The sequence below is a fragment of the Macadamia integrifolia genome, chromosome 4, assembly GCF_013358625.1.
Source record: "Macadamia integrifolia cultivar HAES 741 chromosome 4, SCU_Mint_v3, whole genome shotgun sequence".
In the NCBI taxonomy this organism is placed as follows: domain Eukaryota; kingdom Viridiplantae; phylum Streptophyta; class Magnoliopsida; order Proteales; family Proteaceae; genus Macadamia; species Macadamia integrifolia.
The window spans coordinates 17,716,531-17,772,950 of NC_056560.1; the positions used below are offsets into that span (position 1 = coordinate 17,716,531).

At 40.0% G+C, this 56,420-nt stretch overlaps 1 protein-coding gene across 1 annotated transcript; it reads right to left on the reverse strand.

The window, feature by feature from the left end:
* Positions 1–4,293: 4,293 nt before the first annotated feature.
* Positions 4,294–37,423, reverse strand: LOC122075575 (NAC domain-containing protein 72-like). Its single transcript, XM_042640648.1, has 4 exons — positions 36,764–37,423; positions 6,803–7,105; positions 5,118–5,782; positions 4,294–4,975 (listed from the first exon to the last, which is right to left on the reverse strand). Exons 1-3 carry the CDS (start codon positions 37,265–37,267, stop codon positions 5,630–5,632), a joined length of 960 nt encoding a protein of 319 aa, XP_042496582.1. The 5' UTR covers positions 37,268–37,423; the 3' UTR covers positions 4,294–4,975; positions 5,118–5,629.
* Positions 37,424–56,420: the final 18,997 nt, after the last annotated feature.

Sequence of the window (56,420 nt, forward strand, 5' to 3'; positions counted from 1 at the left end):
AATTTGAATTTAGTTCCATATTCATAATAATGAAGCACATCATTCACATTTCACCTAAATTGCAATTCAAAAAGTTTAGTCTCCTAAAAATTTGAGAAAAGATCTCCACATGAACCAAGGACCCAGCTTAAATAATAGAAAACCAGTACTTTTTGTACCTCCCTTTAAGAGTATTCTTAGCACCAGTTCCTTGAAACTTTCTTAAATAATAATACTATCATATTTTCAGTCTTTGCTACTACTAAGCTGCCAAAATCATGCATTGTACAGCTTATAGTTTAAACCAATTTGCATTCTAATTCATCAAATTGGTGATAATCTTTTATTACCAATCAAGTAATAACTTAATAGGGATACGTTTTCTTTCCGGGAGTGTGCCCAGGGTTGAAAAATACCTCGGTGCCACTCCTTGTTGATTCCCGAGCATGCACTCTCATTGGTTAGGGCACTGGTGCAAGGGCCAAGCTTTCGGATAGAAAACATTTTCCGCACCTTAATACTCTATCATATGGTCCAATACTCTACCGGCTAGTTTGGTAGAGTATTTAGCAAGCCTCGACATTGCATGTTTGGCTTGTGCAATGCCATGGCCCGTCGATTATTGTTAAATCCATTTGGGTGAATTTCAAGATGACTAGGATGGATTCAGGCTTGCCATGGTCAAGCATTGGGTAAGACACTATAGGAGCAAGTTGATTATGCTAAAAATTTCTGTGGCTGTTAGTATGCGAGCAGACAATTCCTAGAGCTTAACAAAAGAAATATCTGATGGTTGGTTCTAGAGCTACAACTATGCCATGGGTTGGACAAATGAATGATCTAACAGTTGATATCGGGAGCAAGTCCATGCTTGGTGTGCGGAACATCGACAAGGTTGGATATAGTGTTTTGATTGGTGTGACATTGGTTTTTAGGGGCTTGGTTGTTGCAAAAGGAGCTTTGTGATGGCATCAGTGTGCTGTACCCTTTTTTTTTTTTTGGCTTACAATAGATATCCAAGCTTTTTGACCTGACTAGTTCCACGGGTCCATATTGACCCCATAACCGCATGGACCAATTCATACCGGGATTGAATGAATAGTGTGTTATACTTAATTAATGCAACTTGAATAAAGTACACTACTCAAATGTGAGACACTATGACTTCTATGGTCAAATGGAGATAGCTGAGGAAAAAGCTAGATTTGGGATGCGAGTGCAAGTGACCTGATGGGATGTCATGTGAAGCTGGTATTTTGAATTTGGCGTGGCCAGCCGGGTGTGGGTGCACAATAGAAGCATGGCTCACATTTTGGGCACCATGCGTGGTGCATTGGAGGACGAAAACTTAAGGAACAACTGGATTTGCGTACAACCAAGGGGCGGTGGTATGGGACATCATGTCAGGCTTGGGTTACATAGTGTTGGGCAGGTTGTGTATCAGCTCATAGGTGCATTTCAGGGCAGAAACTTAGGTACAACTTTGTGATCTAGTTTCAAGTTTGTCAGTCTGAAGGTAAGTACACATAGGAAGGTGTGGCTCACATTGGCACGTGAAGGTGGTTGGGACTTGAGGACTCTCAGTATCAAAGCAATGACTTAGGATGCTGAGTCAAACTTGGGGGAGTTTTTGAGATTGGAGCATTGAAGTGGTATCTTGCCAAGAGGGCAACTTCTATCTGATGGAGGAGCACTAGTGACTGACAGTGGAGGTGTTTTTTGTTTTTTTTTATTCAAACAGCTAACAGATAGATTAATTAATATTAGGACTATTACATAACATTTTCGACTAGTAATGTTTTTCCGATAGAGCCTTTTTAGCTAGAGTTTTTGGGTCCCCCATTTCCTTAGTATTAGTTATCAGACAAAAGTTTGGGTAAATAGCGTAGTTATCTAATTCTATACATACTAATATCAAAGTTCTAGGCCATAAATTAAGCATAGGCTCATAATTGTTTTGAAGTAGCCATCCGATCTCCTTCGCATCGCTCCACACCTGATCTATCTCCATCCGCCACTCTCGTGCCTTGGTTAACCCTTGTATCAAACCTATAGCCTCTGCCTCACCATCCTTTCCTGCATTTGTCATACACACTAACAGTGGAGGTGTTACTGTGTTAGTTGGTGAACTAAGCAGGGATGACTGAAGGAAGGAGCAATCTCGTGTTGAAGTCCAGATAGAGAGATATTGGTAGAGAGCGGTGAATCTTCACGTATGTGAATGTACGTGAATGTCCCTGGTCCGTGGATATGGCATCTATTTTCTATTTTCTCTCTCCTCATTTGATAGATGCCATATCCACGAACTAGGGACATTCACGTACGTGAAGATTCACCGGACTCTATTGGTAAGGAGGTAGTGCATCTTTTTTGAGGTCACAAGAGTCCTTTGATATCAGGTGTAAATTTTGGGAACCCTGTTATGCCATTATAGGGATTAGTTGCTTCATGGGTACCAATTGAAAGTGATGGAATGGAGCGTAGAAGTGTTGACAAGGGTGTCAACAATATTGAATGGGGGAGAATGTCACGGCCATTCAGTTGACAAGGCTATGGCACATGAGGAGGCATGCGTGGGTGTGCATGGTGGCCGATAATGGCCTTTGGTGTGCACAAGGTAGGGCATACAAGTGGATTAAGGAGAAGTCATTTCCTATTGACAACCCAAATACGACATTATGAAAAAATTAAGGGGATCCATATTCACTTCTTGAAAAGTACTAAAGGCTTAAGCGTTACCTTGAGGAAGGGTGGTGTGCCTAACCCTCCTTGGTGCGATCACATCAGGCAAGGCATTGTGGCATGCCACAAGCAAGGCTTGGTGGACAAAATGGTTGTTACAAGAAAGGCATTGTGTTCAATGTTAACCTGACCACATATGCATCAATGCACAGGTATTCCATTGGCGGATCCCATTGGCGGGTAGTAAGAGTCGAACTGGGCAGTTGGTGTTTCCTTCATAGGTTTGGTTACTGATTGGGACTAGGTTCAACAGAAGGTGTATGGCGCACTGCCCGGGAGGCTGAGGCTTGGGATTATAGTAGCTACTAGCACACACTATGCGTTAATTGCACACAAACTTGAGCGAGTGAACTATCCCATGCCTCATGTGCTAGTGTGCCTGTCCTGGCCATTGCTTTTGGATTGGCGTGTTGGGGCCAGTTACCACCACACTATGTGCAACATGGACAACTAATTTGGGAGTGCATAGGTCTGGGAAACCTTTGATATGCATTGTGACATTTAGGTGGGTCTGTAACCACACATCGGACACAGGCACGATGGCTGGCTTGGTGTTAGCTTTGAAATGGATTGGCACTAGTGATGGATTGAAGCGGTGAGGGACTGTTGGGTGATCTACAACCTCAATACTCTACCAGCCGATGGAGTATTTAACAAATTTTCAATCCTGTAAATTTCACTTGCCAATGCTGAAACGCCTTCATGCAAATTTTTTTTTTTTTTTTTTTGGGGTGAGAAATAAGAACTGCATTAACAAAGGAAACAAGCAACTGGCTACATCACCAGCGATGCAGTCATTCAACTTACTAACTCTAGTTTTGGAAGATGAGTTGTGAGTGATGGTAATAGAAGTTCTGGCAAACCTCACTGAATTTTGGATTTACAAATGGATGGCCAAGAGATAAATATGAGGTTCATCCCAGAATTAGGTTTCCCTTTCCAGAAATTAGCGTTGATGGAATCCAATTGATTGCAAAATTTATTAGGAAAAAGAAAGCACGCCATGAGACTTGAGGATAGAATTAAGAACTGATTTGATGAGACATTTCTACTTGATTGGGAGAGAAGATTGCATTTCCCATCTGACAGATGATGACAGATTCGAGTTACTAAATGACTGAGTTGGGTGTTTTTCAATCTTGTGGGGAAAAAGTGAGTGCCAAGGGATACTGATGAGCTGTTCATCTAATGGACTACCAAGAGACGTCAGATTGATTTTTGTGTTTTGTGTTGGGCTAGGGAGTGTTGGCATTGATTTGAAAGATCTTCAAAGAGGGCTAGGATGAATTTGAGAGTGGTGACATCATCAACAATGGCTCGACTGAACAATAGTGTCATTGGTGAAGGGAAGATGAGAAATTGCAGGGACATTGAGAACTATCTTAATTTCTGAGATTCAGGTCAAACCTGGAAAAGACGAGAGGCATTCCATAGCCGAGATGAAGTAGGGACTCAACAGGCATCCTTCCTGGATGGATACCTCTCGAGGGTTTAAAGGAATCAAAGCTGCTCCCTTCAAACTTGATGGCAAAGAAACACACAAATAATTTGCAAATCATATAATTGGTTTTCTTCAAGTACTACAGAGCAAATGAGTATTAACTATATATGTAAAAGTAGTTGACAATAATAAAAATCTGAGTTTAAAGTAGCAAAGTGGCACACGTAAATAATTGTTGTTCTATCCAAACAGGGGGAAAAGAAGAAGAGATTACAGTCTGAAAAGCTTGCAGTTAAAAATCAAAATAGTAGAGAGCAAGAAAAAGAAAAAGAATTGCAGTCTAAACGGCTTGAAGACAGGATAAGCAAACTACTAAAGGGTAGCCCATGATAAGAGCAGAAAAATAACCTTCGCCCCATCAAGGAAATGGTTGAAGAGATTTAGTCAAATGAGTTGAATTAGCTAGCTAGAGCTAGCACGCACGCACGCCCGCCCGCCAGAAAAATAAGAAGAGATTAGAGTCTAAAGAGCTCGCAGAAAAAAAAAAAAAAAAAAAAGAAAAAAAGAAAAAAAGAAAAGAGGAATCATAGTCTAAAAGCCTTGAAGACAAGATAACCAAACTACTAAGGAGCAGAAAAATGGAGGTACGGGTAGTCCATGATAAGAGCAGAAAAACCACCTCCGCTCCATCAAGGAAATGGTTGCAGATATTTAGTCAAATGAGTTGATCTGGTACTTCATTTACATCGACGCTCACTTAGATATTCTGTCATATCAAATGGATCGCTTTCCGATTCACTAAACAAGTAGTGCCTGTTAAATGGAAAAACAAGTACACCAATGTTAATGCACACAGAAGGCATTACAAAACTAAAGGGAAAAAGGGAAGGGGGAGGAATACACAAATTTCGAAGTTTTCTTCTATATATTGCAGAAAAATTAACCAAGAATCTACCTTGGACTAGTGGTGTTCACCAGCCAAAACACCCGAGCCCACATTAACTTGCAACTTGAATCTTCATAATTTTCACTTTCTCTAGCTTCTAAATGGTAACTTGATCAGAGTACAAAAGTAGAACTACACATGGCCACATTAATTTGCAGTTTGTTTCTTTGTAAGTTTCATTTTAATGGGATCCTGAACAATGATGACTTGATCAGACTATAAAAGTAGAATTGCACTGCCACATTAATTTGCAGTTTGTTTCTTCTGAATTTTCATTTGATCCTGCTTCATTAAATGATATTCCCTTCTAGTAACCCATTTAAGAATAGGAATTCTGACTGGTAACTCCGTCTGAGTACAAATATATTGACCCCACATGAACTTGCAGTTTCTTCATATTTTTCTTGCTTCATTGAAGGATATTCCCTTCTCGTAACCCAGTTGAGAATAGGGATTCTGACGGCAACTTGGTCGAAGGACAAAGTAGAATTGCATGCACCTCTTGAAAAGAAGTTTTATTTCTATCCCACTGAATCCATGTCTGGAAGACGGGAGATCAGATCATTTAACTCGATGAAATCTCCCTCCAGGCTCACAGAATTGGATACTAGCTGATCGGTAACATTACCAAAAAATATGGTGCCCCCACTGACAATTCCATTGGAAGATTCCACCTGCATAACATCATCATGATAAGACACAAGCTCAGAAATATTCTGGCCAAGCTGAAAGAGTAGACAATTCTTAAAAGGGGAAAGGCGGGGGGGACTGGATCCTTTCCAAGTTACACAGGAAACTTAAACGAGTCCATGATATATTATTCCTGCTTCCAATAAATTTATCATAAAAAAAGAGATCAAATTTGAATCATTGTCGTGTAAGAAATTAATGCCGCTAGCTATGGTATCACTATTTGCTTGGATGAAGCTCAGCTTGAAATTTCTAGGTAGAGAATAACGCATCTTGACTAAATAAAATCAAAGCCCCATGGCTTGGGCCTTGGAGTGTCACAACTGGGATGCATGGGAAAATAGCTGTATCAGTATCACTATGGCTATGTTTGGTGGTAAGGGAAATTAAAGGGAAGGGAAGGGAAGGGAAAGGAAATTTTCACTCTTAAAAATGAAATATATGTAATCATTACCCATGTGACTTTAACATTAACTTTAAATCATTGCATATTTGGTTATAAAATTTCACTTTACTTTGCATCCAAAACCCTTTGCTATAATATGTAAAATAAAAAATTACGTGTAAAATATATCATTACTAAATATGGTTAAAAAAATTAAGTAGTTTATACAATCATACTGGGTAATGATTATAAATGTTTCTTTTTAAAGTATGAAAATTTCACTTCCCTTCACTTTAAATTCCTATTGCAACCAAACGGAGCCTATGGCAATACATGAGTCTAAACCCTCCATAGCTGAAGGTTTTTCTTGGATTAGATTTTGAAGATGGGAAAACAAACCACAGGGAGGGGAAAATGAGTTCAGAGAGCATTCAAACCAATCAGAAAGTTAGTCAGGGAAACACATGGAGAAATACTAGTCGAGCCATCGAGAAAGTGCAAAGAACAGACATAAATAACATAATATAAAGCTTCAATAAGTTATAGCATGTTCTAGTAGAACACCCCCCCCCTCTTTTAAAAAGTTCTAGGAAACACAAGACAGTTAAAATGGCCTTACCAGCTGATCTGGCCATGGAACGGTCATGGGGAACCGAAAGGCATCATCAGAAGTTTGTTGCGCAAGAACTGAATCATATTGCTCACTGATTGAATTCGTTAGTAACCTCTGGATCTCATTTTTGGTGCCAAAAGATGTATCTGCATGTACTGATACTTCACCAATGCCAGATGTTGAGGCTCCATAATGTTGTTTATTGTCACGCATTGCAGCAATACTTTTGTCAGTGCAAGAACTTGGGACATGATCTGCGAGCTTAGTTCCAGGACAAGATTTAAATACTCGACATAGGCAAAAAGAGTCCTGCACGTGGAAACCGAGGTTGAGGCCATATGAAATTTTCTTTTGCCAGTAAAAAAATTATTAATTTGATTACACAATTGGATTTCCAAATATAAAACAATCACACACTGAACTCCGAAGATTTTTTTTTCCAATTTAGTGAGGAAATCATATTATGAAGGATACTATTAAACAAAGGAGATGGTTTCCTGGTCTGGCAGTCCACATAGACAAACCTTGGTCGGATGCCTACTTCTGCCATGTGGCAAATTGGATTCAGCTGAATTTTGTGAACAGATAGACCCAAAGGTTCCCTGCTCACATGATCAAGTTTCAGCCTCAAACGGACTTCACCAAGTGGCAAAATAAGCATTGAAAAATCAGAAGATATCTGATAGTGATTGGTATCAGTAGGTGTGCATGGACATACACACCACAGGAATGCATGCCAGTACATGGGGGTAAATGAATGATTTTGGGTGTAAAATTTGACATGACCAACTCTAGGTATTCAATGGCTGGATTTTTCATTGACGTTTCCACATAATAGAATTAGGTGTCCAGACCAGAGACACCCTTTACTTGGTCTGCTAACCAGGGACACTTTTGCCATAGAACAATTATTAGAAGTACTATCAAAATAAAGATTACAATGTTATTTTAATTTGGCATAAAGATCACCATCTGGATTGTTTCTTGCTCTCATGATGTTTCTTGGGCCTGGAGAAAGATTTTAAAGTATCGGCATCTTGTTTCTGATCACATCCAGTCATCTCTTGATGATGGTATGGACAACTATCTTTGGCTTGATAATTGGCACATTGAAGGGGCACTCATTTCTAAATATGGACAGAATTAGCTATGATGCTGGCTTGATAGACTTGCTAAGGTGTCTTCCATCCTTCATGATGGATCTTGGCATCCTGGCCCTAACAATTCACTTAATTTCATTGAGGTTTGGAGCAAACTCCTTAGCATTCACCTAAGACCTAGGGGTAGTGGGGATAATGTTCTGTGCGTTACAAATTCTTCACAAGAATTCTCCACTTCTTCTCCCTGGGATCTGGTGAGATCTAAAGCTCCTAGAGTTCCCTGGCTCAAGTTGGTTTGGTTTAGCTTAAACATTTCTAGACACTGCTTTATTGCTTGGAGAGCTATGACAAGAATGCTTCCTATTCAGAAGTTTCTTGTTCAGACAAATTTGTCAATTCCCAATTGTCGTCTCTATTGGACTCCTTGGAAAGTGTGGATCATCTATATTTTTTCAGTCCTTTGTGAAATTCTACTTGGAAATGTATTCTTAGTAAGTGCTGGCCAAAATGTAGGGTTCTTCTTCCTTTTGAAAGAAAATGGAGAAGGTCCATAAGGTATTTAATGGCAAATCTTCCTGTGACTCTCTACGTAAGCTGGCTTTCAGTGCAGTTATTCATCATATCTGGTGGGAGCTTAACAAAAGAAGATGGACGTCCTAATCGCGTTCAATTGAGCAGATTTAGAATGATATCAACTTTGAGATCAAGAATAAAACACTGCTAGAAATAGGCATATGGCCTATTCTTGGGATATAACTCCCTTTCCCCCAAAATTTTGATGTATCCTAATTTGCTTTTGTTTCTTCCCTCCCCCGTTGTTTTCTTATTCCCATTTTTCTGCTTTTTTGTCTCCCACCCCCCACCCCCCACCCCACACCCCCCACCCCAAAATTTTGTTGCTTCCCCCTTTTTATTAGTTGTTTTCTTTAATTAGGGGTTTCCCCTTGGTTTGCCTTTTTGGCTTTGTTCTATTGTTTGTTTCTCTTTTTAATATATTTCCATTCACACCCCACCCCCAAAAAAAGGAAAAAAAAAAAAGGAACAAGAAGAACAGGGGAAAAAATGTGCTACTTGATCATGTTGAGCACCAACTTTCATCTAAATGTTATATCTATTGAAATCAGGTTGTCATTGAGAGGAGGGTGAATCAATGACATAGGCCTTTAACAACTTTTCTCATCGATAGGGGGAAATCTCACACGCCGTGCTGACAGACATTCACCACATCCACACAACCACCCAAAAAAAAAAAAAAAAAAAAAAAAAACCACAGAAAGCATACGCAAGACAAAATGCGTGGTTCACCTACGGTGTAAATGACCACTTGTGCAACAACCCAAGTCCGGACGTATTACAATGCATAATACAAACTTTAATGGTACCCACTGCAGGGAGCACCAACCCTTAGTTTGTGGCACCCACCACAAAGGAGCTACAACACTTGATTTATGTAGCTAGAACTACCCAACTTTATGTGGCACCCAACACAAAGGAACTACAACCGGCTACCAAGCACTCATTTGGTAGCTACAAAGCAAATGGCATATACAAATGCCCAATTTAAGCCCATAATATCAACTGTGGCATTTTATCAAACATCTTTCCTACAATTCAAATCACAAATACACACGTGAATGTGAACAAGGAGATTACCAAAATCGATGATGTATCTCCTTCTCCTTCCTTCACTCACAAGCTTCACCTCAACAGATTTGGAGCTTCAATCATCATTCTTGAATGGGTAGAACTCTCCATGTGTCTCATCCACAAACCCTAGTGCTGGAGGGCCGGTAAGGAAGGGAAGAGATCCCTGAGATGCCTCAGAGTTGCAGGGGAGAGGGAAAAATCGCACAAAGAAAAGAGGGGGGCAGGCCCGCAAGCTTCAAACACTCAACTCATAACTTCATGCTTTTTAATCTGCCTAAAAACTTGTCCATCAGTTGCATGCTTATATGAGACAAAACCATCTCAACATAGAAACCAAAGAGAAACCTATTCGACTAAGGAATAGACTCAAATTAGGAAACAAGTAAACTGATTCTAATCCAACTCTTAAGTCCAACTTAAAATAGAAGATTGCATAATATTCCTAAATGAATAAAGCTTCCTAAAATATTATCAGATTCCAAAACCTCAAATATGGATCCGGTTCATCTCTGTCTAGATACCCAGATGGGTTTGGATTGGTCCAAGGGTGTGCATCTGCATCATGTAGGTTTGTTGGAAAGCTCTTCTTTTCCCTCTTTCACAAACCCTTGATGATGCCCTAATTCTCTTGAAGAATCCTTAACAATCTTGATACCATGAAGCTTCATTGTAAGGTCAAGGGAAATCTTTGTGGGTTTGGATCGGTCCAAGGGTGTGCATCTGCATCATGTAGGTTTGTTGGAAAGCTCTTCTTTTCCCCTCTTTCACAAACCCTTGATGATGCTCCTAATTCTCTTGAAGAATCCTCAACAATCTTGATACCATGAAGCTTCATTGTAAGGTCAAGGGAAACCTTTGTGGGTTCTTCTCTTTGGAGACTTTTCTCTCGAGGTTTTCTCACTTCAAAAGCTCTCTCTATCCTGTTCTTCTGATGTCTTACCTTCTCTTTTTTTTTTTTTTGGTACTAACTAACCTCCATGTAGCACATGACACATTAGAAGAGTTAAACTTGTAAGACCCACCCATAAGGACCATCAGTGTTTTTCTGCCATGCAGTACTTGGTAAGGTAGTTATAACTCTCTCCAGAACTCAGATTGACCTGATTCTTGTTCCAAATTAAAGCTAACTTTGAGGGCTACAACTCTCATGTTTTGTGCTTCAACCCAAAATGAGTGCACGAGGTCCGAAATAGATCTTGAATATGATGCGCAAAAACAGCTTCGGGAAATGCACGGACCATGTCTGATGTTCTTGCCATAACTTTCAAATCTGATATCAGATCAATCTGATTCAAATTGCATATGAAAGCTAACTTGATTTCTCACAAATCACAGATTCACCGTGCAAAGATTAATATAATCTATTCACTGCTCGACAAAAACCTGCAGCCTTCAACTTTTTATCTTTTCCCCTGCAACTTGTGTTTTTCTTCACAATGGCATCTCTTCCATTTGCACATTGTGAAGGTACCATGAGTATTGGCCAACTGAATGTGCTGACAACAATGACAACATCTATGCGTATGTGCTTCACAATATCCACATCTACATTCTATTGTGCGACAAATTAATGCATTCAATGTCATATATTACAAATCATTTTCTTTAATCCTGTCTGAAGATGGATCCAACAAATATTCTTCTCTCAAGAAGATAAGGTGGAAGAAGGAGCAGGCCTCAGTAGGAAATGGATCTAAAAAATGAAGGGAACAAGGGAGACAAGGACATACCTCAAAACCATGACACTAAAGAACACATTTTAACTAAAAGTGGTAGAAGGAAATGCAATTTTCTTTCCCAAATCCACATTATATATATATATATATATATATTTTCTAATGATGCACGTACTCGGAAGTCACATTAGCTGAGATCCATTATTCTGATAAATTTTTTAAAGCTATTTATTTCTTTACCAAACATTCAAAGCCACTTTCCACATATTAATTTATTACTTACAAGTTTAAAAAGCCTAAGTAACCATAGCACTAGAAGATGGCCTTTTCATTCCAAGATATTGTACGATGATACACCAACAACAAACTCAGCCTTATCCCAACTTCATGGGGTTAGCTACATGAGTCTGTCCAAAAACAGAAAAGTAAAAAAAAGTAAAAGTGAGTAAAAGGAAAAGAAAGCACAACCAGCAACTCAGGAAACTCTCAGCTAAATGGGGTTAGCTAAATGGATCCTTGCCCTCCAAAAGACTCAATCTGAGGCCATACTTGGGATAAGGCCTAGATTATGCATGTCATTCCTCACATCTTCCTCTATGGTCATTTTAAGCCTGCCTCTAGCTCTTTTAGCTTCTTCAATCTAGATAAGATCGCTCCTCCTTACTGGGGCATCTTTAGGCCTCCACTAAACATAATGACTTTTTCAAAACTTACAATTGATTGGGGCACCCAAATCAGCTCGAATATGTTCATTGTTTACCTTATCTTTCCTAGTTTTGCTACACATCCAACTTAACATCCTCATCTCTACTACATATAGCTTTTTAATGACACTTCTTAACTGCCCAGCATTCCACCCCATACATCATAGCAGGTTGTCCAGAGTCCTATAGAATTTTCCTTTGAGCTTTAAAGGAATACGTGGATCGCACAACACTTCAATCGCACCTCTCCACTTCTTCCATCCCACTTTAATTCTTTGTGAAACATTATCATCTATGTCACCTTCATTATTTATGGTTGATCCTAGATATCTAAAATAGTCACTTTGCGGTATCTCTCTCTCTCCCCTTAATTTTCACCACATCATTATCCATCATAGTGCGACTAAAGTTACACATCATATATTCTGTCTCCAATCTACTTACTTAAAACCTTTTATTTCCAAGGTTGATCTCGATAAATCCAACTTGGGCATTGTTTGACAACGTTCCATTTCTGCCTAAACGGAGAAACAATCTAAAAAGCATTTGATAAAGTTGTTCCGTTTCACCCATTTCTAGAAACATAAATCAAAATTTATGCCTATTTACAATTCTAGAAACGATTTTGAAGAAACAAGTTGGACTTGTTTCGTTGTTTCTAGAAACGAATTTGAGGGAAAAAAAGGTTGTTGCGCCTGATAAATCTCTCAACTATTTAAACCTAAAAAGAGGCAACCGAACCCTCTCTCCATTTTGGCCATCTGATGATACTATTGGGTTTTTTAGTGGCATTATGTCCGCAAAAAATGTTTGGAGAAACAGGTTTATCAAACACCAAAAAATCCGGTTTTGTTTCTAGAAACGTGAAAAACCGTTTCTGCTGTTTCTAGACACAGAAATAGCAGAAACGTCATCAAACGGTGCCTTAGTGTTAATCTTTATTTTTGTCTCATCCACCAAAATGATATCATCGGCGAAAAGCATACACCACGGGACCTTGCCTTGAATGTTTCTGGTTAAATCATCCATGATAAGTGCAAATAAATAAGGGCTTAAGGCTGATCCCTGGTGTAACCCAATCATAATTGGAAAATCACTGCCTTGACCTCCCACAGTTCTCACACTAGTCACCACACCCTCATATACGTCTTTCATTATATTCACATACTCGACACCCCTCTTTTCTCTAGTACATGCCGGATTAAATCTCAAGGGACTATGTCATAGGATTTTTCAAAGTTAATAAAGACACAATATGGGGATCCTTCTTGCCGGCTCCATATCTTTCAATGAGCCTCCTTAGTAGGTAAATAGCCTCTGTCGTGGATCTATCAAGCAAAATATCATATTGGTTCTCTGAGATCTTAGTTAATCTTCTCAGGTGAGCTTCAATAACCTTCTCCCACAATTTCATAGTATGACTCATTAGTTTTATGCATCTATAATTATTGCAGCTCTGAATATCACCTTTAAATTTTTGTAGACAGGGACTATAATGCTTCTCCTCCATTCATCTGACATTTTCCTCATGTTCATAATCTTATTAAACAGATTTGTCAACCAAGAAACCCCATGAAGTCCTAAGCTCTTCTACACTTATATTAGGTTCTCATCTAAGCTTGGTGTCTTGCTTACTTTCATCTTCCTCAAGATATCGAATGATGATACCAGTCATTATTTATCGGTTAAATAAATTGGAGATAAAATATTATGAAATTTGATAATACTCCATTAAATCAGACTACTTCAAGGATCTAAAATGATAAAGAGGCAATAAGTATATCAACACAAGTGGTAGGGTACCTCCCTTCCCCCACTTAAAGTATTTATCTCCTCATAAAACCCTTTTTACATTCGTGTTTACTAATTTCTGAATATCGTAAGTACCAAAAATGTCAAGATTGACATCTAACAAAAGCAATGTTGTAATGAAGTAATTACCACTCAAGAAAACTAAAAGAAGCTGGACAAAGAGAAACAGAGATACAGCTAAGAGATAAGTATCTCGTACAATTCAATTGTTTACTATTGTCGAATACTTATCTCTACCTTATCTTCTAAGTTCTAATTCTCTTCCTGTGTTGGAAGTTGGGTAGACTCCAGATGTGATTCATTCTCATCTGTAGGAAATCTAGTTTCCTATCCCCCAAACTATATGATGTAGTAGCACTATCGTGGTTGAACCGATACAACTACGAGTGGATATGGAAACCCAAACCAAGGCGGAATTGACAAACCCGAGTTTTTGGACCAACAAGAGTTGTGATGGGGACATCTATGTATACCAGTGGCGTAGGCGCAAGGCCCAGCCACATGTGCACTCCATCTGGCTGGAGGAAAGCTAGAAGAAAGAAGAAGGAAGACTGCTAGTCGAACTCTACTGTGAGAAAGAGGAAAGAGACTATCACTGGCCTCTTTCTCTCTCTCTCTCTTATCGCCCAGATTTTGTGGGCCCCACTGATGGTTTTGTTATTTTAGTAGTTTATTTCATAGTATCTTGTTTATTTAAGTATTTGAATTAAGTAGGAAACTGTTTTATTTCCTATTTGTTTTTTTTTTTCAGAAACTTCTCTAAAATTATATTTCTAGGATTAGCCTTTTTTTTTAATAACTATTTCTCTATTTATGTGTAAGGCCATTGGCCATCTTTTTTTAGTGAATGAATAAAATTTGTTTGAATGCCAAAAAGCTGTCACCCCTCCCTCTCCCACGATCTCCTCTCATTCTCGGTCTCTCTCCCTTTCTCGCCTCTCACTTTCAACGCCTCTTTTCTCGACTTTTCTCTTTCTTTCTCTCTCGCAATTCTCTCTTCCTTCTCGTCTCTCCCTCTTTCACTGTATCTGTTCTCTGGTTACTGTCATGTTTGCTGCAGCTACTGAATACTACCGATTGAAGACCATCTCAGTTGCATAAAGCCCATCGGAATGCTGCTGAACACTTCTTCAACAAACTAGAGTTTTCCTTTCATCAAATAAGGTGGATTGCACCTCTATTTGGGAGGACTTCGACCTCTCCTTTTCTCCTCAGAACGGGACAGCGTTGAGGTAAGTAGATCCTCACTCCCATCCCACTTCCTTGACTGTTTACTACCTCCCTGTTGACCCTACTGAAGACTAAAATTAACCTCTGTTTCAGCCATTATTATTTCCCGCTGTCCTTTAGAATTATCCTGCTGTGTTTAAAACCTGTTACTGTTGCTCTTATATTTTCATCCTGCTGAATTTACATACCACTGCTGTTTTCGTACTCAATTTTCTGTGATTAAGAATGCTGCTGATTTCTTTAGTAGTTGAAAGATGTAAGGAAGAGCATGATACTTAATCTCTGAATTCTTGAATTGATTTGTGCCTATCTACATTATGTTGCCATGTTCCCTTCCCCATATTCCCCACTTGAAGCCTAGGTAGTTTATATGCTTTTCTTTCTAGATTAGTATTGATTGCTACTACTCTGTTTAACAGTCCTCTAATTCATGCATGCTAATTAATGTATTGTGCTGTTCTCTGTTAATCCCAACCCCATTCTAAGCCCTTGTGAGTCTACCTCTGTCCACGTGGGTAATACTTGTAGGAATCCTAGTTGTCTAGGTATCCTCCTACATCAAGTTGGTAGGGGTTAATTAGTCATATGGAGATATTTGGTAGGAGTAAGCTACGTAGGGGCTTCATCCCTCTCCCCCACCCCCCAAAAAAAATAAAATGTAGGAGTCGTATTTCAGTTTCCTTGTCTGATATTATTTCCATTTTCTATGTTTCCTTAGTGGAGTCTATGTGGTAGTTCTATTTTTTAGGATTCCTTTTTTATGTCAACATCTTTTGTTAGAAGGTAGAAGAAGTGGTGATGTTCTTTTAATAGTCACCATAACAAGTGCTTTCACATTTTACCCCTCCCTTCTTCCTCTATTCTGTCCTTATTTTATCTCGCACTCCAAGTTTACCCTGATCAATAAATACAATCCCTTTTGTATTGTTTTCTCATTTAACTACCAATCACCCCTTTTAATTTTTGGTTAATTACAAAATCAGCACTCTCCTTACAAGATAATTACATAACTACCACTATCTTTTGTTGTTGACCCATTAGAGCTTGGGTGAGCCCATAAGCGATCTGAACTGGTTTTTTTTTTTTTTTTTTTGAAACTCTGGATTACATCACTTGGTATCAAAGTCGAATCTTCTCCATACCCTGACCATGGTGGCCAATAGTGAGATCATTTAGTGATATAACTCTCATAAGAAAGATGAAGGAGCCATTGCCCATCTTACAGAGCGGTTTACTCTTCCTTGGAGAATTCCAACCACTCACTGAGGTTTAGTGTTCACAACCTCAACTCCACGGTTACTTCTCTTGAGACCATAATGGCATCCCTGCAGGTTTCCATTGACAGAAAAAGGTGGATTGCTCGTACCTGGATTTCTTAATGAGATAGTCATTAAATTTCTGGCTTGATTGGAGCTCAAATTGGGATTTCCTTGTCGAGCTTGCAGTTCTTCCGCTGCTGGTTCAATGCCAAAGGTTGAAGATGATCTTTCTTCCCCCTTCACAATATGCTTGTCTCTTGAATTAATTTACTTTAATACCCCTCCCTTTATTTCATTCTATCGTGTTGCCCATATTATGCCCCTATTCCAAATTTACCCTTGCCTATCAAATCATCAATCATAGACCCTTTATGCACAAACCCTCTTGTTTCTCCAAAAAGCGTTTTAGCTATTCTCAATAATTACAAGAATGCCACTGGTCCTTATATTTAAGCTATTTGTTAACTAGGTGGGCTTATAGAGACCCAAAATAGGGTTTTGTGACCTAGTTTCGCATGATTTGGTATCAAAGCATACCTGGCCATGGATTCCTTTGAGCTCAGGACCAGAGTTTGCTTGCCTAATGGAAAACTTGCTACTTTATTCATTGATGAAGGGCAATGCGAGCATTTTGACTTGCAGCTTATGGTGGGGATGTTATCAAAGAACAACGAGATCATCATAGACTTTGAGGATGATATCTTCATTGAATTCTCCATTTCTCAGTATTATTGTGATCATGCTTATTTTGAAGTGTTTGATTATTCTAAATGCATTGTTAAATTGGATCAAGATTGGTTAGAAGAACGAAGAGGTGTCATTAATTGCAACAGAAATTTGTGCACCCCATAGCATTCTCACATGCGCCAGACATACATTCTTCAAGGATTTGGTGATGAAGTGATGTTGATCTGGTTCCAAATCTGGAATCGGTTCGCTTATGGGCCCATTCAAATAATAGAAAAAAGAAAAAAAAAGAACTAATAGCAGAAATAGTAAATAGACTCAAGTTTTCAAAGAAGATGGCAATTCTGTAAGTAGATAGAAATTTATAAAGAGTGGCAGACTCGTAATTAATGAGTGTCAAGTGACTGGAATGCATATTTTAGTGAAAGGGGAAAACTTGGAAGTGAGTGAAAGAAAGGGACAGATTAGAATAAAAGAAGGGAAGGGGGGCCATACTGGAAATTAAAGACTAAATAAGACATGAAGGGAAAATCGTGAGAGAGGGGTAGAGGTCCAGCTCCTGTACCTAGTGGAAGTCATGCAGGTAGCGGGAAGAACTTCCTCAAGAAGGTTGGGACTGACCAGGGATTTCAGATGAAGAGTCCCATCGCAAGGCTCTCTTGATTCACACAACCCACAACTGGAACCACAACCCAGGAATCACCAATGATGATCTGAATCAATTTCTGGCGGTAGATGTGCTGCTGCTCGATTGCAAGTTTCGATCACACAACTGACGGCGGAATCTCGAGTTGATATTCGGAGGTTAGACTCACCTTGGGACCAGCTTTCTTTGACTAGAACAAAAAAGCAAACAGAGATCTCTCGGTGGAGTTCCAGCAAGCCCTTCTCAGATCGGTACTACTACAGGCATGATGAATCGTAGCAAGGCCAGGTAAGAACTTGGGTATGATCTCTTATCAGAAGTGTTATTTGGAGCGAGAAACTTGATCAACTAAGGAAGAACAACAAGAGATAGGAAAGACAGAATATCAAAGAGGGAAAAGAAGGGAAGCATGCACAGCAACCATGGTTTCAAACCAAACAAACATTCATTCAAAACCAATTCAAACTGTCCTCCATCGAGCTACATCAATATAAAGGGCAACCAAAGTGTAAAAATGGAACCTAATAAAAAATGGAAACTAACCTAAATTAAAATTTAAAATATAAATGGAAACCCCCATACTAACTTGACCGACACCCTACTGTGACAATAAAGGAAACAAATAAATAATCATATTACTAAATTAACCCCAAGTATTCCCATGCCCAACTGCATCAACTCTCACGGTTTCAAAACGACTCTGTCGAGTTAGGCCGTGCTCCCAAGATACCCTTGTAAATCGTTTGTCAATGAGGTGGCACCATGGTTCAAGATCTCGGCGAGATCTCGTTTTTCTAAAAAGACGAGTTGGATGTAGAGGCGAGCTGAAAAACGGGTCATATCTCGACCGAGATTTCGAGATCTCAACGAGATCTTGCCCCATAACTCGGTTTCGGTCCAGTTTCGGTTCAGTATTGGTCCAACCAAGGCATATAAAGCATGGTTTCGACCCAAAAGGTGAGATATTTCACTGGTTTCTCCTGAATCTCACTGGTTTCGACTCTTGGAGCTATTTTTTGTGAGAAAAACACCATAAAGCTATGGATTTTGTGTTTTTTCTTAGAGATCTTTATTGAAGCAAAGATCTTCAACCTGGGTGGTGGCTTTTCTTCTCAAGAACACTTTAAGGTAAAAATATCTTCCCAAACCCATATTTTTCATGAAACATCATCAAATCTTGTTTCTTACCATTGATTTTTTTATATGTGATACTACTAAGTGTGATCTATAGATTCATGGAAGAAAAAACTATTTTTCTGTTTTTTAATTAATTCTTTTATTTTTCTGTTTAAATAAATGTTTTTCTTGCAAAAAAAAAAAAAAATGAAAAAAAAATTATTTATATATGATGTTTGTTACTCAATTTTTTATATGTTGGTCACCGAAAGCTGATCTACAGCCTCATGGTGTCTATTTCTTTTCAGTCAATAAATTAATTAATATATTTTCTGAAATATAATATATATAGAAAAAAATATGAAAGAGAATCTTTTTTGTATGGAAAATTACTTTAATGTAGTGTAAATATTGTTAGTATATTTTGAAATGAAAATGGTGCTCTTAGTTGCACTCTACTATACTTCGTTATTAAATATGATATTATTATTACGAAAAAAATATGATTTAAAATTAAGAAAAAATTATAAAAAGTAGGGGATTAATATGTAATAGCTATACGACATCGAATAGTTGTTAATGCATGCATTCATTAAAATATAGTGTTGATGTTGAATAGTCATTGAATAGTTGTTAATGCATGCATTCATTAAAATATAGTGTTGATGTTGAATAGTCACTAATTCATGCACAGACTTTTATGTAATAGTGTTGAAGTTGGAGCACAATGTCTACTAGTGGAGGTGGAGATGTTACATGGTTACATAGAGATCCAATGTCAGATGACAAAAAAAAAAAAAAAAAATCGAAGTGTAGGAACTGTAAGAAAATGATAAATTCTGGAGGTACCACTAGGTTGAAGCAGCATTTGACAAGGGGTACAAGAATGTTGCCAAATGCCCCCAATTTTCATATGAAGTGCAAAAAGATATGCAGCGGAGCCTATAAGGTGCAAGGTCAAAGATGGCAAAGAGACAAAGGTTGGATCAAGAACTTGACGAGGCAGTCTTAGAGAGGCACCCAACTACAGTTGATCTTGACTCTAATGACTCTGATTTTGATGGTGATTATAGGCCAGACATGGGGATGACAAAGGTAGAGTGGAGAGAATTGCAACTAGTTAAGACAACGAACATGATCTCTCATTAAATAGAAAAGGTTAGGAATCTAGAGATGAAGAGAGTAGGTGGCTCTGGTTCTAGAGCAGCTACATCAGATGTGCCTCACACAGAGGAAAAAAGGAATAAGAAGCAGAGGAATGTTGATGCAAGAGCATTTTGTTTGAGATTTTAAAATGTAACCGCAAGCGTACGGATCAGTGTAGCTACGGGTTGAACACAGGGAGAGTAGCCACTTTATTTTTTTGCTTCTTTTAATAATGCGAAATGAACCGATTAATGATTGTGATCTAATTCTAATTACCGTCCTAAACATATGTATCTAAAATAATATCCTAACCATTCGTCATCTAAGAATTTAAACATGCAAGCCACGCAATTAAAATTAAATAAATAAATAGCTGAAAATAAACAACCCACACAATTAAAAAAAACTATAAAGGAAAAAAAATGCTGAAATAAAATAAAGTAAAAGAAACGGGATAAAGCTAGAGAGAGACTCACAAGTAGGTTTCTCTACTTAGCCCGAGAGATGCATCATAATATGAGCTTCCCTACTTGACCAGAGAGTCACTTTTACAAGGGTTACTCTATTTGGCTTAAGGGAAAGGGAGACAATTAAAATAAAAGCAATAAATTGATGGTTCTATGGCTAGGAGGGGCAAAGCCAACACATACACTAGCCATGAACCTTGGGGGAAAGGGATAGCAATAATGTAACGACTGAAATTAAAATCCTAAATTAAGAAAAAAAGGGTAGTCAGAAAAGGGAATGAGAGGGAGGAGAGAAGACTACTGAAGGAGCCTACTTACTTGAACTTCAACTCTTGAATTGAAAACTTGATCGATTTGAGATACTACCAGTACTAAAAACCAGATCTGGAATAAACCAAATCGGAAAGTTCTAGGACTAGAGAAAACAAATCTGAAGAAAAAAATTGAACTTGAAAGACATGCTTCATAGCTTGTTCTTGTCACCTAGAACTAAGCCTAGAACTAAAACTTGAAAATTACAACTGCAATTGTTTAAACAATAAAAATAAAAGACTGAATAAAAAACAAAAGTGCTTGCATCAATTGAATAAAAAGAACTTACAAAAGTGTTTAAAGCATAAACCTAGAACTAGAACTAGAGAAAGAGATAGAGCAACTAAAAAAAAACCCTAAAAGAAGAATGAAGTGCCTCCTCCCCTTGTGTTAATTCTATCATATAGAGAATGAGGAGGGAAGCTAACGATTTTAGATTCTAAAAAAAAAAGATTTTTTTTATCTTGTTGATGAAGTGGAGGAGAGAGAAGAGAGAAAACGTGCGGAGAGAGATCTCCCACGATTTTTCTTGTCTTTTTTTTCCTATTTTTTCTCCCCTTTTTTTTTCTCTTCTTGCGCAAGAAACCCTCTTTGGCCGATTTTTCTTGCTTGGATTTAGACAATATTCTATTTTAATGGGAAATTCCACCCATGCCCTTGTCTTTTCTTTTCTTTTTTTCTTCTTTCCTATTTTTTCTCTTTATTTTCTCTCTCTTCTTCAAACTTGCGTACAACCATCTTGGCCGACCTCCTTTAAGTGATGAGTTAGGAGAGAAAATCTTCTAAAAAAAACTCAACAAAATGACAGCTAAGAGGTTCGAACTTGAGACCTCCTAATAGGCAAGGGATTTTGCACACCACAACTCACCAACTACGCTAGGTAGTAGTTGTTACCAAAAACAAATCTTCAATCACTTAAGGATGTGGTCCATCGATCCTTGTTGGCAATTGGAATATTCCTTATACCCTTGGGACAACTGCAGATGGGCTGGTTTTGCATCTCGATTCAGTTCTAATCCATTATTCTTTTTCTTACCCGAAAAGAATAATCACTTGTACGGTTGACCAAACGAATGTGTACTTGCAATTGAACACGTCCATCTAGCTCAGAATTTCGTCCTCTTTGCAACCATGAAAAGAAATTAGGACCTCTTTACGTGTAAAATTGGAGATATAGCGCCCGATAGTCCTTAAAGACGTGAAAATATAAAACCTGTAAAAAGAAAGTAAAACCCAAGGTAGCTCCATTCTAAATATGTAAAATGCATGTTTTACTACACTAGATTTCACACATAAATGTGCTCATCACATTTTCAAATGGGCCAACAACCCGGTCCAATAAACCCACAAGCCTAAGCCAAAGGATAGAAGCTGGAAATAAAAGTTGCAGTCCAGGATTTTAGGGTAACTTCACGGCGACACCTATACCAACTTAGTAGGAACTAGAAGTCATGCCATACATGGATGGAAAGGTCTAGAAGTCTATTTTTTAACCCAAAAAAAATGGTGCCTCATTTTCTATTTTCTAGAGGTAGTTATGACCGTTTGATAAAGTGTGTCTGGGCTGACTACAGACTCTTAGAATTTCAAAATTCATCTTTTTAGTCCAACTTCCATTCAAATTCAGTTCTAGAACTTCTTGGGCACTTCAACCATTATATTTTTAGACTCTTCAAGATGTGAAAAATGCCTTTCAAGGTTCCCAAGGTCCTTTTCTATTGGATATTTGTTCTCCTTCCCAATGTTTGTCTTTCCAATTAGTCTTAATTTCAATTTTGGAAATTGCCTATGCTTGGAAGGTTGTTCCATGCTCATCTATATAAGCTTATACCAATGAATGGAATGTAGTTTATTCATAATTTGAGCCTTTGGCCTTTGAGAAGAAGTAGTTCTTCTTGAGTTCTCTTATCCCTTAGCTGGATTTCCTTTGGAGGCGAGTTCTTTTTTTCTTTTGAAGTGATCACTTGTGTTACCTCCTAATCCTCTATAATTTTCTGGCGTCAAATGTGGATGTGCCTTTCAGGAGAACTCAAAGTGTGAGAGGTGCCACACCATCATCAACACCCCGAAGACGACATGATGATCCTGATGAGGTCCTAAGGCAAGATCCCTTGAAATTTAGACAACAGGATACAAGATAAAGAACTATGAAGCAAGCGTGGGGTATATGGAAACAACAAATTGGGAATGCAATGTCAAAATGGTTTTTCTATAATAGCATCCCAACTAATGCTACACAAGGGACATATTACCAGGCAATGATTGACACTGCAGGAAGGGCTGGTCCAGGAACAAAGGGGCCCACTCCTTATGAGCTGATGAATGTTTATTTGCCTCAGCAAAAGGAGTTGGATGAGTACATTAATGGCTTGAAGACTCAGTCAGAATAATGTTGAGTTATTGTGATATGTGATGGTTGGACTAGACCAACTCGACAGTCCATCATCAACTTCATGGTATATTGTGATGAGAAGATTGTCTTCTTAAAGTTTGTTGATGCATCCAAAGAGAAAAATGATGCAATGTACTTATGCAAGTTAATGAAGGATGTTGTACAGAGGTGGGGCCTGAGAATGTTGTTCAAATTGTGGCAGACAATGGGAGCAACTTCAAGAAAGCGGGGGGAGAGACTAATGAATAGGAAGAGCAAAAGCATCCACCTTTTTTGGACACCATGTGCTGCCCACTGCATTAACTTAATGCTTAAAGACATGGGGAAGAAGTCTTTGGTAGCAGGTGTGGTTGAACGGGCAAGACAAGTGACCACACTTGTTTACAACCATGGATATTCTCTTTCTTTGTTGAGGGAAAAATGCGGTGGAGATTTGGTAAGGCCAGGCATTACTCAATTTGCAATCAACTACATTGCATTGAAAAGCTTTCAGGATAAGATGGTTTGGTTTGAGATCCATGTTTGCCAGTGAGGAGTGGTTTGGATGGAGGGAATCGGGTTCGCCAGGTGGTAGGGCAACACAGGCCACCATCTCTAGTGAACAATTTTGGCAGGATGTGAAGAAGGTCCTTCCTATATTTGGCCCAATTGCAACTGTCTTGAGGTTGGTAGACTCAGAGAAGCAGCCTACCTTACCATGTGTATGCTGCAATGGAGAAGATGAAGGAGAAGGTGAGAGCATCTATTCCTAGGGGTGCAAAATCCTACATCAAAATTATTGAGAGATGGGAGAAACATTTGATGCATTTGATGCATCCACTGCATAAAGCTGGTGAGTTTATAGACTTACCTATAATCCAAGTTAAAGACTTACTTTTTACTTTCCAGTCAATGACAAGTTATTTATGGAATTCGTAGCGTATTATCTCAATCCTAAGTTTCACTACAAGTACAATCTCAGAATTGATGATGTATTGATAGAAGCAATGGAACTGGTGGTGGCAAAGTTGGTCCCTAAACCTGATCTACAAGCAGCATACAACACTGAGGTGGGTTAATGTTTAAGATATGTGTAGTTTCCTAAGTGTTGATGAATTCCCTAATGTGTACTAACTTGTATTCATTGTTTGAAATATATATAGATAAAGGAATTCAGGGATGCTACTGGGAGTTTTGGTAGGGCAGCAGCAGTGGTTGAAAGACAAAGTACCGCCCCTGGGGAATGGTGGGTCCTACATGGAAAAGATGCACCTAACTTGAGGAAGATAGCAATCAAGGTGCTCTCCCAAACTTGTTCTGCATCTGGATGTGAATGCAATTGGAGTACATTCTCACTGATCCACACCAAGAGGCGCAACTGACTAGGTCACGAAAAGCTACAGCAGTTGGTGTTTGTGCATTACAATATGAGATTGAAGATGCAGCACATACGTCAAGGCAAGGAGGGTAGCCGTGAACCAATTGAACTTGCTCACGTTTTCCAAGAAGGCTTCAATGATGAGGAGGATCCCCTATACCAATGGGTGAAGGATCGAGGTGAGCCACTTATGGATCAGCTTACGGGTATGCCTGACCCCATGGTAGCTAGTCAGATGGGTACTGACGTGGATGAGTATATGTCTCAAGAGGGACGTGGGCTTTCATAGATACCCAGGCCTTTCGAGTCCTAAGCTACTGGGGTTGATGTGGAGCTTAAAACTGTTTGGTCACAATCCAGTAATGATGAAGATGATGGTGGTGGTGGTGTTGCAGGTGATGGTGATGGTGATGGGGGGATGCGCGAGAGGTACCATTACACTGAATCGAAGCAAGAGCCGGTGCGGTTCACAGGAGAGATTCAATTCACTCATGCCACACAGGACATGGACCATGGTGCACGTTCCCCCACACCATACAAGAGAGGCTCACGTCGTCGATTCATAGCTGGTGGAGAGGAAGATAGTATGGACTCCGTGGACATCTCTATTAGGATCTTGACTGACACTCTAAGAGGCTTAAGCATAAAGAGTGGTATTCTTGGGGAGTCGTTGCATTCACCGTCAACTATATATGGCACAGTGACAACTGGTTGTCAATTTGGCCAGTTTGGACACCAACAGGCCAACTCTTTCCCCTCTACCATTGAGTATGAGGGTTAGTCACACTCCCAGATTGGGTTAGGTTTTGTGGATAGCATCTTCAGGGCTCCAGAGCCCCAACCATACATGCCGGTTCGTGTCTATCAAACACCAATCAGCAACTATGGATCTCGCTCCAGCTCATTTAGTTTCAGAGATATCTACCTAAGGATTAGGTATCTCCAGTTTGTCGATGATGATGTTTATAAGGCTACTGTGGCAGACTTTGAGTATTACTTCTGTCATATCATGACATGGTCAGCCTTTGTGCTTCAATCAGAGCAAAACATACTTTGACATTAGCATCAACAATATGGCCCGGCACTCATTTCAGTACTAAGAGTCTTGGTCTCTAGGATGGAATCTAAATGTCTAGTTGTTTACTATATCAGTATACTTTACGCAGCTATGTTGTCAATTGTTATATTAATTGTCGCTTATCTTATGGCATTACAAATTTTCAATGTATATGACTCATCAATCATCAATAGTAATTAGAAATTATGGCTTTTATATTTTAATGATTATGTTGTATCAAAATGTTGATTGTGGAAGGTGGATTGATGAATATATCATACTAGATGAAGGGTTCGAAGACTCACCGACTACTTACATAGGGTACAATGTCATAGTACCAATTTGAGTTTGATTTTTAAAAAGCTGATGTTTCCATTGTGTTTAGAATGACTAAAATAGGATAAATACATAATTTCAGGGGTTACAAAGGCCATATACCCACCGAGATCTACCAATGTGATGAACGCCAAAAAAATACAAGATCTAGATGAGATCTCGGCTTTTTTTTTTTTTTTACGAGATGTGTGGCAAAACCGAGATCTTGATCCTTAGGTGGCACGTATCTCAAAGCAAATGGTGGGAACGTAACTCTAAGAGGAGGGAGATTAGGTTGACGTGTCACTGGAGCAAGAGACAATCACCAACGTGGCATGTCTGACAACGCATGTAGCGTCATTAAGAACGTAGGCCTCCTTTCACCTTGATTGTGTTCCATGCACCACTATAACAAATACCAACATGTCGTTGCCACGGTCACCCTAGAAGGATGTCACAGTGCACCAATGGAGTGACTAAGCAAGGCACATGGCACTGTAATGGCCCGAATTGTAGATGTACTTAAACAACTACAATGGCCTCTTCCTGAGCTGTAGCTCCAAAACCTCACACGTGTATCTTCTTGAAAAGTTGCTTCTGTGGAAGGTTGTGTGCTCGAAAAAATTAAGCAGAGATGAAGTTTGCTTGTCCCGATATCAACAATTGTATGAACATCAATAGGATAAGAACCGTGCAAGAGATACCCTTTTGTCTGAAGAGAGGAAGCCTTATCAACTAGTCTGTTGGAGGATGATGTAAAACTAGCAGAATGAGCTTCGACTTCATCATCATAATCAACAGCACATCTTCATCAAAAGGATAGGGATATAAATCAAGATCAACATTCTTGTCTGTCAATTGCTTCTCTGCTACATCCACAAAACGAGTCTTATTGGGGCATTTCTTGGTGTAGTGACCCTTCTTGCCACAATTATGACATTTGATGTTCTGTTAAGTTTGTCTCGAATTCTTAACCCGTTTTGAAGAATGACCAACTCCGACATATTTTGGTGGCTACCCGAATGGAAAGTTTTCTGAGATTTGTGATGGAAGCAGACTAGTTAGGCCGATAAGCCCAAGCCCGGGGCACAACACTGATCCCGCATAGGGGTGCGAGGGCCTAGCTCCTGTAGTATGGTTTGACCCAATGGATCGACCCGCGACTTAAGGGAGTATACAATGTACTATTGTCTTGTTAAGCAAGTCATTGTAATTTGGGGGTGGTTTTCGAGCTAGGGATTCAGAGCAAGTTTTCTCGCCATTGCTTGGGCGTAATCTCTCGTCTACATAGTGAAACATCTTCTTCGCCCGAGGACGCAGCACACCACATTAGTGTGTGAACCTTGTTAAATCTCTGTGTTGTGCGGATCTATCTTGGTTTATTTTCGTATTTGTTGGTGTTTGCTATAACATGTTCTACACCCAATTACTATATTTGTTGAATTTTGGCCTCTTTTCTTCTACTCTATGAAATTCAGGGTTCTTTTCCTCCAGGTGGTGCAGCTCTATAAATTGAGGGAGTCTTAACCAGACTCTTCCAATAACTGGACTTCTCTTCAACTGTCTTGGCATAAGTTGTTGCCACATCAACAGACCTGAAATCGGTGTTAGCTAACTCGAGTCAGATCTCAATACTTAGCCCGCCATATACCTCATAACTCATTGTTGGTCTGTTACCTAAAGTCGACACCTCAAAGATAGTTTGTGAAACTTAATGGTGTAGGAATCCAAATTTGTGTTGCCTTGTTGAAAATTAAACAATTTATGAAATATCACCTTCTCATAATTAGGAGGAACAAGTTTCTCAGTCAAAATCTGCTTCAGGACCTCTCAATTGGTAACAGTCCAAGTTGCTTGACAAACTTGAAATGCAATATCATCCCACTATGAACATGCAGACCCAATAAACTTGGTGAGGATGAGTTCACACTTCTCATTCGAAAGGGATTTATAAGTAAAAATCCTCTCAACTGTGGTAAGCTAGTCAAGCAATTCTTTGGGCCCCTTTTCACCACTAAACTTTGGAATCTCAACTTTGATGCCATAATCTCTATCAGAAAATTGCTGTATAACATCCTCGGGTACAACTGGATTAGGTTGCAACCTATAAGGTGTATCTTCAATGTAATGTATGAATCTAAGGAGGTGGGGTAGATGATCCTTCTTCAGCTCGTTTGTCGGACCACTTCATAAAAGCAATCATCTCTTTCATAAACTTGTCAAGCTTGGCCTTATTCCTCTCAAGCCTGGCATCAATCTTCTATTGATTCTCACCCATGACTCGTTCACTCTTAGCTAACTCATGATACAATTTTGTAACACAGCATTCGTGACATGAGCTGCCATGGTTAGGAAATTGCAAGAAATTTGCTCTGATACCACTTGATGTGGATCCGGGTTCTAAATCTAGAATCGGATCACTTATAGGCCCGTCCAAGTATTAGATAACTCAAATCAAAGAACTAATGGCAAATATAGTAAATAGACTTAAGTTTTTAAAGAAGATGGCAATTCTGGAAATAAATAGAATTTTATAAAGAATGGTGAACTTGTAATTAATGGGTGTCAAGTGAATGGAATGCACATATTAGTGAAAGGGGCATACTTGGAAGTGAGTGAAAAAAAGGGACTAATTAGAATAAAGGGGAAGGGGGCAATACTGGAAATTAAAGGCCAAATAAGACAAAGGGAAAATCGTGAGAGAGGGTTAAAGGTTGTCTTCAACCTCCAGCTCTTGTACTTAGCGGAAGTTATGCATGTAGCGGGAAGAAGAAATTCCTCGGGAAGGCTCAGGCTGACCTGGGATTTCAAATGAAGAGTCCCATCACAAGGCCCTCTTTCACACAACCCACGATTGGAACCATCAGACTAGAAATCAACATGGATGATTTGAATCAATTTCTGGCAGTAGATGTGTTGTTGCTCTATTGCAAGTTTTGATTCACACAACTGACGAGGTGAATCTCGAGTTGATCTTCAAAGGTTAGACTCAACTTGGGACCAACTTTCTTCGACCAGAATCAAACGGCAAACAAAGATCTGCTGGTGGAGTTCCAACAAGCCAATCTCAGATCGGTACCATAGTTAGCAAAAATGGGAACGACAAAAAAAAAAATGGACGGTATGGGTTTTAAACAATGAAAAGTTCCAATTTGGTCAAACAAATGGTATTAAAAAAAAAAAAAAAGAACAGTTAAAAACAGTAAACGGACGTTGTAGGCTTTAAACGTGTAGATTAAAAAAAAAAGGAACCAAAAAAAGGCCAGTATACTCATATAATTAAGGAATTATTAGATGAATACCTGCATTTAATGTTCAAAATAATAATAACATTCAACATTAACGCATATATATATAAATATATATTCCCTAACTCATTATAAGTTCTAAGGCATCATTGAATATCATCTACCACCAATTCTAAATTCATACACCATAATGAAAAAGACGTCCAAAGTCTTGATTAGCAATGAGGCTTGGCTATAAAATGTTTTTCATGGTTGTCAACATGGTTACCACACTTTCAAAGTGATGTATGTTCAGTTGGAGTTGGAAGTCATCACTTTAGAAACACTTTTCAGCAGATGCATCAGTTTGTATATCAAATTCAGGGTCCGTGCATTGAATTTTAGTTGAAGGTGATACATGAGAATTGTAGGCGTTCCAGTTAGCTTGATATTGGCGAAAAAATCAGGTCGATCGGAGTTCGGAAGAGAAAGATATCATTAGCTAAGTAACAATTATGTTCAACTAGTCTGAAGTCTTTAAAAAGAAAAAAACGGAAATGCGTTTTAAACATGTTTAGAACGGAATGCTTGCCGTTTGGCTTTTTCCCGATTCTTTAGAAAGCATACAAAAAAATGCATTTTAAAATGTAAAAAACGGAAACGCATTTAAAACCTCATTTTAAACCCGTTTTTGCTAACTAGGATCGCTACTGCTGTAGGCATGATGAACAATAGAAAGGCCAAGTAAGAACTTGGTTACAATCTCTAATCAGAAGTGTTATTTGGAGTCAGAACCTTGATCAACTAGAAAGAACAGCAAGAGGTGGGAAAGAGAGAATATCAGAGAGGGAAAAGAAGGGAAGCATGCACGGCAGCCATGGTTTCAAACCAAAACAAACATTCATTCAAATCCAATTCAAATTGTCTTTCTCCATTGAGCTACATCAATATAAAGGGTAACCAAAGTGTAAAAATGGAAACTAACATAAATTTGAAACAGAAATTTAAATAAAAATTGTAACTCCCAAACTAACTTGATCAACACCCTACTGTAACAATAAAGGAAACAAATAAATAATAATACTACTAAATTAACCCTCCAAGTATTCCCACGCCCAATTGCATCACGAAGTTTGCTCAAAGCCAAGAGGTTGCACTGGCAATCCGGCCTCAACAAGAATAGCTAATAACAACAATGGAAGACGAGAATATTGTGGGTCAAGTAATGACTAAAGCTACTGAAGTGAAAGCTATTCCCTATTATGAGTTCCTTCTTCCCCACAATTTTCCAAACGTGGAAAAAACCCCAAAGCACTATATGTTGGATTTTCTTCGAGTTGTAGATAAGGAGCAAGTAGCCCCCATTCAGGTGCTTCTATTTCTACTGTTCAACAAAACTCGTGGGTGAGTTTTTCACAACAATGGGGGAATTGATAAAAGAACACTTCAATGGACCAGGCCGAGCCTGTTTAGGAAACAAACCGAGAACCGGGTCCAAATTTGGGTCTTTGGATCAGCAGAATATTAGTAGTTTATTTATTTAGATTTATCTTGTAATCTTTTGCTTTACTAGTCTACGTAGTAATAGAGTTCCATTCCATTTTTAGTCTTAGTTTGATTCTATTACAGTTTTAGATTGGGATTAGTCTTTTATATTTTTTATATGTGCTTGCAATCCCCATCATCGAAGTAGATTGACAAATGGAATGAAAATCAGTTTGGTTTGAGCAGCTGTGTAATGTAGAACTAGGGTTGAGTAATCAACCTAGCCCCAAATCTGCAGGATACTTTACAGAGAAAACTAAGTCAAAGCACAAAGGAATTAAACAAACAGATAAACAAATAGGGACTGAGATTAGAAAATCGATTTCAGGTTTTAGGGTTTTCTGTAGCTGAATGGAAAAAGGGGTCTAATGACTATTTAAGTGTTGAAATAGGATAGAAACAACGGAGCAAACATAAATAAAAATCAGAGGAATGAAAAACAAACAAGGCCCTGCTATCGATCTCAGTTGGAGATCAGACTAGGTCAAAAATAACTAATCGAGTAGGGTTGGGTCAATTTTAATTGCAGACAAGTGGTCAGAATAGGCTGAAACTTGGATCGAGTTTCAGTCCAAGGGGGAGGGAGGTTCAACCAATATTTTAGCCAATTCTGATAGCTGGATTGGTCTCGGGAACAGTGGATTGTTGCACAAGAAAACTGGGAATTTCTGGGCAGAAGTTGGAAAGAAATTCTAAAGGACCGACGTCCGGAGTCTTATGTGACCGGTGTGTCCCTCTAAACCTCAAAGGAAAATTCAATAGGAATGTTGCACATCCAGCTATGATGTATGAAGCGGAATAATTGGCAGTCAAAAAGAGTCATATTGAGAAGCTATGTGTGATTGAGATGAGGATGTTAAGATGGATGTGTGATAAAACTGGGAAGGATAAAGTAAGGAATGAGCATATTAGAACTGTTTTGGGTGGCCCTGATCAACGATAAACTGTGAAAGTCGTTTGAGGTGATATGGCTATGTTCAAAGGAGACCTGAGGACGCCCCAATAAGGAGTGAGCGGATTCAGATTGAAGGAGCCAAAAGAGCTAGGGGCAAGCCTGTTACCATAGAAGAAGTGGTGAGGAATGACATGCATAGTCTCAGTCTTGTCACAAGTATGACCTTGGATAGAACCTATTGGAGGACAAGGATCCACATAGCAAACCCCATTTAGCTGAGATTTTCCTAACTGCTGGAATGTGCCTCTTTCCTTTTATTTTCATCTTTTTCTTCTCATCCTTCATCTTCCCAACTCTCCCTTCCCCCCTCTTCTGTTTGGACTTTTACTATTTTTTTTGTGTGAATCCATGTAGCCGACCCCATTAAGTTGGGGTAAGGCTGAGTTTGTTGTTGTTGTTGTAAGTTGGGAAGAAATAATAGAAGAGCAGATCTGTTACCTGAGATGGAATCGAGCTTCAACCAAGACCTTTGAATGAATGAAGAAGAATAGAAGATAGAAGGAACCTCTCGTGATCCTCACTGTAGAGAGTCAATTGGATCACACACCAACCCCCCGGCCTTGATCATAACACAAGACAAACTATCAACAGAGAAGAGCAGCAGTAGCAGCAAGCTTTGTTCATAAAAATTGTGAGCTCTAAGGGGAGCTCCTTGTATTATATTTATAGGTAAACAATGGGGCAAGGCCAAACAATTACAAAGTCTCAAAATTAGAAACTCCCAATTGATTGCCTATTACAAGAAGAATCTAAAACTTTAGAAACAACTGAAAAGGAAATTAATTAGTAGCTCATTTTCTAATAATAAGACAACAGCTTTTACAATTTAATTTGACCCAATATGGTTCAACTAATGAACCGACCCAAACAAAAATAAAACTAAAACATAAGACCCAAAACCGTGGGCTGGTTCAGCCCTCTACTCGATAGGCCTATTAAGGCATTTTCTTCCTCCTGTATGTCTTCAATTCTGCATCACTATGTGGCCAGTACTTGTGCGCACTCTCCTCTCGCTCTTCTCTTCTCTCTCTTCCCCTCCCACTTGTCTTTCCTCCATTCCTTTAATATTATTCTGGTTTTGTTTCCTCCATTGTAAATGAACCAGTTGAGCTGAGAGGAATTTGATCGATCTCCCTCATCCCTAACCTTATCTTTCTCATATTTGGTATGATAGTGCATATCCCAGGGACCCTACTTGTACAATCTGGTTGCTGAAACTCACATGGACTATGAGATATCAATCCAAAACCTCTGCCCTGTTCTTGGCTGTGATTAACAGTACTGGCATCACTGTAGTTGGTCCGAACCTCAGTTATTCAATCCCTTCCCCATTGTAATCTGGGTCAAATGAATCTTTTCTTAAATCAGACAAGCCCCTGGAGTCTGTGAGATTGAGCCCTGCAACAAGCTCATCTCTGGTTTTTCCGTCACTAGGAGTTTCAGAAATTTATTAGTCCTTAGAGAAAAGGGTGGATTGCTCATACTGGATTCCTTAATGAGATTGTCTCACGTTTCAAAGCCCCTACTTTTCAGCCCCAATTGGAGCTCAAATTGGGATTGGAGAAAATTAGGGGGAAATCATTAGAATGAAATAAAGGGAAGGGTATTAAAGTAAATTAATTCAGGAGACAAGCATATGGGGGTGGGGGTGGGGAAGGAAGATCGTCTTCAACCTTTATGCACAAACTCTTTTGTTTCTCCCAAAACCATTCCAGCTTTTCTCAGTAATTATGAGATTGCCTCCGGCTCTTAAATTTGAGTTATTTTTTAATTGGGTGGGCCCATAGCAAACCCAAATAGGGTTTTGTGACCTGAGTTCTGCATCAGGAGAAGTTGCAGTGACCCTTGCTATTAATACGTGTAACAACAGCAAAGAGAGGGAAAAAAGGGTATCGGTTGGGAGAAGGATGAGATAGGAAGGAAAAAAAAAAAAGAAGAAGAAATATGGGATGGAGAGAAGATATCACAGGAGAGGATGAAGGAGAAAACCAGAATAATGGGGAGCAGAAAAGAGAAGAGAGATAGAGAGATCAAAATTTCACCTTTCAAACAAATCAATTCTTTTTTCTGTTCCATTCGATGGGGTGGGGGGAGAGATAACACTTCTTCAATAATAATAATAATAAATAAATAAATAATAAAAAAATACTTCCACCTATTGTAGACTTCCTATAAGACTAAAAGACTACTAAAATTATCCTATGACTAGGATGGACCCAACAAGACAGCCAGACACTATGAATAGAATAACTTCTTACATAATAGCAAATGGTCCCCACTACTAATCTAAATTAAAAGGACTAAATTTGTGTAACCCTATAAACCTAAAATTTGGGGTTTATAATTGAACCCATTACAAAGAAAAATCATTTAAAATAAAAGCACATAACCATTTACTATCAAAATGGGCCCTAATGAGACCAAATTTTATTTGACAGTGATCTGAAAAAAGATGAAGAAGAAACTTTCCAATTGGATGTTGGGTTTGGAATTAAGATGACAAGAATTTGCTGATTAACATCAGTTTGACTCACTTCATTCCTAACAGGACCCTTAGTTAAATGATAGCATTGCCATGTAGAAAATGGGCATCTTTTGATAATCCATGTTTTTCTTCCTAAATCATTTTAGGAAGAAGCTTTTGGAGCTTACGACCACATCATTAATCAGTTAAACTAAAATTGATTTCAATCAAGAGAAATCCTTATGAAGTTCTTTTTGGGAGTAAGCCTGGTTATTCTTCATTTGGAGTTTCCTCTAAATTTATCCGCTTCTTGAGCCTAATATTCATGATAAGCTTGATCTTCAAAAAATAAAAAATTAAATAAAGATTAAAGAAAAGCATTGCTTATGTTATAACCGTCTATCCCAAAAGCTAGAGCTGTTAGGAAGGGAACACAACAATGTCTATCAACCTGCTGCAAGTGCAAGCCAACTCACAGACAGCTCTACATGTGACACCAACACATGGCACCGAAGGTGAGGAGCACAACACCACTCCCCCACACCTTCCAGAGATCAAACATCCAATCTCCTGGCTCTAATACTATGTTACAACTGCTAATCCCAAAAGCTCAAGCTGTTAGGAAGGACACTCAACAATGTATATCAATAGGATCCACCTCACCTAGAACCCTCGAAAAGAGAGGGACCAAACCCTCAAGGTAAAGGTGACCACTCGAAATGATAAAGTGTGGCAGTAGAGAATTAAAAGTTCCATCACCTTTAAGACCTTGGATGTAGAAACTTTAGCCATGGAGGTCTTACCGTCAAAGACCAAAATTCAAAAGCATAACATTTGAACACCTTGACCTACGGTAAATTACACGACTGGAAGAACTGCTTTCTATCAAAATTGAAGGCCTTGAAGAAAAGCTTGAAAGGAACAATGGAATAATAGAATTTGAATCCAAAGTCTGAGTAGATCTCCAATCTAGAGCTGTAACAGAACTGGAACAAGAGGTCCAAGTGCAACTGTCATAAATAAGAGTTAAACAGTAAATATGTCCCAACTGAGAGGTAAGAATCCTAATGTAGGATGTTTCATGTCACTGACATCTCAAAAACAATGTTTAAGAAGCTTCACATTTTCACATCAAAATCTCAAAAACGGAAAAATGAGCAGAGCACTGACTGCCATGCTTTTGAGCACACTCCCTGCTCAGAGACAAATGGGGGCTTGTTCTACAAAACACTGAAGTCTACCATTACATAATGTGCTTGTGGAAATCTGACTTGATCTTTCCTGAAGGATGCTCGGTGGAGAGCACTGCTGAACTTTAGTGCTTCCAACCAGGTGTGGGGCTAAATGCGGGTGAGGAATTTGATGGTCATTCCTGCACCTCTTTATTTCTTTATCCCACTGTCATTAGACTATAAGGGTATAGAATACAGATTCCGTGGTTGTGAACTGGCATGACAGTCAGCCAAATCAAGCAAGCAGAAATAAAATACCCGATGCAAAATTAGGATTGAAGTGAATAAAAATCAGCAGAAGAATATGCGCACTAGCTAGCTCAGTGTGAGTAGAAAGGAAGAAAACAAGCATGGTCACTCCTTTTAGGAATATGGCTCGTTCAGTCACTTCACTCGCTACTCGTTGGATCGTTAGTCAAAACCCCCCTGATCCACCATTGAGAATCATTGACAAAGCCGATTCTAGTCGCCATTTGTTCTATTATCTCATCGAATAACGAATTGTTATTCACAAAGAAGGAACGGCCTTTTTGACGGATGGGAGATCCTATAAAATGACAAGCGTTTCATAAACAAATCAGTGTCTTATCTGAATCTAGAATAACAATTCCATTTCTGGAACCACAGACTTTGAAATGGTGAGCGGCTACCTGATGAACCACCATGCATGAAATGATGTCTCTGTTGCAACACCATGTCCTATGATCTTCTGCAAAGAGAGGGGGGAATGGTATTTTAAGTGGCAGGAGACAACATGCTACTTAGTCATGGACTCATTCACTTATTTACTCAACTCTCACATAACAAGAGGCATGGAAGGCACCTTACAAATGATTACATCATCCTGATACCTAAACCTGTCCTTGGGTAGTTTCCATGTAGTTTTGCGTTGGTTAGTGTAACTGGTTGTAGTTAGTTCAAATAATATGAATTTAAGGAGGATGGGATTACCAAGGAAAGGAAGAAGTTGTAAGGAATCCTCCATAGGAGGCTAGTTCCCTCAAAGAGCACTAGAGGAGGTTTTCATCCCTATATAAAACCGTAGCAGGGATTTTCCCCTTGAAGTGAATCATATTTTTGTTTTTCTATCCGTCAATTAATGAGGTAAGGATCATATCCCCTCTACCAGAGTCTTTCCTTTCCAACCAATACCTTCCTCTGGTGATGAGATTGTAATTGTAAGCAGTTTAGACGATGGGATAATGTTCTCACAATGAACCTAAAACTACAAGGCTGATCCTGTTGTCCTTTCCCGTACATTACAGAAGACACAAATTGAACCTTAAGACTCCTCAAGGGGGGGAGGGGGTTTTATTTAACGCAAGCTCACTAGCCACCAAAGGCATCAACCCTCCTTAAATACTTGAAGTCTCCTCTGTGCAATTAGAGAAACCCCTTGATAATGCACAATTACCAAACTGTCAATGAAAAATTATCTAAATATCTAAATTTCTCAAGAAACTATAACATTTTCAACAACTAACAAAGGTAGTGATATCGAAGAAAATGAAATTGAGCACCAGACCACAATGAAGTTGATTTTGCTCACCTATAACAATCGAAATACAACAGAAATGTATTTTTAAGAGAAAGGAAAAAAAAACAGGGATGTTTCCCCTACCTTGAGATTGTCGACGAGGGCATACTCGTAGAGAACCCAATCAGTCTTCACCGTACGAGACAAATTCCCGCGGTAGAACTCAAAAGTCTTCTTTTTCCCCAAAACAATTCCTTCTTTTCCACCCACCACATCCCGTGCTCGTCCTTTTCTCTTCCAAAACCCACCTCCGGCCTTCCGCTTCACACGACCACTCGACACCTTCCCGGTAAAACAATACCAATGCTTCTTACTACCACCGCGACCGTAAGGAAAGCACGAAATGTCGGGGAGGTCGCAAGGATCGTATTCATACAAATTGATTTCCCGAACCATTTCGAAACCAAAAGGCGAGAAATCGGCATGGAAAGAAGAAGGAAGGGAGAAATCAAGCTCAGGGCGCTTATCGCAGCTGTTCTTGAGAGTAAGGTAGTAACAGAGAAGGTGTTCTTCGGTAGGGTAGAATTGAAAACCAGGTGGGAATGAGATCGGAATCGCTGCCGTGTTCTTAGGGCTTGGGTCTCCCATGAATGAGAGACTGAGATCGTTGCTTCTGTTCGACCACTCGGATTCGCAAATGTCATCCAAGAGACTGAGACTGGGAAGAGAGAGAGAGAGAACAGCAAGAGCTGGGGGAAGTAGTAGTAGAAGAAGTGAAGTGGGAAGCGTGCCTGGGAAGTTTCAGTTATTTCGCAAAAAAAAATCAGTTATTTAATGGTGGGGTCGACATCGTTGGAATATTTGTGCTTCCAAACACGGAAACAACACGATGTTGAGATGGCGGCTCGTGATTGGCCGAATGACGGAGTGAACGGGAGATTACATACAGGATAGCCGGAGCGCATTTATTGAGATGTTGTGCTAGGGTGGGTTGTCTCGTAAGGAGTAGGATCCAGTGCTTACGAGCACCTAATTGTCTGAGCCAGCATCTAATATTTGTCTCATCTATTGTTATTATAAGGATAAAAAAAATATATATATTTAAAAACAAAAACTTAGGTGTTAGATGTTGATAAGGGTGTCAATCGGTTCGGTTTCAATTATTTGATTTGATTTTGATTCAGTTTCAAATAACAATATGGTGGACCATAACCGAACAAAGAATCGAGTTGATTTTTGTATTTAGATACTCAAACCAATCAAATTTAGTTTGATTCGATTTCGGTTCTAATTTGGTTCTGTACCTCGGTTTTAATTCGGTTATGAAAAACGGTTTCACTTTTGAACCATGATTGTAATGGACCAAATGCCATAATGGGCTCAAGTTATTGATTCAATTCTCCAATTTTTGTCTTACACATTCCATCAATCATAAAGTCTCTTCAGATAATTGTTCAAAATCACATATTAAAGATAATAAAACACATCAAAATCTGACCAGAGCATAGTCAAAACATGTATCAGTTTACGACCTACAAATTAAAATTGTAAATGCCATTCTCAAGTAAGATACAAGCTAGAATAAAAAAAAGCATAATAATATGTTCAATGCACCCAGCCTCCTCTAAGAGTCAAAAACCCAAAAGGGAATATGGAAAATCCCTCCTAAGTCTTAGCGATAGTAGGGTTTTTTCTTTTCATTTTTTGGTTTAAACTTTTGAAGAGTAATTCGGTTGAATTTCGGTTCCAAACCGATGGTTTTAACATCCTTAACCGAAACTGAACCGAACCAAACCGAATAGCAATACTCACATACCCAAACCGAATATGAACCAAATTTATTTGGTTCGATTCGGTTAGGTCTGATTGTTGGGCTCGGTTTCGATTTTGATATTCGGTTTCGGTTTGAAATTGACACCCTTAGATGTTGACTTGTACAATTAGGTGATCGTACAAACAATTGCTCCATTTTCGTGTCTGTCATAAAGGTGTAAATCGGTCCGAACCAGGTATACGATTTGGTTTTTATTTGATTTCAGTGAGTATTGATGCTATGTCAAATCAAACCAAGTCCCGCCTCAATTTGAAAATCAGTACTTGTACCAAAACTGTTCAGTTTTGATTCCTATATGGTTCAACTCTGATTCTGGTTTAAAGTATCTATCTACTATAATATGGTAGTATTATAAAAGCCTCAATTTGAAAATCAGTACTTGTACCAAAATTGTTCAGTTTTGATACGGTTTTGATTCCTAAATTTGATTCTTATATTGTTCAACTCCGATTCTGGTTTAAAGTATATATCTACTATAATATAGTAGTATTATAAAATTTAAAATTTTTACCAAAAAAATGACATTTAAGATTAAAATTACTAATAGATATTACAATATTAAATATATTATAATATATTAGTTTAATACTATAATATAGTGGTATCCAAATTTGGTCTTATTTCGATACTAACTATTGATTCCAAAAGTAACCAAGTCCTGGCTGGATTTTTGAATTATAATTATATTCTATTTGCTTTGGTTTGATTTCGTTTATTCAGTTTAGTGCTGATTTTGATTTTTTATTTCAGTTCTAATTTGACACCTTTAGTTGTATGTGTGTATATATATATATATATATATATATTGTGAAGATATTTAGTTATATGGTTGATAAGATATGAGGATTTTCTATTCATATACAATATAGTAAAAGAATCTTTTGTGTCAAAGTGAAGTCTAATTTTTACCCAATCAAGTTTCAGATAAAAATTTTCATTCTGATTTTTCCCAACCGCGCTACCCTATACCCCATATTACGTGCTCTTCGTGTGGGGCCACCCCCGCTTGGTAGGCTCTAAAAGACTGTGAGGGTGTGCCTTTTTAGAGAGAGAGAGAGAGAGAGAGAGAGAGAGAGAGAGAGAGAGTGAAGGGATAAGGTACGAGTACAAACAATCAATATATATTAATGATGGTATATATTTATTCATTATGAAGCTATTATGTGATGTAGTGGGTTTTAAAGATATGTGCAAGATATAGAAAATAGAAAGAAAAAATTGATATGAAAGATTGAGAACAAACAAATAAATAACACATAACCCATATTTGAAATCGAAGTTTTGTTACCTTGCAGAGGATGGAAGATTGGGAATTGCTTGATCTTTTATAAATAGACATAAGAAAACACATAATTTTAGGTAGAACACATAGCAACTCCTTCTTTCAACTATCTTTTGAATGTGTTTGTTGTATTAATTTTCAGAAGAAGATTTTCATGTTTGTCCAATATTGTCAGTCAAGTCCCATGGAAAAGGGCTGAAAAAGGTTTTGCTCTTCCTCTCTGGTTCTGTCATTTTCAAATTTTCTCCTTCTTGCTCCAAGTTGGTTACCCCTCTTGTGGTTTTTGCTCTATTTTTTGTTTTTTGGAATCCGTAAATGATGGGTATTACTTGTTTAGGTTTATTGAATGAAGTTCATCGAAACCACAATATTGAGAAAATACGGACCTCATCAATCGTACACTTGTTATTGTGGCTTTCTTCTTTTTATCATTGGCAATAGCAACCAACATAGGGTTCTCTCTCTCTCTCTCTCTATATATATATATATATATATGACTCTGTGTGTGTAACAAATGTCTGTGCTTATCTTCCTCTCTTTATAAAAAAGGTCGTACATGATGCACAAGGTTTTAGGGATTCTAAACTAAAGAATCATATGAATAACCCCATAGTGTATAGAATACAATAATGAATAATAAAATGGATTAATCACATACCTATTGAACGTGTGTGGAGTCCCTAAATCAAGATCGAAGTATGCCTCACAAACGGTGATGAAGAACCACGCAATAGGAGTCCTTCTACGGAGATATTCTGCAACCTCTTAGAAATTTTCCTCACCAATGTCCGCTTTCTTGGACATCTGATCGAAAAGGGTACCTTAACACCTATTGATCGGGCTATTGCCTTTGGTGACTAATTCCCTGACCAAATACTAGACAAAACCCAGTTACAAAGGTTTCTATGAAGTTTAAATTATGTTCGTGATTTTCTTCCTCAAATTAGTAAAATTGCCGAACCTTTGTATCTTCGGCTTAAAAAGAACCTGACCCCTTGGTCGTCGGCCCAAACAACTGCCCTTCAATCAATCAAAAAATTAGTCAGAGAAATCCCCTGCCTATTCAAATCAACCATCCTAAAATGAAGAAACGACCAGCCAATCACAGTTGGCTTCTGCAAACCGACTATACTCCCATGCCGTAGTTCTTTCCTCGCTAGTCGGACCGGTCCAAACCACAAATAGGGCTAGCTCTAGCCTTCAAACAACCCAGGCCAAACCCATCCAAACAACCCAAGGTTCCAAAATCAAAAGCCAGTACTATGAGAAACCACTCAAAGAAGACCTTTTCACTATTGAAGAAGTTCTTGAAAATTACATAAACACTACCTCAAACATAGCACGACAAATCTTCTTTCAGGGATGGCACTATTATTCTCCAACAGCTGCAAAAACTCAAGAATTTTATGAGTACATTCTTATCGACACTGACTCTGTCAAATTCAAACTAAATTTTGACAGGAACGATTCATCCTTGGTCACACATACAACTGTGACCATCTGCAAAATTCTTAGACTTAAAGATTGGAACAATCACCCTCTTACCTGTAAAAACTTTTCAAATACCTACTCCCCTACTGGGTATCATTACTATGATTACCAGGAGGCTTGGTACAAAGCATTTTTATTTCAAAACAGAAACAACATGCATTCTTGGTTCTTCTATTTTAACTACAAATTCAATAACCAAGTTCCCCTCTGATTTCAACATTGGTGGGATCAGTACGGCCCCATGGTCAGCATCCTTCCCCAACAAATACAGGAATCCTTCCAAATATTTTGCAAACACATCCAACAGCAACCACATTTGCCAGATCTCCTCCGGTTCTTCCTCTACTACTATCTGGCATGGATTCTTTTTTGGGACTATGAGATCAGTGACTTCTAAACCCAAGACTGGATTGCCTCTGTCCTCTCACGTGTTTACCATGTCAAATGGTAGGACAATTGTGATATCTCCAAATGTGAAAAGATGGCCCTCATCCAAAGCCTTTCGGGTCTCAAACCAGTTCTGACCCTCCAGCATCAAAAGTGAGAAAGAAGCCCTGCTAACCCATCTCGCTGAGCTCAGTCCAACTCAGAAGATGAAGAATCAAGTGATGGTGCCTACAGTCTTGGTTCCATCAAAGGATCGATGCTGGCCCACTGCCATAGTGAACAAATGACTCAAAATCCCTATGAGGATGATCCAGATGGTGAGCCTTCTAGCTCCAAGGCATCGTCCTCAAGCAAATTCAAGACTGTGACCTCGCGCAAATTCCGTCAGGCCACCTCAAAATCAAAGTCTTTGACCAAACGATGATTTTGTCCCTAACGTCTGCTAGGAAGGTTCTAAACTAGCCGACTGGTGATGTCGATAACTCATCTAGTCAGATAACCACGGACAACCTCATAGAGGAAAAGTAGTATTGCTACTGTCCCAGGTTAAAGGGCAGTCAGGCCAATACCAGGCTCAGACAAATATGGTACAAACTCCTTGATCAAACCAATGCAGAAAATAGTGTCTTAGACACATAGAATGCCGTAGGTAAGATCATTGAAGATTCCAAATCAAAGATCAAAACCAAAGATTCCATTTTCCTTTTTGAGAGGACAAGGCCATTAGATCTTATAATTTGGTAAAAGGTTCTTAAGTGTTTGAAATGCTAATCCACTAAATCAGAAAAAACTAAAACATCATCAATGTAGACAATCGTAAATTGTCCAAAAGAATTAAAGATGTCGTTTATGATTTTTTTAAAATTCATTGGGAGCATTCTTGAGGCCAAATGGAATGACATTCCATTCATAAAGACCAAAGGGAGTTGTAAAGGTAGTCTTATATCGGTCCTTTTCTTGAATCTGGATCTGCCAAAATCCAGATTTCATATCGAACTTTGAAAAGATTTTTGCTTGGTAAATTCATTGTAAAAGGTCCTTTTGATTGGGGATAAGATATCTAACCCATTGAAGGGCATCGTTAAGGGGTTTGTAATTGATAACCAACCTGGGAGTACTACGTTCAATTTCAACGACTTTGTTAACATAAAAGGCTGTACAACTCCAAGGAGAAGTACTAGGCTGAATGAGGTTTTTGGCCAGAAGGTCATTAATTTCAATTTTCATATTTCTAGAAGAGTTTGGTTCATTTGAGCAGGTCGAGCTTTGGTAGGTATTTGGAGGTCGAAAAATCCTGAAGCATAAGGAAGGGAAACCATATGCTGTTTGCGATGCCAGAAAGCATCAGGAACATCAAAACAGAGGTCAAGTTCAAATTTAGATCGAACTTGTTTAATTTGGTGAATGGTTTTGGGATTTTTAAGTTGTTTAGAGATTCTTTGATGGTGAAGTTCTATTTTAAGAAAATATAATTGTTTGGTTTTGTTAATATTTTGATTGATAGGAGTTTGAGCTTGTAAGAAAGGAAAAATAATTTTTGACCTTGAAACTTTGTTGTAATACAATCTTGAGTTATTTTGAAAGGCTTGATTTTTTCTAAGAATGGTTGGCCAAGGATTATGGTTTGGTCGAGATCTTTTGCTAGAATGAAAGTTTGGGGAAGGCATAGGCCACCATTGCAGGCATGAGTATTTGACAATTTATATTGGACATTCAACCCAGACCCATTAGTAGCATTAAGACGTTGGGTCGTTCTTTTATAGAACTGGGTTGGAATAGCACCTTCATCGATGCAATTGAGCTGGGCTCCAGAGTCAACAAGGGCAACGGCCGAGAATTTGAATGAGACATTTATTACTAGAGTTATGTGGATATACCAATTTTGACAAGTAATGGTAGCCACAAAACCAGTAGGGTGTTCTGGATTAGATGATCTTGAGTCGAAAAAGGATTTGTAAGAGGTTCAATATTTAATGTAGAGACTTGTTGGTTTTGTTGTCGATTAAGAAGAGATAGTTGTTGCTTGAGATTTTTAATTTCATATTGCAAGGTTGCAGTAGTTGTTTCGAGAGTTTTGATTCTAGTGGAATGGTCAAAAGTAGATGGTTTTGGAATCTTTTCAAATTTTTGCATTATCTATTGAAGATTATAAGGTTGGGAAGTGTTTTGAGTAGAGATATTTTGTTTGAGTTGTTCAAGATAGGCCTTCTTCTATTCTGGGTCTGTCATATTGTCAATAAATTCAAAAATATTTGTTTGGGGAGATGCTCTAAGCATCTGAATGGATTTGGGAGCACAGTCTTCACAGCTTAATCCTATAATGTAAGAATCACAAGCACATGCTTAAAAATTCTCATTATTAGTTGAACTAGAAGTCAGGTGCTCAGAGGCTTGGATGTGGTTAAGTTTGTGAGTTTCTTCATCAAAAGATGAGGAGGAAGTTTCTTGGAACAGGGCAAGGATTTGAGTTTTATCTTGTTCAGATTTTTGTAAAGAATTAATTCTTTTGGAAACTCGACAATATTTAGCAATATGGTCAGGCTTGCCACAGTTAAAACATCCTCGAGAATCTGGGTTTTGTTTAAAATTTCTTTAATTTTTAGGTGCCTTGAAAGGCTGTTTGTATTTGTTATATTTTGGTTTTGAAGAAGGTTTTTGATAAAATTCTGGAGTAGTAAAAGGTTTGCAAGAAACATACTTCTTTGATTTGTAGAAATCCTTATAATACTTGCGACAAGATTTATATTTATGTTTTTGTTTTGTTGGAGGTTTAAGGGGAGCAAATCTGAATTGTTCACAGAATCCTCCTAATTCTCGTTTATAAAATTTATGTTCTTTATTAATTTGTTTTCTTAACCTGATATCAGTACAAAGGGCTAAACATTCTTCATGAATTAAGTTAATTATTTGGCCGTAAGTCATTTTATCGTATGGGATAATCCTATCATTTTCTTTACGAAGTCTTTGTTTGATTTTTTCAGAAAAAATGGTTCCAACAGGGAAGATTAACATTAGGTCTAGTAAGGATTTTAGTTAGGAAGGTATATTTGTACCATTTGAAATCACATAAATTTTTGCACCTAAGGTTTGATAGTTGTTCGGCAGTTCTGTCTTTGAGACGAGAAGGGTTACCTAAGAAGTAATTGGCTATGCTGAAAATAAGAGTATTAATAACATCTTCTATGGGTTCACCTATATCATTGACAAGGGGAGTCCCTTCAGGAGAGGCTTGAATTGCAGTTAAAATTTTAGTTTTTTGGTTGTCAGTCAAGACATAATCCCACCAACCTTTGAGATGGCCTGTAAAGCCGAAAATGAGTAAAGTAGCAACTGCACTATCTTCAGTATTCTTGATATGAAGTGCATTGCTGACCATAGTCATTTCTTGAAGTTTGTTCATGAGATTATGTTCGGACAAACCATCTATGTTCCATTTATAGATGATGCCACTTTGGTAGGAAGCCTGAGGCGTAGTTCCTCTAGCTTCAATTTGAAGGTCAGGGAAGATCGGGTGTTGTGTTGAACTTTGACCAATTTGGTTGATTTGAGGGAAAACATTAGACTCATCTTCTGAACTAGAGGAAGAGTCAGAAGAATATTTGGAAAGGACGTCAATTTGTCGGATGACGAACTTGGCAGTTGATTGGTTTGGTAAAGGTGTTTCTGGAGCCTCTAGGGTTGTGAGACGATGATTTATTTGGTCTAATAAATATGCTTTGTTAAGTAATTTTCATTGTTGTAGAGGAATATCATAAGGTTTGAAAAGGGGAATTGAAGGTAGAACTGGAGCCGGAGTCATGGATGAAAAGGCCACAAGTTTTGGTTGGACAAGGCATTCAACTAAGGAGAGTTGATCACCGATGGTTTGAAGACTTAAGTTTGTGAAGTTTAATTGTTCAATTTGTTTTCTGTTTGGGTCATCTTGTTGGGTTACTTTGAAAAGGGAAGCAATGATATCAGTATTACTAAAATTATGTTTGATGCTTTCCACCGGGGGGTGGATAGTTGTCAATGTTGGACCGGAGCAAAGGGTCCAAGACTTATGTGTAGCATTTTGGGTAGAGATTTAATTATGCCAGGTGTGATACCCTACTTTTTAAATCTGGTCTAATTACACGGTTGACCCGGTTTAATCATGCACGACCCGAACCAGAGAGGGTTAAGGTGGGTTTCTTATGAACCATGTTGGCAATGGTGACTTTGAACATTGGTTGATCAGACAAGTCCGAGTCAGTGCTAGAGGAGACGGGTGTACCCAAGCCATGTACATGCACGTATCATAAGGCCATGTACGGGTACTGCTGGTATGTAGCCGTATCCTAAAGTGCATACATATAATATACCTTGTGCCGAGAGTGAGATACATGCCGAAAGTCGAATTCCATCAAAATCCCACTTGTTGCCCAAATTTTGACCCTCAGGTGGGCGGTCACAGGTGGGCGCATCCACCCACCTGAGTGACCACCCATATGGTTACTAGATGTTTTAAAAAATTATAAATAGCATTTATTGTGTCTTTCATTTTCTCATTATTACACTAAAGAGTTGGTGAGAAGAGTACAGAGGAGAGAGAAAAGGAGGAAGAAAAGAGAACGAAGAAGAAGAAAGGGGAAGGAAGAGGAAGAAGAAATGGATTTAAGCGGCACCAAAGTTTGATCTTCCCATTCCGACACCAGAAGAGTGATCCCCAACACGAGATCTACGATTGGAGGTGAGCAAAGGCTATGTTTCTTAAACTTTCACCAAACCCAAGTAAAACCCTTGATTTGGGTAGAGTTCCTTGAGGTATTGTAAATCCCCCTTGAGATGATGAATCTAAGGTTTAATAGATGGTCTATGTGTTGATTTTGAAGGATTTGAAGAAGTGTTTACAAGATTGGAGAAGCATTGGTGATTTCTTGAGCTAAGAAGTGATTTTGGGGTTTTGAAAGAGTTCTTGAGCAAAGAAGGTAAGATGACTTTTCAATCCTTAAATCTAACTTAGATCTAAGTTAGAATCATCTTATAAGACCTTGGATGTATGAAAAATGTGATTGGAAAGCCCCCATTTGATTTCCCAAAGGTTGGGGAAAGTTTCAAGAAAGAGGGCAATTTTCTGCCCTCTCAGGTGGGCTGGGACCGGTGGGCCACACAGCCCGCCTAAGAAGGCAGGCCCTCGGCTAGGACCGGTGGGCCAGGACTGGCGGGCCAATCAGCCCACCTGAGAAGACCAATGGGCCGGCTCGCCCACTTGAGAAGACAGGTGGGCCGTGACAGGTGGGCTGTCTGACCCACCTGAGAGGCCCCCAACGTGATTTTTGTGTCCGAATGGACCCAAAACGAATGTGCAACCTTCTTTTATGAGTCTAAACATGATTTAACCATCAAATCTTGTTAGTTTTGACCCCAAAGTGGTGAAATGCTAACCCCCTTCACTTCTGATAGGTTCACAAAAATTTACGTTTCTCGCACCGGATCTCATCCGTACCTGCGCGTGAGTCTTTATACACAACAGGTAAGTGGGGAGAGGACGTTTGACTTTATTTTAAGGCTTGTTTGGCATCATTCAATTGTATCTAGACTAGCTATGTCATCATAGAAATTATGTGTAGCTTAGTCATCGTCATATGATTATGACATATTGACATGTGTGTTGTGTTTTATATTCTCAATACTAAATGATTGTTGTGCTTATGTGATGAATGATGGGATCACTGTGCATGATGCATTATTAGACTAGATGCCGTAGTCGCTTGGAAATGAGTGCATTGGTGGCCCGTGGAATGAGACACAGTGGCACTATGCAATCGTACTATGTCATATAGGAGCATGCAGTTTAGGGTTATCATCTTCCCGTGCTACGACCCTTCCCAATAGGGGTTGAGGTGTTGAGTAATCACCTAGGGGGAAGCAGTGGTCGCGATTGTCGAGTCACTGTGGCTGTCAGACATACACCCGGCAGCTTATTAGGACAGTCGACAATCTCAGTGGTATATTCAAGAGGGCCAATTGTACTGCTTTTAAATTGCTGGGGGTCAGTACCTTTACTTTCTGTCATTTACTTTTATGTTAAGATCCGGTAGTCGGCATGCTTTACTTTTTCGAGTACTCATGGTGGGCCTTCTCCGACAACCCTATGGGCATATCACATGATGGAGTTCGCGGCTCATACCCGGGGCATACGTGCACTGTAGTTGTAGTAGCACCAAACCAAAGACTTTGCTTAGGTGGATGAGATTTAAAATGAATTGCATGGCATATAGTGCATATGGATGTGATTGTTGTGTGGTCCTTCTTTTCACTTACTGAGCTAGTGAGCTCATCCCACGTGCACACCTCTTTTAGATGATTTTGCAGGTCACCAATCTGAATGTAATACCCTACTTCTTAAACCCGGTCTGATTACACGGTTGACCCGATTTAACTATGTAGGACCTGAACCAGAGAGAGTTACAGCGGGTTCCTTATGGACTATGATGGCAAGGGTGACCTTAAACACCGGCTGGCCTGACAAGTCTGAGCCAGTGCCAGAAGAGACGGGAGTACCCAAGCCGTGTACATGCACCTATCATAAGGCCAGTACCGTATGCCAAGGGTGGGGTTCGCGCCGAGGCCCGAAATCTGTCAAAATTCCAAGTTTTGGCCCTCAGGTGGGCGGACAGGTGGGCGCACCCACCCACCTGAGTGACCCATCCTTGTGAATTAGTAGTTAATTAAGAAGTATATATATAACATTTATGATTTTCTTTTCTTTTCATTTATGACTCTCGTACGTTGGTGAGGATAGTAAAGAGGAGAGAGAAAAGAAAGGGAAGAAGAAGGGAAGAGAAGGAAGAGGAAGAAGAGAAGGATTTCAGCGGCGCTGAAGCTTGATCTTCCCATTCCAGCGCCGAAAGAGTGATCTTCAACACTAGATCTACATTTAGAGGTAAGTAAAGTTGGGTTCCTTAAACATTCACCATACCCAAGTAAAACCCTTAATTCGAGTAGGGTTTCTTGAGATCTTGTAAATCCCCTTTGAAATGATGAATCTAAGGTTTAATAGATGATTTATGTGTTGATCTTGAAGTATTTGAAGAGGTATTGACAAGGTTGGAGAAGCATTGTGGATTTGAAGTGATTTTGGGGTTTTGAAGGTGTTCTTGAGCGAAGAAGGTAAGATGGCTTCTCATTCCTTAAATCTAACCTAGATCTAGGTTAGAACCATCCTATAAGACATTGAAAGTATGAAGAATGGGTTGGGAAAAGCCCCAGTTGAATCCCCAAAGAATGGAGGAAGTTGGGAAGAAACAACAGTTTTCCCGCCAAGACCGATGGGCCATCTGGCCCGCCTGTGGGCACCCGCCTGAGAGGGCAGGGCCTTCGGGCACAATCGGCGGGCTAGACCGACGGGCTAACCGGCGGGCCACCATGCCCGCCGGTCTTAGCAGGCCCCCTGGCCCAACCGACGGACCAATCGGTGGGCCAACCTGCTCGCCGGTCCAGACCAGTGGGCCACACCGGTGGGCCAGACAAGTGGGCTGTCTGACCCACCTGAGAGGCTCCGAATGTGATTTTTACGTCTGATTGGACCCAAATCGGACGTGTGACCTTCTTTTAACGTTCTAAACATGATTTTATCATCGGATCTCGTTAATTTTGATCCTAAGAGGGTGAAATACTAACCCCGCTCACTCATGTTAGGTTCACCAAATCCTACGCTTCTCTCACCGGATCTCACCCGTACCGAACGGGAATCCTTGTACACTACGAGTAAGTGGGGAGAGGATGTTTGGCCTTGTTTTAAGGCATTGTTTGGCATTCATTTAATGGTATCTAGTCTAATCATGCCATCATGAATATGCTATGTAGATTAGTCATACTCACATTGTTATGCATGTGTGATATGTTTACTTTCTAAATGCCAAGTGATGAGATGCTTATATGATTGAATGTTAACATCATTGTGCATGATGTATTAATAGATTAGATGCCGTAGTCGGCTTGGAAATGAGTGCATTGGTGGCCCGTGGTATGGGACGCGGTGGCACTATACAATCGTACTATTGTCATATAGGAGCATACGGTTTAAGATTTTCACCATCCTGTGCTACGACCCTTCCCAACAGGGGTTAAGGTGTTGGGTTACCATTTAGGGGGAAGCAGTGGTCGCGGTTGTCGGGTCACTGTGGCGGTTAGACATAACGCCCGACGGGTCAGTAGGACAGTCGGCAACCCCGGTGGTATATTCAAGAGGGCCAATCGTACTACTTTTAAATTGTTAGAGCCAGCACCTTTAATTTCAGTCATTTACATTTCTGTTGAGAGCCGATGGTCGGCATGTTTTTACTTTTCCGAGTACTCACGGTGGGCCTTCTCTGACAGCCCTATGGGTGTATCGCGGGATGGAGTTCGCGGCTCGTACCCAGAGTATACGCGGGTGTATCGCGGGATGGAGTTCGCGGCTCGTACCCGGAGTATACGCGCACTGTGGCTGTAGTAGCACTAAACCAAAGACTTAGTAATGTTGCTTAGGTGGATGTGATTTAAAATGTATTGCATAGCATGCAATGCATGTGATTGTTTTTGCTGTGTGGACTGCTGTGTGGTCCATCTTTCCACTTACTGAGCTAGTGAGCTCATCCCACGTGTGCACCTCTTTTTAGATGATTTTGCAGGTCATCCATCTGAAGAGCACGGGTCGGGTCCCACGGTTGAGTTCCCTGAAGAGGACTGGTGGGCCCCTGGGGAGTTAGAGCACGGCACTGATTGCCCGTGCGAGAGTTATGCTGCGGGACCGTAGTTCTGATGCCGAGCTGAGCTCCACTTTTGAGGCCGAGCTGAGCTCTTCCATGTGATGCCTAGCTGGGCTCAAACCTTGATGCCGAGCTGAGCTCTAGCCTTTGATACCAAGCCGAGCTGTATACTCTAATTTTTGATGGTTTCCTTTATGTACTTGATATGTGAATTGTACTTTTATTGTGTAAATATCACGCCTTCGGGCCCACATGTATATAACTATTGTATCACAATTCAGGTATCAAGTATTATGGGAATATTCACAGGTAAATCTAGTCTTCCGCTGATCTGACGAACTTTTATTAGTTGTGTGTATGCTGTGGTGGAATACAGCATCAGATGATCCTAGTAGGTTTGGGTTAATCGGTGTTAACCCGGTCACTGGCACGGTTCGGTGTGAACGAGGTGTGACAAACGGTGGTATCAGAGCGTGATGCTCTGCTCCACTCACAGCATATCGTTAGAATCCCGTAGAATCTATAATAGGGAAATGGGGTTGGGTTAATGTAAAAGTTTTATAGAGTAAAAGCCAAAGAAAGAAGTATTAAAAAGGGTTGCATTTAGATGTTGCATTCATGGCTTGCGTGAGAGTAGATAAAAGGTAAATAAGTTGATGTTATAACCTATCGAGTACTAGTTTGACGAAATTTCGGCTGCATAACGACGTAAAATGGGATTTCCAAAAATTTTCCACACAAACACCTGATAAACAATATATTTATATATGACAATGATCAAAAGTAACAATAGACACCACAACTAAACTACACAAGTATTCAACATATGAATTCACCACAAAAATTGCTATCAAAATACATTATCCCACAAATGAGTCCAGTTAAAGTACAAATACAAAGAATGAGAAAAGAAATGAAATATACAACAAGGTCCAATAAAAGGAAAACAGATAAGAAGTTGGTGTGGGCGAGCTAAGCCCTCACTGATCATCATCGTCGTCATCTATGATCACTACGTTCGTCGGAGGTTTAAAGTTGACATCGAGGCGATGGTCGTAGTAGTCAAACCTCACATCACCAGCCGTACCGCCCTCTGTAGTCGACCAAAATCTGCTGACATGACGTTGGTCGTGGTGCTCAAGTCCTGGCCCAGTTGGAGAAAGGAGTTCTCCAAAGTAGCCTGCCTCTCCAGGATGCGTTCCTCCTTGGAAGCACTCTCGTCCAGCCTTCTCAGTAGCTGAACTTGGCCATCCTACAGGGCCCGCATGGTGGAGATCATGCCCTTAAAATCGTATGCACCACTCTCAAGTGGTGGGGCTCTATGCTGTGCGGCTGCAGCTCTGGAGGAACTAGGATCGGGACCTCTCGACTCCTGAGGTGCCTCCTCAGGGATGTCATCACCCACCAGATCATCCTCCTCATCCTGAGGAACATAGTCCTCATCCTCCCCGCTGGACTCCTCCTCCATCTGGACATCCTCCATAGGGGCAGCCCTCCTATCCCTACCTCTCTGAGCTCCTGCTCTCGGAGGTGTATCCATAAGGGTATGGAGACCCATCCTCAAGAGGTTACCCCTATCGAACCTATCAGCCGGAGTCTTCCCCTCCTCGCCGCTTAGGTCCACCCAGAAGAACTCGAAGATCCTAGTGAGGATCCTGCTATAGGGGAATGCTCCATCCTCAGGGTGGGAAGTATGGTGCTCCATCGTCTTGAGGGTGATGTAGGGCAGGCACAAGTGCTCGACACCTCCCTCTACGGCTGTGTATATGCAGAAAGCGATGAAGGCCGCCATAAAACCCACCTGGTTCCGATGACCTCCTCTGGGGAGCAGGTTGAACTGGACCAAATGGGCAAACACGTGAACCTCGGGATAGAAGGATGTCTTGGACTCCGGACGGGCACTGCTACGCAGATGGTCTCGTAGATATAGTCCAGTGTCTCCAAACTCACGAATGGTCCCAGGGGCTTACTCCTGGGAGGACTGTAGTAACGGTGGCCGGCTGCCGATATGCCCAAGATGCTGGCCAAGGTATCCACGGTCAGCTGGATGTCTACCCCCTTCACCAAGCTGACTATGGTGTACTCCCCGTACGGATAAGAAACCTCCAAGTTGCAGTAGAACCGGCGAACTAGCTGCTCGTAGCATGGACGGTCTACGTGGAGGATAGACTTCCAGCCCAGTGCTGAGAACCTCTCCTGAAGCCAAACCTTGTGGAAGTCGTCGACTACCATGGTCTTCTCCATCATCACCGACCTCTTCAGGAAAGCCGACCAGTTGGCTGCTGCCTCTGCACTATGGACTGGGCAGGTCCGAGTCTCCCTATGCGGGGGGCTGGAGAGCTGATTCCCGCACTCTTCAGCTTAGAAGTGGTAGTCTTACGTCGCGCACCAGAAGATGAGGGTCCCTTGCCGGTGCGAGATGACATCCTGGCAAGAAAAGAGGAAAGCAGGGTGAGTAAGGAAAGGAAAATGACAGCAGTAAAGGGGAGCCCCAAAACTCAAATTTCTCGCAAAATAGAAAAGGCGACAAGCTAGGAATGATAGGGAGCCTATAGACAAGATGCACGATAAGTGACAAAGCGGAGTCATGATAAAACAGCAAAATGATAGCATGGAGCATATGTAACATGAGAGGATTCAATTTCAATGCGCAAATTCATTCACAATGGAGTAAAACTTGAAACTATAGGTCTAAGATGGAAATGCTATGGTAGTGAGATCATGAACATGCAAAAACATACTCTAATAGACTATGGAGGTCCATAAATACCAAGTATGTATAAGAAAAATCAAGGAAACCCAATACAAAAGAGGGGTTTTCATGGGAAGACATGGGGATTCCAAGCATAAGAGACATTTCATGAATTCTATAGCATGTTAAGCACAAATCAAGTGTAATGCATCACAAATGAATCATTAATTGGAGAAAAAGAGCGAGAATTGAAGAAATCCCCAAATTTGAGAAAACTAGGGCACAATGGGGTTTTTCTCAAAATGGAAAGATAAATCCTAATAAACTAGGAATGACCACAAGAGGAACATCCCAATCACATGGCAACACTATTCTATGGAAGGAAATATGGAAAGAGAGCCTAGATTAAAGTCCACACATGCTTTTTTACCCCCCAAGAGAAAATTCTGAGAAAAGAGAAGGAGAAATTACTTGGAAGTGGGAGATGTGAATCTTCTCAAAAAGTGCCGAGTTGATGAGTGGAGTCGCGAGTGGAAGCGCCGAGGAGAACTCCAAGATCGCCCAAGGAAGAGAGGGAGAGAGAGAAAGAGGAAGGGAAGGAGATAAGACAGAACAGGGTTTAATTCCCTGTTCACGGTTTTTCACTCGGCCAGGACCGGCGGGCCACCCTGCCCGTCAGTGTCACCCACTGGTGTCACCCGCCGGTTGAGGTTCTGGGACCGACAGGCCGATCGGTGGGCCCGTGCCCGCCGGTGCAGCCCATCGATTGTGGAAACTTGGTAAAATGAATTTTTTTTTAATTACTAATATGTTTATATTGATTATTATTATTATTCCTATGTTAATGTGTTATGGTTAAGTGGGACCATTGACATACCTGTTGGGGCACTGGCCCTGTATCTCGAAATTAAGTTGCGGTTAGTTGCAGACTATCATGCACTGCAGTACCCATGTAATGGCATATAATTGTGTACCATAATCAATTCTATGGTGTTTAACCAATGTGGTGCGTGATATGTTCCAGGTACAGGGATAAGATGGTACGTACTAGATCTGGTAGCAATGCCCGAGGTACCTCGCGTGGTCCTCATCCGGTCGGTCGACCACCGAATCCCAGGAGGTCCCGCTCTGTGGGGCAAACCTCACCTCCACCACCTCCAGAGACCTTTGGCCAGGGTGGGGCACATGGCGACCCACCTATGACTACACTCCCGGACCCTCCACCGGTTATTACTTCGGGAGATGTTGCTACCATAATTCAGCAGTCACAATAGGCTTTTCAGCAACAAATGCTTCAGCAACAACAAGCATTTATGACTGCTATTCAGCAACAATTGGACCTTTCTCAATCGGGTCAACCTCCCCGGGTACTCACTCCACAGGACCCGCCTGTAGGGTCGAGAACGGGACCACAAGTGGGGGGTACACCTCCAATTCCACCCTTCAGTATTCCTCAGTATGCGGTGCCTCCTCCATACTCTTACTATCCGGCTTATGCTCCTAACTTCCCATCGACGAATAATACGTCAAAGGTAGTGGAGTCATTCAAGAGGAACTTACCACCTGTATTCTCAAAGGTGGGGAGTGATCCTCTGGAACCAGACCAGTGGATTCAAGAACTGGAGAAAATATTTGAGGTGATTGAGTGTACGGATGCACAGAAACTCATTTGTGCGGGGTTGCAACTCAAGAAGGAGGCCAACTCCTGGTGGCAAGCCTCCAAGCCCATATTGTTGGTTGCCCATCTAGAACCCACCTGGGAACAGTTCAAGGAGTTGTTCTAGGACAACCATTATCCACGCAGCTTCAGACACCGCAAGGAGATTGAGTTTATGGCTTTAACTCAAGGAGGTAAGACTATCCTCGAGTACCAATAGCAATTTGAGAGCTTGTTCCATTTTGCCCCAAGGCATATGCGGACAGCTGAAGAGAAGGCTGCGAGATTCCTAAAAGGCCTAAAAGCATCTATTGGGTCTGTACTTGAGGTCTTGGATTTGACTGACTATGGCAAGATTGTGCAGAAGGCCAAGACCATAGAGGATAAGCAAAAGGGAGAACAATCCCTCACCCCTGGACTGTGGAAGAGAACGAACCCATTTCCGGATACGGGAAACTCCTCCAAGGCATACCGCGGATCGTACAGTTCTGGGCCTATGTATAGGCAGCCCTATAGGCCATCTGGCTACCCTCCTAGACCAGCTGGTGGTTCGGGCTCCACATCCTTTCGCCCGAACACTAGTGCGGCACCTACAGTTCTAAGGCCACCTCGACCTCCATCTGCAACGGGTCAAGTGCAGAGGGGCCCCACCCTAGTTCTGACATCTCAGATTCGTTGCTTTAACTGCCATTCATATGGGCACTATACAAAAGACTGTCTGGTCAGACCAGCCTTGCCCTCCAGTCAGCCCTCTGCGTACCGACCTCCCTTAGCTCGGGGGAATCAACCGCAGGGAAGGATGTATGCTCTATCAGCTGAGGAAGCTGAGGCCAGTACAGAAGTAGTAGCAGGTACATTTTAAATTAAGAATTTCCTTATGTTAAATATTGATGACCTGCTGAAATTATATGCATTGTTACACTAGGTATCCTACCCATATCAGGCATACCAGCCTATGTTTTATTCGATTCAGGAGCTACACATTCATTCGCATCTAAGAGATTTGCCGAGAAACTTGGGATGCCACCTAGGATGCTAGATCATGGAATGATTGTTAGTATGCCTACTGGTAAAGTTACACAGTTGAAGGAGGTATATGGGCCGTGCCGAGTGGAAATTAGTGGAAAGAATTTTGATGCACAACTCATTAAGTTCAATATGCAGAATTTTGATGTTATACTGGGTATGGATTGGTTGTCGGCTCATCGAGCTAATGTGATGTGTGCTGAAAAGCTGATTAGGGTGACAGATGACGAAGGGAAAGAATTGGTATACTGAGCAGATAAAATAAAATGGGTGAGGAAGGTCCTTGTCTCCGCTCTTCAAGCGGTAAAGTTGTTGGAAGACGGCTGTCAGGGCTACTTGGCATCGGTACTTGATGTTGATGCAAGGATTACACCTCTAGAAGAGGTAAAGGTGGTTAAAGAGTTTCCCGACGTTTTCCCAGATGATCTGATGCATTTACCACCTGATAGAGAGTTGGAGTTTGCCATAGATTTGACTCCTGGAGCAGCTCCAGTATCTAAGGCTCCATATAGGATGGCACCAGCTGAATTGAAGGAGTTGCAGTTGCAGATGCAGTTGCAGGATTTATTGGAAAGGGGGTTTTTTTGCCCAAGTGTTTCACCTTGGGGTGCCCCAGTATTGTTTGTTAAGAAGAAAGATGGCAGCTTGCGTATGTGCATCGATTACCGGGAATTAAATAAGCTAACCATTAAGAACCAGTATCCATTGCCACGCATTG

Bases quoted from the DNA above. Each gene is read 5' to 3' on its own strand.
- LOC122075575 (XM_042640648.1), bottom strand. From the start codon at position 37,267: ATGGGAGACCCAAGCCCTAAGAACACGGCAGCGATTCCGATCTCATTC. The intron at 7,106-36,763 runs GTAGGGGAAACA...TTCCACGTGCAG, and splicing joins CCCTCGTCGACAATCTCAAG to GACTCTTTTTGCCTATGTCG. The intron at 5,783-6,802 runs GTAAGGCCATTT...GATGTTATGCAG, and splicing joins TTCCATGGCCAGATCAGCTG to GTGGAATCTTCCAATGGAAT.